General features: G+C 35.0%; 12 protein-coding genes and 3 long non-coding RNA genes across 18 annotated transcripts in view; 9 read left to right on the top strand and 6 right to left on the bottom strand.

Annotated features, from left to right (window-relative positions):
* LOC117132901 overlaps nt 1-4,974 on the top strand; it is a 9,613-nt gene extending 4,639 nt beyond the window's left edge. The window contains exon 2 of the long non-coding RNA XR_004456631.1: nt 1-4,974. This exon is cut by the window's left edge and continues 4,363 nt beyond it. This is a non-coding gene — a long non-coding RNA (uncharacterized LOC117132901).
* A 7,850-nt stretch (nt 4,975-12,824) lies between these two features.
* On the top strand, nt 12,825-15,296 carry LOC103862578 (growth-regulating factor 2). The gene is made up of 4 exons (XM_009140280.3): nt 12,825-13,170; nt 13,272-13,463; nt 14,199-14,517; nt 14,592-15,296. The coding sequence occupies exons 1-4, from the start codon at nt 12,825-12,827 to the stop codon at nt 15,076-15,078; spliced, it is 1,344 nt and encodes a 447-aa protein (XP_009138528.2). The 3' UTR covers nt 15,079-15,296.
* Nucleotides 15,297-15,508: 212 nt separating this feature from the next.
* On the bottom strand, nt 15,509-18,211 carry LOC103862577 (basic leucine zipper 63). Its single transcript, XM_009140279.3, has one exon. It carries the CDS (start codon nt 16,506-16,508, stop codon nt 15,759-15,761), a length of 750 nt encoding a protein of 249 aa, XP_009138527.2. The 5' UTR covers nt 16,509-18,211; the 3' UTR covers nt 15,509-15,758.
* Nucleotides 18,212-21,355: 3,144 nt separating this feature from the next.
* Nucleotides 21,356-24,734, bottom strand: LOC103862576 (VQ motif-containing protein 29). The gene is given in 2 exon segments (XM_033287480.1): nt 21,356-24,025; nt 24,714-24,734. Coding segments are annotated over 2 exon segments (417 nt in total). The 3' UTR covers nt 21,356-23,629.
* On the top strand, nt 23,975-26,341 carry LOC103862574. The gene has a single exon (XM_009140277.3). It carries the CDS (start codon nt 25,737-25,739, stop codon nt 26,184-26,186), a length of 450 nt encoding a protein of 149 aa, XP_009138525.1. The 5' UTR covers nt 23,975-25,736; the 3' UTR covers nt 26,187-26,341.
* A 404-nt stretch (nt 26,342-26,745) lies between these two features.
* Nucleotides 26,746-33,814, bottom strand: LOC103862573 (glycosyltransferase 6). The gene has a single exon (XM_009140276.3). The coding sequence runs from the start codon at nt 28,206-28,208 to the stop codon at nt 26,892-26,894; it is 1,317 nt and encodes a 438-aa protein (XP_009138524.1). The 5' UTR covers nt 28,209-33,814; the 3' UTR covers nt 26,746-26,891.
* Nucleotides 33,815-34,054: 240 nt separating this feature from the next.
* On the bottom strand, nt 34,055-41,973 carry LOC103862572 (heptahelical transmembrane protein 4). Of its 4 annotated transcripts, XM_009140272.3 has the most exons (5): nt 38,432-38,585; nt 38,280-38,336; nt 37,781-38,040; nt 37,447-37,699; nt 34,055-34,936 (listed from the first exon to the last, which is right to left on the bottom strand). In XM_009140272.3, the coding sequence occupies exons 3-5, from the start codon at nt 38,035-38,037 to the stop codon at nt 34,283-34,285; spliced, it is 1,164 nt and encodes a 387-aa protein (XP_009138520.1). In that variant the 5' UTR covers nt 38,038-38,040; nt 38,280-38,336; nt 38,432-38,585; the 3' UTR covers nt 34,055-34,282. The 4 variants fall into 4 exon arrangements, with proteins under 4 accessions (XP_009138520.1, XP_009138521.1, XP_009138522.1 ...); XM_009140273.3 differs by lacking the exon at nt 38,280-38,336; XM_033288116.1 differs by lacking the exons at nt 38,280-38,336; nt 38,432-38,585 and adding an exon at nt 41,764-41,973 and having other exon boundaries at nt 34,079-34,936.
* Nucleotides 34,943-35,820, top strand: LOC117132832. The gene is made up of 2 exons (XR_004456451.1): nt 34,943-35,368; nt 35,449-35,820. It is a non-coding gene; the product is annotated as an uncharacterized LOC117132832 (long non-coding RNA).
* Nucleotides 38,628-41,757, top strand: LOC117132831. The gene is made up of 2 exons (XM_033288118.1): nt 38,628-41,550; nt 41,645-41,757. The coding sequence occupies exon 1, from the start codon at nt 40,002-40,004 to the stop codon at nt 41,100-41,102; it is 1,101 nt and encodes a 366-aa protein (XP_033144009.1). The 5' UTR covers nt 38,628-40,001; the 3' UTR covers nt 41,103-41,550; nt 41,645-41,757.
* LOC103862571 lies at nt 41,829-42,678 on the top strand. Its single transcript, XM_033288119.1, has 2 exons — nt 41,829-42,162; nt 42,242-42,678. Exons 1-2 carry the CDS (start codon nt 41,845-41,847, stop codon nt 42,374-42,376), a joined length of 453 nt encoding a protein of 150 aa, XP_033144010.1. The 5' UTR covers nt 41,829-41,844; the 3' UTR covers nt 42,377-42,678.
* Nucleotides 42,679-44,895: 2,217 nt separating this feature from the next.
* On the top strand, nt 44,896-46,245 carry LOC117132948. Its single transcript, XR_004456718.1, has 3 exons — nt 44,896-45,354; nt 45,461-45,525; nt 45,964-46,245. It is a non-coding gene; the product is annotated as an uncharacterized LOC117132948 (long non-coding RNA).
* An 838-nt stretch (nt 46,246-47,083) lies between these two features.
* Nucleotides 47,084-50,501, top strand: LOC103862568 (probable amino-acid acetyltransferase NAGS2, chloroplastic). Its single transcript, XM_033286690.1, is given in 10 exon segments — nt 47,084-48,424; nt 48,489-48,576; nt 48,653-48,700; nt 48,703-48,857; nt 48,935-49,086; nt 49,150-49,555; nt 49,631-49,728; nt 49,803-49,914; nt 49,998-50,157; nt 50,232-50,501. Coding segments are annotated over 10 exon segments (1,800 nt in total). The 5' UTR covers nt 47,084-48,052; the 3' UTR covers nt 50,441-50,501.
* Nucleotides 50,359-53,873, bottom strand: LOC103862569 (50S ribosomal protein L7/L12). The gene is made up of 2 exons (XM_009140270.3): nt 52,550-53,873; nt 50,359-51,194 (listed from the first exon to the last, which is right to left on the bottom strand). Exon 2 carries the CDS (start codon nt 50,998-51,000, stop codon nt 50,506-50,508), a length of 495 nt encoding a protein of 164 aa, XP_009138518.1. The 5' UTR covers nt 51,001-51,194; nt 52,550-53,873; the 3' UTR covers nt 50,359-50,505.
* Nucleotides 53,874-54,204: 331 nt separating this feature from the next.
* On the bottom strand, nt 54,205-56,417 carry LOC103862567 (protein SHORT-ROOT). Its single transcript, XM_009140268.3, has one exon. It carries the CDS (start codon nt 56,056-56,058, stop codon nt 54,460-54,462), a length of 1,599 nt encoding a protein of 532 aa, XP_009138516.1. The 5' UTR covers nt 56,059-56,417; the 3' UTR covers nt 54,205-54,459.
* Nucleotides 56,418-62,914: 6,497 nt separating this feature from the next.
* Nucleotides 62,915-68,256, top strand: LOC103862566 (calcium-transporting ATPase 2, plasma membrane-type). Its single transcript, XM_009140266.3, has 8 exons — nt 62,915-63,431; nt 63,506-63,560; nt 64,083-65,222; nt 65,725-66,530; nt 66,910-67,068; nt 67,148-67,319; nt 67,388-67,686; nt 67,772-68,256. The coding sequence occupies exons 1-8, from the start codon at nt 63,258-63,260 to the stop codon at nt 68,009-68,011; spliced, it is 3,045 nt and encodes a 1,014-aa protein (XP_009138514.2). The 5' UTR covers nt 62,915-63,257; the 3' UTR covers nt 68,012-68,256.
* The last annotated feature ends 1,197 nt before the right edge of the window (nt 68,257-69,453 follow it).

The raw sequence follows: 69,453 nt of genomic DNA, 5'->3' as shown, positions 1-69,453 counted from the left end.
CAAATGATGATCAACCGGTTCTTCCTGAAAATTGCTATTACTACTAGCTTCATTCTCATAATTATAACATTCTCCATGTTGAAACTAGATATAGTAATTTGGCGTGAAACCTCTATTTATTAAATGCTTTCAAACATTTTCACGATTTGCCAATTTCGAATTGTTGCATTTACGACAAAGATAGAACATCTTATTGCTTTCTTGGGCGAGCGGTGTGGAATCTGCTTGATGCATAAATGTCTACAGTCCTTCGAGGTATTATTTCGTCATTCTCCCGTTAGCATCTTTGTGCATATACATCCACCTCTGCAACTCGAAAATATTCCCGGAGTCCGACTTTTTTTTTCTTTCACGTTTTTATTTTTTTTCTTGTTGTTGTGTTTAAAATGATGTTCAAACATCTATATTTATATGAAATTTTCGAATCTGATAGTTGAAAGTTTACTAGAAATTTACGACGAAATTTAGTTAGGTAGCCGTAACAAAAAACGTGTTACAACTACAAAGTTGGTGGACTCGAAATTTTGTCGTTAAGTAAACGTAAAATATTTCCTCGTAAACTAGACGCTATTGTTACGTCGAATTTATGAGGAACACGTCGTTTTTACGAAGAAATCGTTTTGTCGTTATTTTACAACGAACTAACGTTGATTTTAAATTTTCTCGTAAGATAATCGTAAAGTCAACGTACATTTACGAAGATTAAATTTCCTCATTAATTTTCGTTGTTATAGTTGTGTTTTCTTGTAGTGATTTTTAGTTGTTAATGTGCTAAATATATTTACGTTCGTAAATACGTATAGTTGTGGGGATGAAGTATTATTTCATATGTGTAATTTGTTTTCTGCGTTTAGCCAACATACACCAGGCAAGGTATTTGGAAGGATCAACTATATGAAACATACTGAACATACCAACATTCACACTTTTAAATTGGAAAAATGCTTAGAAAAAAATACTAAGAAATATATATTGATTTCATATGGTAATATTCAAACTTTATATATTTTTTCAACATTTTCGGATTATTAAACCATATATTTAGGCTAGTGAAATCAAGTGGGTTGGTTTACTGATAAAAAAAAATCGATTGGTGCCGTATAAATGAATAGATTATTGAGCTTTTTATATTTGCATTGTAATATTGTATAATCACAACGAAAGAATACTGCCTAATATAACGAAGCGTTGACAGAATCAATTATTTTTCTGTAATAAAAAACTGAATAGATTGATAAAATTTGAAGATCGGTACAAATATTCGAGTGAGGTAATCATATCCATAAGTGCATACTTGAACAATGTACAATTCGTACAATATATATATATATATTTTTTGGTCTGTTAATAGTATCTATTTTGTCGATAAAACATAGTATACAAAAGTAAATAAAGCAGTTCAAAAAAAAGTAAATATAGTATAAATTATAGCTTCTAGTCATTATTTGAAACATACTAATATGTTGTTTTCTAGACTATCAAAATTTATAAACTATTAGGATATTTTGTGATAAAAGGTCTGCATCCTTGCCTTTTGTCAAAAAAAAAAAAAATCTGCATCCATTTCCCAAAAATGCCACGGCTGCATAAATAATTGGCTTTTGTTAGAAGATAAATATCAAAAGAGGATGATTATCCAACTTGGATACCTGTCCTGTTATAACATCATCTTAGTCATCTCTATGTGTCTTGTTCTCTATTAAAGGGATGATGACTATGTAATTTTGTTGTACTATAAATAACTGAGTAAAGTTGTTGTTCGTAGAAGATGAAAAAGATACAACAATAATAAGAAGAACACTTTCTTCTTTACTCATCACAATTACAAGACCAACTCTCACTCTCTCCTTTATTATTATTCTATTTTCTCCATAAATACAAGTATATACATAATCATTTATATCCTGAGCTAATAGTTCACAACACGTTATCAGCACGAAGTTTTGACCAACTGAGGTTTATCAATCCGAAAGTTTTTAAACCAGTCGAGGTAATTTATGTGTTTTAATATACTTAATTTATTTAAATATTATTATTATTATTCCGGAGTGAGAGGCTAGTCCTTCTCCGTTTATTTTTCGGGATGATAGGCGTTGCTTTCTCCGACTGATCGTTATGGTAGGCTGTGCATTTACGATCAGATGATCACGTGGTAGGCTTTACCTCCGTGACTTGAAAAAAAAGGAGGGTCACGTGGAAGGCTTTGCCTCCGTAAATAAAAAAAAGTCAAAAATGGTAGACTAAGTCTCCTTGGACCTTGAATAAAAAGAAAAGATTAATATGGTAAACCATGTCTCCTCAAACCTTGATAAAAATGATCAATATGGTAGTCAATGACTCCTCGGATCATGTGGTAGGCTGAGCCTCCCGATTTTATTTATGCTCTTTAAATTTCGGCAATTTAATTTATGCATTTATTTTATGCTTTTAATTTATGCATTTAAATTTCCGTCTTTATATATTATTATTCCATGAATATGGTTATCATGTCAAATTTGACAAAGCTCAAACTAAATACCCTTAATATTACGAAAATAATTATAAGACTTGGGCAGTGGGTGCAAAGATGCAACTGAGAGAAAATAAGCTTTGAGAAATCATCGATAAGTTGAAACTATATCGGATGAGAAAAAGATAAAGCCATGATATTTACACAAATTCAATGATGGTTTATAAGATGAGGTGTATCATGAGAAAATACCTGAAAGATCTTTGATAAATAAATCTTTGAAAGAAAGGATTCACTAAATGGTTGGAGTTGATATAAATCCTCCGTGAAAACTGAAAAAAATAAAATCATGATACTAAACCATCAAGTCAGTCCTACTAGAAAAGGACGAGGATTTGGATGCGGTAGAAGCCGCTATCGTGGTCGTGGAAGAGGACGAAGAAGAAGATTTCGTCCATGTGAAATAATTAGAACTTTCACGAAAAATGAAAGTGGTCGGGTGATAAAAAGCAAACAAAAAAAGTTTGCTATAGATACGGCCAAAAAAAGAAAATTGGGTATGTAGTTGTCGTACGCCAAATATTTAGCCGATCTATACGGAAAATCAAAAAGAGAAATAGAAAGGAAGTATATTAAACTTCGTCTCTTATGAGCCCGAACCATCTTTCATAGCTTCAATACTCATCTTGATGATTCAGATTTTCTGGTTGGTCCAGAAAATAAAAATAAAATATCGATGTGATATGAGAATTATCTTTCTGAATGAGATTTTAAGATTCAAGATGGAGATAGATATACATAGCAGATATTGAGTCATCGTACATGACTACTAAAGGTAACAAATATCTTTCCTCTCTCAAACTAAATAAGTATAGTATCTAGTAATATAAACATATTATTGGCTTTAGCAGAACTTATGATGAAAAGACATGCATAAGAAAAAGATGGCAAAATTATTAATGAATGGTAAACCTGAAGTTTACTGATATATAGTCATCTCCAATAATGTTCAACATTATTGTGAAATGCTGAAAAACTAGAAGTTTTTCACATATAGGATGTCAAGAAAATAAAGGAAACCATCATGGGTGATGAATCATCAAACAAGTTCACAATATGTGATTTCTTTAAGCAGACCCCAAATTTAGATCTCACTCTAAAGGATTTGAAACATAATTCATCCCAAATGGGAAAACTGAATATGTTATTGGTTCTAGAGTGGGATTCAGTACGAGATTTTAGACATGGAGTGTCATCATCTCTAGAGAGAGAATTAAAGAATCCTAGTAAGTGGAACATTGAAAAAATTATGTTCGCACTCGAAAAAGAACTTGATAAATTAAACTCAAGTAAGATGATCCCCATGATCGGATGTAAACATGCAGTTGTGCATGTAATAAAGACATATACAATCCAGAGGGATAAAGTATATGAATAATTACAAATATGCTCGCAAGTTTGCTAGAAGCATATGATAAGCTGATGGAATGAGATATGTGAAATGGATTACAATGAAAAGTAGGATAATCCATTTCCAAAATACCTGCCAGACATTGTGATGAAATAATGAAATCTCATATTCCAGCTGAAAATGCTCCAATAAGAAAATAGTGTCCTAAACGGACGATATATGAGTCTATGGCATGCTAAAGACTTGATAGACCACTTTGGTTCAAAAGAATCCTCGAAAAGGAGCAAATATATGAATAGTGGATGAATCTCATGATGAGACCGTTGATATGGTTAATATAATAGTCAGGTACCTGAGTAAATCATCGATGATAAAGAGATCTCGATTAACCATATCAGTACGGGTAATAAAATAGAACCAAAGAAAAAATAGATCGTCGACAATAAATGAAAAAGCACTATAAAAGTAAAGATTATGAATCTACCTCTATGTATGAGGGTATAGTGAATTGATTGGCCATCAATTCGATATAAAGCTCGTTAGAATAACGAGAGATTTTTGGACCAAAAGTCCAAGGTATATATTTCTCCAAAGAATGAAATGAAAGATGACCTTGAGGTATGAAAAGCGTCTTGTTCCAAGGTCACTGGAGAAAATATAAAATAGATGCAATATATTGATATGTCTGGTAGGACAAGAACGACTTGAGTTGCATCTTGATATTTAGAAGTCCCTGGAGAGTTAAAAATGCTCTCGGGAATGTATAAAACTCTAGAAGAGTTAGAACAAGCTGTGTATAAGGTATCTTAAACCGGTAACTGGTGATATGTTTACGCCATGATTTACCGATTGCCATTTTAATGAGAATGAATTCCAGCGTTAGGGAGAGGAATTTGAGAAATTCCTAAATAAATTACATGGTGTACACATTCGTTGTTACACTTTGGTCCCCCTACAAATCAAAGAGAGCTGGAAGTTCAGAAAATTGTGCATTTGCATAATTTGGCAAACCAGTTACCAAATGTGTTCACAGATACGACATGATATACCCGCTGAAAATGTTCCATCAAGAGTTGATGTTCCTAAAGAACAAACTGATGGTAACAAAATGAATGAACCTTGGGTTCAGTTATAGAGGGGGAGACTAGCGGGTTCTAGAGATAAAAATCCCCGAAAGATATTGGTTGAGAAAAGTTGTAAGGTTCCGGAAGAACCTGATATTATAAGATGTCTGAAAGAAGGCATAAGTGGAAATGTTTCAAAAGAACCTGATATTGAAATATGTCTGGAAAAAAAAAGCATAAGTGGAAAGGTTCCAGAAGAACATGATACTGAAAAATGTCTGAAAGAAGACATAAATGAAAAGGTTCAAGAAAAACCAAATAAAGATAGGGATCCAGATGACGAGAAGGGAACAGAAAAGTAAGAGATTTTCATCAACTACGATTGAGATGAAAAGTTATGAATCAGAAATAACATGAAAGATGTTGATGGAATGTTCTCCTTTTCTGTGTCCAAAGATATTGATCATGAAAATGATGATCCCGATCCAAGATCCATTTTGGAATGTTTAAAAGACATGATTGGGAGGAGTGGCAGAAGGCCATTCAAACTGAATTATTCTCCCAAAATAAAAGGAATGTCTTTAGACTTATAGTCATAACACATGAGAATACAAATCTTGTCGGGTATAAGTGGGTATTCGTGAGAAAAGTAACATGATATAAAACCTGATTAGTTGCCCAAAGTTTTTCTCAGAGACCGGGAATTGATTTTGAGGAAACGTATTCCCCGGTAATGGATGCAATTACGTTTAGATTTTTGATGAGCCTAACGGCGTCTAAAAATTTTGAAATGCATCTCATGGACGTTGTGACTGCATATTTGTATGGATCGTAGGATAACGATATGTATATGAAACTCCCTTAGGGATTGAAAATGCCAGGGGCATTGAAAAAAAAATCCAGGGAGATTTGTTCGGTCAAGTTACAGCGATCACTTTACGGATTAAAGCAATCCGGACGCATGTGGTACAATCGCTTAAGTGAATATCTTTTGAGTAAAGGATATGTGAATAATGCGATATGTCTATGCGTTTTTATAAAGAAATTGTCATCTGGCTTTGTGATCATTGTTGTATATGTAGCTAACAAGACATAAATGGAACTCAAAAGTAGGTTGATGATGCTCGAACTCATATGAAAGAGGAGTTCGAAATGAAAGATTTTGGTAAGACAAAGTTTTGTCTTGGGCTCCAGATAGAGCATCTCCGAGAAGGGATTTTATGCATCAATCAAACTATACGAAAAGGTTATTGAAACGCTTTCGTATGGATAAAACGACTCCTTTGAGTACTCCAATAGTAAATAGATCTCTCAATGTTGAAAAAGATGTTTTAAAAGATCCTGGTAAAATCTTATATAAATAAGTATTTTGGAGATGCTAATGGTAATAAAGCATATATGAGCTTATATATCTTGCGAGTTGTGTTTGATTAAATATACTTTTAGACATTAATGTCTTTGCGAGATATAGCTCATTTTCTATTTATGAAAATTAGAACGGCGTCGATAACATATCCGTTCTCTCCAAGGTACGTATTGATTTAGGATTAATTTATCCTAGGAACCCCGATTTTGGTATGGTTTTGCAGATACATGATATTTACAAAGTCGAGCACAAACTGGCTATGTTTTTACAATTGGTGGAACCGCGATCTCTTGGCGGTCCCAGAAACAAACTCTGGTTGCGACATCTTCGAATCATGCTGAAACTATTACGCTTCATGAAGCATGTCGAGAATGTGTGTGGCTTCGGTCAGTGAGTCACCACATACAAGAATCAAGCGGAATAGTCAACGAGAAAGAGCCGACGAAAATATTTGAAGATAATTCGGCTTGTGTTGCTCAGCTCAAGGAAGGCTACATGAAGAGCGACAGAACAAAGACATCCCTCCAAGATTTTTCTCGTGCATAAGGGAGCTCGAGAAAAATAAAGAAGTGGACATTTAATATGTACGGTCATGCAAAAATCCGGCTGACTTGTTCACCAAAGCTCTTCCGACTACAACATTCCGAAAACACATCTACGGTATCGGAATGCGATATTTGCGTGACCTATGAAGAAAAGCTATGTCCATTATTCCAGGGAGAGATTACGGTAATGTACTCTTTTTCCCTTGTCATGGTTTTTGTCCCAATGAATTTTTCCATGATTAGGTTTTTAACAAGGCACTACGTAATATAAAATGAATAATCAAGGGAGAGTGTTAGAAGATAAATATCAAAAGAGAATGATTATTCAACTTGGACACATGTCCTGTTATAACATCATCTTAGTCTTCTCTACGTTTCTTGTTCTCTATTAAAGAGATGATGACTATGTAATTTTGTTGCACTATAAATAGCTGAGTTAAGTTCTTATTCGTAGAAAATGAAAAAGATACAACAATAATAAAAAGATTACTTTCTTCTTTACTCATCACAATCACACGACCAACTCTCACTCTCTCCTTTATTATTATTCTATTTTCTCCATAAATACAAGTATATACATAATCATTTATATCTTGAGCTAATAGTTCACAACAGCTTTATCATCTTTTATTTTGTTTATTCTCTTTGGTTTTGTAAGCAGGGAATATAGCTAGGTCGAAACCTATATCCCAAAGAGGAGACTAAGAGTATCTCAAAAAAACACTCTATAAATTCAAATATGAAGTGTTTTGCTCTCCAAAAAGGAATTTCAAAACTTCAAATTTGGAGTTTTGAATAGTAAAATTCTATATTTAAAGTTTTTCTATTCAAAACTTCAAATTTAAAGTTTCATATTTTTATTTGCATTTTGGTCCTTACAATTACACATCACATTTATGATTCATAAACATTTTCTTGTTTATTGTTTTAATATTTAAAAAAGTTATATCCTATAAATATTTTAGGTTTTGTTTAAAAAATTAAAGTTTACACATAAAATTATATAAAACTTTAAAATAAGATTTAAAATATTTAAAACTAGATTTAGATAAAAAAATATACAAAAAAACTTAACCAAAAAACTTTTAAAAAATTACATGAAGACATAACTATTACACAAATTAAAATATTACAACAAAACTAATAGTCATGTAAGTTTGATCCGGAACCTTCAAAATTTCCAAATATTGTCCAATTTTTTTGTGTAACTGAAGATGGTTTTTGTTGTTGATGATGTCTTTTCGTACAATTATTTCTTTTTCATATTGAATATATTCACGAATATTAATATCGTCGATAAAAGTTAGTTTTTTAGCAATATTTTATGTTTCTCTTTTACTTTTTTGTTTTGATCTAATGTATTTACAAGTATTAATATCACCCGATTTTAATAATTTGTATCAATAATCTACAAATTAAAAATGAGGAGAGCCATTTTTTACTTCGAAATGCACTAGTAGATCATATATGCATTACGAAAATCACTTTATGGAATAATATGATTTTTTTATTGAAGTTTAATATTAATTAAGTTATTTTGCTTAAAAATTTAAATTTTAATATAATATTTTATTAATTAATATTGTTGTAATATGTTTATATATGTGCTAGCTATTTACAAAAGTTTTATGAATTCAAATTAGCTATGACAAATATAAATACCATATTATAAAATGAAAATAGTTTTGAAGTTGAGTTTGAAGTTTTGTTTTTGAAGAAGAATACCTTTAAACTTCAAATATAGAGTTTTGAAAACTTCAAAATAGAATTCTTTTTCGGAGATGCTCTTATTTTTTTCCTAATATATAACCATTGATATTACAAAACAGTCAAACATTTAAGTTGATATAATTCAGAAATATCGCTGATAACCTTACATAATCCTAAAACTGAGAGAATTTAATTGTACAAATAGAGTGGAAAAGTTATTTATCAAACAAGAAATTTGATTTTATGTTTGTCGTTTATTTTGAAGAAATGCACGTAAATCATCAGACCTTGAACAGCCTTGCCCGAAAAAATAAAGCTACGGAAAACTAGAATCACAAACCTTTTTTCTTACAGAAAACGATTTTTTAGAACTTTAACTAACGTTTGTGAAAATTCAAGAAATCTTTTGACGCATCTACGTTTGTCATGTGATATTGGTTGACTGGTAGTGAGACTCTACTACCAATACTAAAACGATTTCTCAGAACTTTAATTAAGGTTTGTGAAAATTCGAGAAATCTATATCATTTTAACGCACTACATTAATTTGCAATTGTTTCAATAGATTTCTCAGAACTTTAACTAACATCTACGTTTCTTGTAGGATGGTATTGGTAGTAACATCCTATCTCTTTTCATTGTTGTTAAAATCACTTTTCACCATAAGCTACGTCAATTTCTAATAGTTGCAAGGTTTGGATGTGATGCATGAAAGTGATATATATACACACATATGTGCGTGTTTTCAAGTTTATGGCATGCACACATCATTAACACTAGTACTGTTAATATAAAGAAGTTATGAAAAAGAAAAAATGGTTTCAAAAGAAAAAATGGTTTCAAATGATTAGAATAGAGTTGAAGGCAGTTATATTGACGGTTTTTATCAAAAAAAAAATATACTCCCTCCGTTTTTTTATATAAGTCGTTTTACAGCTATACACGTAAATTAAGAAAACCATTAATTTCTTATATTTTCTAAACAAAAACATCATTAATTATTTACTTAACCACAATTGAACCAATAGAAAAATAAAAGATATATTACCATTGGTCATACAACATTAATTACTAATAAATTTTACATAGAAAACCGAAAACGACATATAGTTTGGAACAAAAAAATTTCTCTACAACGATTTATATTAAAAAACGGAGGGAGTATTATATTGACGGTCGACCCAAATAATTCTTATTACCACATCAATCCAACAAGGTTAAAAAATAAAACTACTTTTTTGCTTAATTACACATTTACACTTATTTAATGTGTCCGAAGAACATTTAGTAATCAGTCACCATTAGTGTAATATCACTCGATACATCATCATACACAGAATCAAGGATAAAATGGCCCATTCCATAAGAGTAATTCTTGGGTTCACCCCCTAGGGTGAACCTCTAGGTTCACCAACCAATAGTGTTTGAGTATTTGATATTTGATATCTTTTAAAAAAGGAAACAACATTGAATTTCCAAATAAGATTATCTTTTTAAAATAAAACAATAAAAATACATAAAAATAGTTACAAAAAATAAATAAATAAATATTTTTAAGTCTTCAGCAAAATACTAAACCATATACCCTAAATCTTAAACCCTAAAGCCTAAACCTTAAACTTTGGATAAACTCTAAACGTTTAAAAATCCTAAACCCTAAATCATACATTAAAAACTAAATTTTAATAATACTAAACCCTAAATCCTAATCACTAAACCCTAAATCCTAATCACTAAACCCTAAACCCTTGGGTAAACCCTGAACCCTTGGATAAATCATAATCTCTAGAGTTTAATTTTAAATATTTTTGATTTACAGTTTATGATTTATCCAAGGGTTCAGGGTTTACCCAAGGGTTTAGGGTTTAGTGATTAGGATTTAGGGTTTAGTGTTATTAAAATTTAGTTTTTAATGTATGATTTAGGGTTTGAGATTTTCAAACGTTTAGAGTTTATCCAAAGTTTAAGGTTTAGGGTTTACGGTTTAAGATTTAGGGTATAGGGTTTAGTATTTTGCTGAAGACTTAAAAATATTTATTTATTTATTTTTTGTAACTATTTTTATGTATTTTTATTGTTTTATTTTAAAAAGATAATCTTATTTGGAAATTCAATGTTGTTTCCTTTTTTAAAAGATATCAAATATCAAATACTCAAACACTATTGGTTGGTGAACCTAGAGGTTCACCCTAGGGGGTGAACCCAAGAATTACTCATTCCATAATAACAAAAATCCACGGGGAGAGGACCAAGATGGTCCAAAAATATCATTGGAACCACGTGAATCTTGATAAATATTTGGTACTCCACTCAATACAAGTATAAATATCTGAATAGGACAATTCTTTTATTTGCTTTCAATTAACAAAAACAAATCTCACTTAAAGTGTATGTTAGACATACGTTGTACATATACACTCACTTTTAAAGTATACTAGATTTTGACCCGCGCAGGCGCGCGGATGTATATTTTGAAAAATATGTTGATATTTGTTTTTCATGTAATTATTAGGGTTTTACAAAATGAATCCAAGGAACAGAACCGATACCGATCCGAAAATATAGTACCAAACCCGAACATAAATTGATTAAATATTCAAATTTTTCAAAATTTTGTTATTTAGAGAACCAAATCTGATCCGAACCGAAGTATTTGGGTACCCGAATTTATCTAAAAATAGACTTATATACTTATATATATATATTAATTATTTTTAGATTTAACGTATATAAAACATTAAGAATGATACTTTTAAATTGGTTTAAATAATTGAAAATATATATATAGATAGTTAAAAGTAAATATCTGCAATAGTTAAAGTATACTCAAATCACCAAAAATACTTAAAATAATTATTGGTTCCGTATCCAAAATTTTAAATCAAGCCAATTGATATGTTAAGCTTAGGTATTCTGACATATGTTATTCAAATTTATAGGTAATATATTATTTTATTTATAGATTTTGAGAAATTTAAAATAGATAATGATTTAAAACTTTTAAAATAATTTAAATGGATTATCCAAACGCGAACCAAACCCGCAAAGATCCGAATCAAACACAAACCAAAATTTAGAAACATCCTAACGGGGCTTAAATCTTTGACTCCGAAAACCCGAAACACAAACCGATCAGAACCAAACCGGTATGGGTGCCCGAAATCCCATCCCTATTCATTATTATATATCATATACTGTCATCATATAATTAATCGTATTTTATACGACCATCCTATAAGTAATCATATAATTAATAGTATTTTATACGTACCATCATATAAATAATTATATATATTATATTTTTAAAACTTAATATAAAATATAAAAACCATAATTTGAGTTGGTATTTCAAATTGGGCTTTGTATTATATTTTTATTATATATATTGACTATATTTTTTTATAATGGTTATTGAAAAATAGTTTAGTAAAAATTCATTTTTGAATATATGTATTATTTTTTAATCAATTTTTGATATAAATCAACTTTAAATTATTATTTTGATTTGAAATATGTGTATAAAGTTTAAATTTTGTTTTATGGTTAGTTTAGAAAATAAAAAATTTTAGGCATTTAGATTGACTCATTTTCGTATATTTTAAATCTGGCCCAGATAGATAGTTTATTATAATATGATGGACTTTTAATTTTTCTTAATAACATAAGCCCATTACTTTTTTTCTTAATACTACTATCTTTGTTTCCAAACAAAATTAATGTTTTTTTAAAAGACTACAATTCATGTTTCCAAACACTCCAAATTCTTTTAATAGTCCTATTCAAGTCTCCAAACACTCCAATTTTGTACTTGAGTTTTAATAAGATAGATACCCTTTGTTTCCTTTTGCAAACTCTTGTAAAAATGGCATTACAAATTACAATTATTTTTTACCCAAAAGAAAATTACAATTATTCAAATCAAAATATGTTCACCGCTTCGATAAATTAACGTTATTAATCATAACTAAATGTGTTGTACCATAAATATAAAGCATGGATAAATATGTTGTAACATGTCCGAGATCCGGAATGTGTTTTTTTTTAAGTACACCATTCTTGTCTCCTCCCAAAGCTTCATCTCTCCCAACCAATTATCATATTTTTAAAACAAAAATCTAATAATATTATAAAAACAAAAATAAACTTTAGCCTCGGTCTTCTCCCTCGTCTCTCTCTCTCATCTTTGCTCAAGCTTTCTTCCTCCCCATGGCAACTCTCTCTCAAGTCATTATCTAGCTTTTTTATATTATTTATTATTACTTCTTTTACACTTCTTTATATGGATATTGGGACTCATGTTCCCGGGTCGGTTACTAGTAATGTAAATGGGTCACCAGATCTGAAAGAAGACAGATCCGGTTTGCCACGAAGCTCAAAGCTAGCAAAGACAACAACAATGGCAGAAGACAAGAGCTTGTCTTCCCCTTACGCAGCTGCTTACAGCAAGTCGTTGGGGTTCCCACTTATGAGATCTGCTTCTGACTCTCTCCGACAAGAACAAATGCTTAGCTTCTCAGACAAACCAGAAGCTCAAGACTTCAGTAAATATGTCTGTTTGGATAACAAGAACTCTCTCTCGCCGTTTCTCCACCAGTTCCCACCTCAATATAGAAGCTACTCAGGAGGTCTGCTAAGTTAGATGTGGTGAAATGGGTTTTTATGTAAATATCTCAAAGTTTTTTTTATTTTTATTTTTAAACAATTTTTTTTGTGTGGAAAAATGCAGGAGGATATGGTTGTGGTGGGATGATGATGAGCATGCAGGGGAAAGGACCTTTTACATTGACTCAATGGGCTGAGCTAGAACAACAGGCGTTGATCTATAAGTATATCACAGCCAATGTCCCTGTTCCTTCTAGTTTGCTCATCTCTATCCAGAAGTCCTTTTTCCCTTATGGATCTTTGCCTCCTAGCTCTTGTAAGCTCCCTTTCTTTCTACTTGCTGATATAGTGTCATTGATAATCATCATGATTCCAAGATTTGTTGCCAATGCTTTGTTGTGTCTCTAGTTGTTTTTTTTTTAAAGACTTTTAGGTGCAAAGTCCTTTCATAGCATTTATTGCTCTTAAAAGTCCCAGCATCTTAAGCAACAAAGAGAACCTCACTTTCTCATGGTTTTGGTTTGGTTGGGAAGGGAAACTGATTCCTAAAGTATTTTTAAACATACTAGCGGAACCGGTTTAGTGTGTGGGCAAAACTAGTTTGCAAAACAATGGTTTGGAAAATTTTGTTCAAATCGGGCTTATAAAAACGGGTCGATTTTTAATATATTTCATTAAAAAAAAAACATTGATTGCTCCTGAAAGGTTTTTTTCAAGATTTGTGCTCAAAAGGGTTAAAACTATTTGTTTGGCATTTGGTGCAGTTGGATGAAATGCCAAACATTGTATTGATTGCTCTTAAAAGTCCCGGCATTTAAGCAACAAAGGAGAACCTCACTTTCTCATGATTTTGGTTAGGAAGGGAAACTGATTCCTAAAGTATTTTTTAAACAGACTAGCTTAACGGGTTTAGTGTGTGGGCAAAACTAGTTTGTAATACAAAAAATGGTTAGGGAAATTTAGTTCAAAAAAAACATTGATTGCTCCTGAAAGGTTTTTTCAAGATTGGGGCTCTTGGGGGTTAAAACTATTTGTTTGGCATTTGGTGCAGTTGGATGGGGAACTTTTCATCTAGGTTTTGCAGGAGGTAACATGGATCCTGAGCCAGGGAGATGCCGTAGAACAGATGGGAAGAAATGGAGGTGCTCAAGAGATGCTGTTCCTGATCAGAAATACTGTGAAAGACACATCAACAGAGGCCGTCACCGTTCAAGAAAGCTTGTGGAAGTCCAATCTAACCAGACCGCCGCTGCTGCTGCTGCTGCATCCAAAGCGGTTACAGCGCAGCAACAGTCCGTGGCTGCTGGCGGTATTAACCGTAACCGCAGTCTCACCACCGCAGCTCAATACATCAATCCGTCTAACAATAGGTAGAGTATCTTTCAATACTTTGCCTATTTGGTGGTTCATGTTCGTAGCTTACTTACGTATTGTTGCAAAGCAGAGTCCAGAGCCAGGTGTATCCATCCACCGTTAACTTGCAACCCAAGGAATCTCCCAAACCGAGAAACAACAACAGCTCTTTTGAGTTTGGACACATATCCTCTGATTCATTGGTGAACCCGCACAACCACAGCTCATGGCCCGAAGAGCTGAAGTCAGACTGGACGCAGCTTTCAATGTCAATTCCAGTAGCATCATCATCATCATCATCTCCTTCCTCCACTGGTGAAGACAAAACCACTCTGTCACCTCTCAGGCTATCGCAGGAGTCTGAGCAGGAAACAACACTCAAAAAGGTGAATACTTGGATACCAATCTCATGGGGAAACTCCTTGGGAGGTCCTCTAGGTGAAGTACTCAACAGCACAACGAACAGCCCCACGCTGGGATCTTCTCCTACAGGTGTTCTGCAAAAGTCAACGACGTTTTGTCCACTCTCTAACAGCCCCGTTGCAGAGAGCAACAACAACTTCCGTTACACTACCTGAGGAGGAAAAGTGTTAAAAGCTCTGTCCTTATTTATTTTATCTTGTTTCTTTGGTGCATTGCTTTGTTCTTTTGTGTTTCTTGAATCGTTTGGTCAGATCCTTTTTTAGGGTTTTTTTCGCTCTGTAATTGTGGCTTCCACTGAAGGTTAGGGTTTAGGTGCTCTTCAAACATATATGGACTTGAGGATTTAATTTCCTATTGGGCTTTCAGAACCAAATCTTGTTTTGGGCCGACATGATTAATGGATAAAGTAACATGGCTCCCACATTGTGATGATATATATATATATATTTAAATGAATATTGGGATAGCTTATTTTAATTACCCTTTAATTATTCGTGTAACCTGTTAATTACTTTAATGTTTCAACTTATTAAAAAAATAAATTAAATAAACTACTTTGCTGTCATTGCGCACAAAAGCTTCCCATAAAGTATGAATAATATTATATCATTGCATTAATGTGATAACTCTTTTAGTTATTTATCATAACACGACAACGATCACTTCCTACGAGAGTGGAAAAAAAAAAGATTACAAAAAATAAAACTTTTTCATCTTCTTCTCCTTCTCGAAAACTTTGTTTTCCTCTGCCCTAAACCTTCAATGTCATTTACATAGAGAGATAGAGAGACAAAGAAAGAGATTGATGGTATCGTTCTAGTTTTTTTTGTTTTTATTATTTACTTATATATATCATATGATCCATGATCGTAGATGGGTTTTGTTCAGTCATGATCATTCTCCGGTTATTGAGTCCCCATTGTTGTTGTCGTCTGATCATCAGGATCCGCCTCATCTCCGACAATCTTAACCGGAGAATGTCTTGTTCCGCCACGAGCTGGATGTTGTCTGTATTCACTCGTTGAAGCTGGTATGTAAATAACTGGAGCCGGTTCTTGAGCTCACGGTTTTCCAAGTCGAGCTGGTTTACTTGGTTCCTTAAGTTATTAATGTGACTTTGTTTACGCATTCTCGACCGTTTCGCTGATTCCCGGTTCGATTCCATCCTCTTCCTCTTCTTCTCCTCGGTCATCTCGGGTTGAATTAGTTTATTCCGGTTATGATTCTGCTCTCCCGAGTGTAAACTCACGATGGCTGTCCATTGTTTTGGGTCGTCCGAGTCCGGTTCATCTGGTACGCCGTGGGAACTTTGGGCTTCGTCAAAACCGGGTTTAGTTTTGATGAAACCGGTATAATTTTCATCAGAACCGGGTTTGATGCCATCAAAACCAGGTTTAATTTTGACGAGACCAGAGTCGGATTCAGCAAAACATGGACTGGGAACGGCCGGTTCAAGAGGCAGCTGGTTAACGGAAAAGAGATCAGAGCAGTCCCATTCCCAAGGAGTGAACCCGGTTTGGAATCCCTGAAATTGATTAACTAAACCCGGTTCAGACATGGAAAAGGCCGGTACAGTGGACAACATAATTGCTTATTTTTTCCTAGTAGAGAGATGAGAGAGATTAGAAGGGGAAAAGGGAAGAATTGCATTGTTGGAGCTTGATATTTATGGACAAATAAACAGGGGTATTTTAGTCACTTTAAAATACGGTATACAACCGTATATTATACTGTATAAGCAGCTTTTGAGTCATGTTGCACTATGGCGGGTTTAAAAACTTGTAGAGCCAACTTTGTAAAAGCAAGAAATATTTTGTGGGGCACCATTGCTCGTTTGGGGTCCGTATAGCAAAAATAAAAATAAATATTTTTCTTGAAATTAAATAACCAAACGTCTGTAATACCTTAGTGATGAAGAAACAATCGACATTTCACACGTTTGGTATATTATACAGACTAATTCAAGAATGACATATTTCTAGAAAGGTTTACTTTTCAGATTAAGATTGAATACTTTGTTTAATTTTCTTTGGAATTAGTTATTTATGAACACCAGATCATTTATCCGCGCTACGCGCAGATAATATATTTAAAGTTGTTATATTTATCATTTTTATTTATATTTAAATTTTTGTATATTAAATTATATATAACTAATTTTTAAATTTGATTTCTTTTTTAGTTTGAAGTAAGTATTTCTATTATATGTAACACAATTAACTAATAAAATATAAAGAATCAAGTCCGAGATTTTAGAGTTATGTAAAAAAATATAATTATGCATAGAACATAAATTATCTTAAGCATTGATTGGTATAACATTATGCTCTACATTATCCAATCAACAGTTGTCAGAAAAACAATTAGCGAAGCATTTACTAAATGCTAATGCTCTCCAAATGCTCTCTAGCCAATGTTCTCTAGCCAATACTCTCAGATGAAGCTTTTAGAAGAGCATTTGCATTTATAATTTATAAAATTAAAGAAAATATATAATTAATTCATTTATTTTATCTAATAATATCATAAAATTATTTTTATATCCAGAATATAAAATTTTGATTTCTAAAATTAATTTCCAATAAAAAATATTTTTTTAAAAAAAATAGTATTTCACATTTAAAATATAATTTAATTTATTTCAAAATTGAAAAATTATTTTTAGAAATAGATATTTTATAATATAAATTTTAAATTGTTAAATAAAATAAATTAATTATATATCTTTTTAATTTTATAAGTTAATATATTTATATATATTAGAAATATATTCATTAAAAATAAATATATTATATGTTATATACTAATTTTTATAATAATTTTAAATATCATACTCATACTGCTATACCAATCATCATATTAAACAGTTTAACAAAAGCATACAACGCCTGCAGCATACTGCTTCTATAGCATACTGCTACTGCTAATGCTAATGCTCTACCAATCAAGGCCTTAGTTTAAAAGATCGGAATCTCATTTCGAATAAATTCACGAAAAGAAAAAGTACTCCAATAACCTACTTAAAATATAAAACCCTCTTTTCTAAAAAAAGCGTACTGAACAATAATCTTTTACGTGTAATAGTTGAAAACTGACAATTGAATATCGATCTAGAATATTATTTTAATATATCTAATGGTAAAATAATAATTGTAATAAACAAATTTTGAATTTTGTAATATTACATGAATTAGAAGTCTTTAAAATCTAAAATATATTTTATTAACATAATATATTTTTATTCATTTATTATTTTGACGTTACAAAATATTTCTTTAGTTTTATTTGTATATTAATTTTTAATAATTTAGTTTCTTTTAAGTAATTTTTAATAATTTAGTTTCTTTTGAGTAATTTCAAAATTATTTATTTAAATATATCCAAATATGATGTCTCATTTTTATGTGTGTTTGCGTTGAGCATATTTAATTTGTAGTTTCTATATTACATAATACCTTATTGCGTGCCGTTCTATGGTTTTAATAAATGTGTTGTCATTTCATTTTTATTACTACTAACATAATTTTTTAGTGATCAGTAATAATGTATTTTCAACGTTATGTATTATATTAAGAAATGTTCGCCTCTCTCCCGTGAAGCCACATCATCAATTCGTGCGTTCTGAGAGTGACACGTGTCTCATTTTATATTTATGGCCAAAATAAATGAATGCAGTTAAGGGTAATTGAAACCCAGCACCTCTAGCGCTGGTAATTTCTCTTAGAACCAATAGGCTAAAGTCACTTTTTATAAATATGTGACCGCGAAAATACTTATTATCGTGTACCAGCTGGAAGCCCATGCTTCTTCTGCTTGTGACCAGGGCCGACACTGAACTGACATCAAGATGAAGATCGTGAAGTTAAAAACTTTGCTCCAAACAATTTTGCAATGTTTCCAACCTTTATAACTTGATGCATATAATATATATCAAAATACATTTGTTGTACACGTTTTTATTAGTTTTGCTTTTAAAAGAAAATATTTACAGTTATAAATGTTTTGTGCCAGTGAAGTAATGATTTAAAAATCTCTATACATATGTCATTTTAAAATAACACCCAACTTCTATAAATAGTCAATACATATGTCCATGTTATATTCTAGACTAAATATTTTCTCTTTTAAAAATATAGAGAATAATTTTTTTAGTCTACAAGCAAATGTTGTAAAGCAAGTATACATTATACAAAATAATATATATTTAAAATCCATACATAAAAACATAAAAATTGTTATAGGCCTCTTTCTGACACATGCACACATCACTATGAATAAGAATTAAAAAAAACAGTATTGTCATCAAACTTTATCACAAATCCACATTTGTACATCTATAATTATGAGTTGGACAATTAGTTAATTTGATACAATATCAAAGCAAGAATAATCGAAAAACAACTATACCACCGCATACTAATAAGTAAGACATAACAGATAACCAAATTTTTGAATCTTAAAACAAATTTCAACTCGAGCATTTAATGAATATCAAATTAACTAATATCCCGCCCTACGAGCATTAAAAAAATAAACCCTAGTACATTAAAAAAACATTCCACGAGCATTTTAACTTCATTGATCGTAATTCTTTTTTTTTCTCGCATCGCATCGCATCAACAGATGTATTGCGAACATATACTTGCTATGATATTTACAGCCACGATGGAGCTCTTTTTGTTGAAGAAAAATAAAATATTTTTGATTTCTTTCTACACGGGATGGACACTGGAGAGGGACTAGAATCATCATTTCAATCTAAAAAAGAAAAAGAAGGTAGACAAAGGGTGGAGTAAAATTAATCAAACCGAAAAGAAATAAAGAATCTAAGGAACACTTTCCAATTAACTGAAGCAAACTGGTGCTTTGCACGAGAGATGAGACCAATGCTTTTTGTAAAGAACCCTATATCCTACACTCCTACGAGCAAAAAAGTATATATACTTGCTTGCTTCACGGAAACATTGAAATATAAACTAGTAATATGCCGACTCAAAGTATAATTGAGAGATTTCTTATTTTAATTGATTAATATGGAGAAACGGAGAAATCTGAAGTTTTAGTGAAGTATACATTTCTGATAAAAATATATTTTTGTTGTTAATATGACAATTAATCAAAAACTATATCAGAAAATACATTAAGTTAGCTCATTTAGGAATATTAGAAAAATATATGTGGAGCAACAGCCACATGCATCTCATATATAATAAAGTAGAGGCCAACAATTACATATACATTGCTTAATTAATTTATTCGACATGAACCTTTTCATGGTCAGCCAGACTCATGTTTGGTTCGATCCCATGTGAAACCAAACTTTAATTTCAATACAAAAGCTTCATATATTAGCTTTTTAATAATTCCAACTTCATTTACTATAATACAGATCAACATTCCATTGTATATATAAATAGTTATGCTATTATGTGAATGTGCTCATCGTAAGTCTTTGGTTCGGTCTCATGTGAAATCAAACTTTAATGTCCAATTGAAAAGCTTCACATATTGGCTTTTTGAAAATATCCCAATTTTTATTTATTACAGTATAAAATTATATCAACATTCCATTGCACATTTGCATACTATTTATTATGTACGGGTTATATAATTACAAACTTCTAAGTTAAAAATCTCCCATCAAAACAGTTAGAGAAATATAAATTTACAATAATACTTCGTTTACATATTTGTAGACATATATATGTACAATCTCTATTTATACCCTCTTGGATTTAATCTTAATAAGATCCATGCGAATCATTAAGAATATATACATTTGATTCTTTGCCCTTCTGCTAATTAACGAATTTCCCTATGCTTGAGGAAAAGAAATTTCAGTTTTGAGATGTATATAATCTGGATCATGTTGAATTGGTGATTTATACATACAGATTAGTATATGCGACGGCTACGTACGGTTTAGGTCATATTTAGATAAAGAACTTTTATTAAATCTCTAATTAAAGTCGAGGGGAAAAAACTTTAGTCAAAAGTATGGGACTATCTTTTACATATTTTCTATCAATTGTAATTCAAATAACGCATGTAAAGTTATTAACCACTACAAAACCAAGCCATATAACGACAACATTTTGTAAATTGGTAAAACCTAAATGTGTCGCTAAATCATATTTGGCAATGGATGTTAACAGGCAACATTATCGCCTTTAAATCATCTTTAACAACGTCTGTCGTTTCTAAGAAACTGAGTTGCAAATTTGATGTTTAGTAACTGATTAAAACCAAAAAAGAGCCACGCACCGTAACTAATATGTTATAAGTTTTTTTTTGGCCTTCCAACGTCAGTTTCATCTCCAGGATACATGCTTTTTATGTGTGTGCGTGTATACATAAGCGTAAATGGATGCAAAGTACGTTGAGAATCCACTAATTAATCATGGCTTTTCACCTTTGCAGACATATCTTTTGTTTTCTATATGTTTGTGGTGGTGTATTCGTTGAGATTTATCGCGTGGCGTCATTTGGTGCGTCATTAGAGTTCTTTGCAAGTATAGGTCGACTATATATATATACGGACCGTGTGTCACGTAGATGTAATATGTCCATGCATGCAAATGGTCAAATGTTATTTATAATATTGCTACATGACGTGGTAACTTTCGTCGATTTGTTTTTCTTTACAACAGTAAAGATCGATCGTTTTCTCGGGAAATAACTTTATATAGTGGTACATATTGCGATTAATGTACTAATGACTACGACAAAAAATGTACTAATGGTCATTGCTGAATCATGGGCTGAAGTAACTAAAATGAAACACCAATCCACATGTGACTCTGTGATGTTCACGTTATTGATGGTGTTGAATTTCATAAGAACAGGTTGAACCCAAAAAGAAAATTATATTTAAGGCCTTATAATGGTAATTTTGGCCTAACGTTGATTTTACATTAGGTAACACGTCAACATTTTTGTTTTTGCTTTGTTTATTTTGATGTTCGTGGGGATCCCTGACGGTAAACTCAAACTAATCCCCACAAAACCTTATATTTGGACACGCATAGATATAAGCGGGAAGGTGATTAAGACAATCCGAACCCAGAACAGGCACTCCAGCTAGAGTTCCATTATCATTAGGGACGAAGCCAGAAAAATAAATTAATGGGTGCATAATGCTGATAAAATATATTATATATGTAATAAATGTGATTGTGGGTGCATGGAATCCCTACCATAAGATCCACTGGGTGCATTCACTACCAACTGAGCTAATTCAGTCATAACTATTTTATGTTCTTAAAACATTATGGGTGGACTTGCACCCAGAAGCGCCAATGTAACTTTGCTCCTGATTACCACTAGACCAAGAGCTCTCGATTAACATCAACATTTTTGATATTCATTATCATGTGTATTAATTTGGTTTCGGTCCAGCCACAATCTTCTTCGCTCCACTCAAGTGACCAAGCCAATACTCAGTGGCAAAAGAATTCATGCGTCCCACGATCGACTTCCATATGTTTCAATATAAAGAAGACAAGGTAATTAGTTACTTTCGAAGAAAAATAGATGTACATGTTGTTGTTGAAATAGTTTTTATATACACAGCTAAATTGTTTTGGTCTGATGGTTAATATTTAGAAAGTTATTAGCATACTCTAGATTTAATCAAATTCAACAAACTAAAAACTAAAAAAATATGTTGAAAACTATATATATTCTTCTTTTCCTATTCCCAGGACGAGTAAAGAGATATATGTGTGTTTATTTACTATTTTTGTGTGTGTGGAAAAGATAAGAACACTGACAAAATAAAAGATAAGAACAAAACAGTCTAAAATAAAGAATACATTAAGAATATAGTTAACCAAGAATGACTCTATATAAAGATTGTTTGGTGATTATTGGTGTCAATATCCAAAAATTAATCACAAAATGGATAATCTCTCTACTTTGCTCATGGTAGCTCTCGTCCTTTGTTGCACCACCACGCTAAGGTGCACCGCCCGCCCTGAACCGGCCGATTTCCCCTCCTTCACAATATCTTCGGCCGACATACTTAGTCTGGTTAGTCATATATACTACATACCCGGTTATAATGTAGATTTTATACGTAATTGGTATATTTTCATTTCTTGATTCATATATGTTTAATTACATTTTAGGAAATGATGGATTCAAAATTATATGAAGCGGCGGGAGAGAGATGCGAGAAAGACGACGACGAAGATTGCTTGACGAGAAGAACATTGACGGCTCATCTTGATTATATCTATAGACATGAATAACCCTTAGGTTAATTATTTGTCGTTAACTTCAAATTACTTCCACAAGTTATATATATGTGTATATAGAATCACTGATTAATTCTTTCAATGGAAGTGTCAAAATACCACATGTATATAATTATATATAGTATAGAATCGAGTTTAAAATATGTTTTAAATTAGAAATGTTCAAATTATTATTTGGTTACAAAAAAAAAAAGGTTTAACCAATCAAAGCTATAGACTCCAAAAAAAACCGATTTAATATGATCATGATTGAAAAAAAAATCCGTAAAGTTCTGCAGAATAGTTCATTCTACTATTCCACAAGTTACCATTAAAAAGTTAATAAACATTACTTTCTTATATTTCTTTCTCGTTTTATTAAATGGCTAATACATAATAGGCATGTGGAGAATTACAATCAATGGAAGTACCTGCAAGAGTAAATAAAATGTTATGTCCTATATAAAAGCTACCATCTGGAGAGATTTGCAGGAGTTTGAAGTGATAAATCTCCCCATGATGAGGATGATAAATCAAATGCTAATGATGAAGAACTCTCATTTGCCAAATCATCAAAACTCTTGAAGGGTTTAACCACATCATCGTGCTCAGGTGCACCAGTTAGCCTCTGAACCAACTCTTTGAAGTTTGCTGGCTCGACTCGGTAAACCTGGGGATGCATGGACTTCAAAGGCGATGATACAGGCCTCTTCATTGGCTTTGAAGGTTGCTTTCTGGTCGAATGGAGTGACATTAGGTAATTTCTTGTTGTCAGTGTATTAGTTTCTTGGGCACTAAGGTAACTCTGAGACATGAACGCCTGAGATTACAGATTTATGAAAGTTTTTAGGATAAGCAAATATTTCTGGAGGTGAAGTTTGAATGTGTAGGATCTCACATATATAGTATGAATTTATGATTCATGTGCAACATTTTCAAGGCCGGTCAAGCCTTTGGTTTTTGACTCTTCCAATGGTTTGACTTTTGAGAACTTTTTTTTTTGTGTGAGTTTCCTTTATTTACAAATTATGCTCATGAGTGAATATGATGGAAATTTTCAACGAGTGTGTTCTCAATATTGTACTGTTAGTTTTATAATGTGTTTGACAGGAATATTATGGAACACCTTGAACAATTAATTTGGTCCAACAGAATAAAGAACGCCGTCCACGAGAGATTTTGTTATTGTAATGATGAGAAGAAATATTACGTATCAAAAAAGAAAACGTATCAATAGCCTTCGGATTTGAATTTGAAAAGAAGTGTACTTATTATATAGATAAAAACCCTTTTTTTTTGGTTACTTGTCTGACATAAGTATCAATATAATGATTATCAAAGATTTCCTTCTATTTTCTCTATCTTAAAGCACAGGGAAAAACATTAGGCATATCATTAATCTATATAGAATATAGGATTCACTAATCATTAAAAATACAGGTTAACTTAAACGTTACACAGCAAGAGTTAAACTTGCATGTGGATGTTTATGAATGGATTACGACTACTTTGAAAGACAAGTTACCATACGAATTTGCTACCGCATAACTCACTTTAAACACCACTTGTTTCATCTTACTCTTGATCTCGACCAAATATAGGATGGTTCAAATGCAACTATGCTATCTCTGATTCAGCATCACGAGGAGTTGTCGCAGATGAATGTTAAGGGATCATCAAAGAGCTTCAAATTATTAGGGTTCAGGTACTTCAGGACTATATCAAGCGTTGAAGTAGAAGGTATAATAGTTGTATGGCTTTACGAAACATCAAGAGGGTTGCAATTAAGTTTGTTTGAAAGGAGATATGAAGATGTTTCAATACTAAACATGATTAAAAACAAGCTTGGATTGCTAAACTATTATCGATCTAGCTTTCATCATGTCAAAAGGAATTTCAACGTGACAGCTCATGTACTAGTTAGAAAGGGACCACCCAATAACTTTGTTTGGTCAATGCAGACTTTGCATTCAGACTACATTACTTCAAGCTTAATATAATCCTGATCTCGTTGGAAACGATGAAATTGTTATATATGATAAATTTGCTTTGTTCAAATACGTTAATTTGTCTCTAAGTATTAGTATAGCTGTGATATTCAATTATTTTCATGGTATAATGTCCACATCTTCTATTTTCATATTTTGAAGTCAACTGTTGAGTTTACATTTTTTTTTCTCTTGCACATAATATAAAAATACTAGAATGGGTCTAATAATTTGGGGGTTACAATTAAACAGGCGCCCCAATTGAGAGTAAGATAACATTTATTTTGTTGTCATAATCAAAATTTAGCTTTTTTAGTATGGATTCCATCAAACTCTCAACATCTCATGTTATATATATATAAATTTAATCAATGAAAACCTCGTGTTATACTTATTAAATAGTATGATGCATCTCCGTACGCAAGTGCCATCAACCATATTTTAAGTTTGATATAAATTGTTAAATTTTCCAAACAAAAAAAATCTTTGTAAATACTAAGCTAGCTTCTCTTTATCTATGTTTAAATACAGCTTTCTTTTTGTGTGTTTTGGAAAGGAGAAACTTTGGAATCTCTTAGTAAGAAAAATATGAGCACGAAAAAAGAGAGCAGACTACGCAAGTACATGAAGGTTCCCATAAAGATGGTGGTGAAAGCTAGAGACTTGTACATACAAAGCATGAACCAATTATCTTCCCATGACCTTGGCGGCGCCATGTCTTTGGGAATACCAGTCTGCTCCGTAAGCTCTCTCTCACGAAGTCTCAGCGCAAGCCACTCCCAAAATTCTGCGAGGTCCATAGAGGATCGTGTAGCTGAACTTGTAAGATCCGCATCAGCTAGGAGTACGACCGCTGATACGCGCCATGGGCCGTCCACGAAATTGAGGAAGGCTAAGAGTGTGAGAAGTTGTGATGATCATCATAGGTTTGAGAGAATTGATGAGACAAGTCCTTTGATTAATTTCGGGCGTAATCACAAGATGACTCAAAGGAGTAAGAGTTACAGTGTTGCCAATTATACTTATGCCCTCCAGTAACTATTGTATGTAATATTCCGTATCTTGTGTGATTCAATGATTTGAGTGGTTTACGTAATTAAGAGTGAAACACATGTGTGTTTGTGGTACTGCTTTGCCATATTGTTGTAAAAGTGAAAACAAAAACGTTAACGTAATGTCGTTTGTATAATATTTTCAATATTCCATTTTCTATTACCATATAATATTTTCATCTTCTTCCATATAATGAAATTAGTCTTCTCTTCTATATCATTATTATAATTAGTAGATGTGTACGCAATACATAAGGATATACATGTGATTGTGATTTGATAGGCAGCTAAATATGTACATCACCAACCCAATTATTATGAATGGACTGTCGATGTGAGCGCTCATAATGGTGTGGATGATTTGAGGAAATAGAATACAACAAATTTTGCGATAGAGTAGTCACATTTTTCGATAACGGTTGCTCATGCATGATGCATGTTGAAAACATATGATATGCTATTGAATAGCTTTGACTTATATGCATCATATATAATGTGTTTCAACTAAATTCAAAACGTTGGTTGTGTCATGCATGGGACATGGATAATACTCTACGTCCAATTCCTTTTTAGTTTTAGTTTTTTTTAATTTGAATTATCATTCAAATTACTCCTAATCAAGATTAATGCAACGAACTAGTAAATATTCCAGACCATTATAATCACTAAAAGTTAAACCACACAACAGAAATCACCATGTCTCATCAGGATAATCGAACGGCAGAGGTTGAAGAGGAGAAGTCTTACTCAGATCAGTATGCACGTACCCGTACGCGCGCATCACCTGATTATCAGCGAAATTAAGGGCTCTGATCATCTCATTCCAACACGTGTCACCATCGTAACTCGGATTGTGGTCCCCACTACAAGGCTGACATCCCGTGAAATGCGTCACGAACGCTCTCCGGCGACTCCCTCTCCCTCCAAACTCGCCTTTCAAAAACCTCTCCTCTCTAAACGCACCGTATCGCTCGCTCACCTTCTCCGCGTGCCGTCTCCGCAACGTGGCGTCCTCTCGCTCCATCTCGAGGTACCGCTCCGTCACGTTAGCGAAGAAACCCCCAACGACACCGATCCAGTACCCTTGGAAATAATACTCTGCTTCGAGGTATATCTTAGGGTAATACACCTCTTTGTGTTTATACAGCAAATAAATCAGAGCCGTCTGATCATCCGACTCGGGAAAGAGCTTATCTTTGAATATAGACCGTTGGATCGGACCCCACTTTGCGTAGTCAGGACTCACCGGGCCCATACTCTTCCACGTGTCAATCAAATCCATCGACCATTGGCAGTTCCTAATGAGGAAAACGCCGGCGTTAACGGCCGTCCAACTCTGTTGATCGTAGATAATACTCGGCCAACCGTGAACCACTAGATTGTGATAACGGTAACGGTGCAACGGCAACGTGAATTCCATATCGGTGAAAATGGCGTCGGAGTCAACCCACCAAATCCACTCCGCCTCGGGGTGAGCGAGCATCGCCGCCTTAACCGCCGGGAGCTTCGTCCAGTACGAATTCATCTTCGGGTGAAGCAGAGAGTTGCTGTAGAAGATGTCGTGGCCGTGGATTCGGCAGTAATCGACTTTGTTCTTGAAGCACCGGAGCAGTAGATGGTCTCCGATCGGGTTTTTACACGGCGCCGGTTGCGAACCGGTTACCATCACGATCCGGTTTTCTGAACCGGGTTTGAACGAGGGGTGCGATTCGAGCCATTGTTTCCGTTTCTCGTCCCATCCCGTGATTGGTCTCTCGATCGAGTAGCTTAGATCCGGGTCGTCGTAAAAAGAACCGGGATCTTCCGGGTCGAATTGCATGTCGAAACCGGAGCATTTAGCCGGTTCGGTGCCTCGTCGAAAGCCGATTAGGGTGAAATTGGAGGAAGGTGAAAAAATTGAGAAGTAGGACCAAACGAGAATTAGAGACATGAAGGCTCCGGCAAAGAAGATAACTCCATCTGAGAAACAGACAGCGGTTCTGGTCTTTGCACCGCCGTGCTTTCCCATCGATGATGATGGTGATGGTAAATGAGAAAACCTCAAAACTGTAAAAATATAAGAACTACAACGTAGCCGATTTGGGTGGTAACAAGTAAAACTCTAGAAAACAGCTTAGATGTATGAGTTTTACTGATTTTGGGGTGTTATTAGCTTAGATGTGAGATGAATCAGTCAACTAAATGTATGGTAAGAAAAATCGAATTAGGATTATTGACACAAAATCATTTGTTTATTTAGAATAAAATCCTGAAAGTAAAAAGAAATATAAAACTAGCTTACTCAGAGATTTGTTTCCCTAAAATGCAGTTTCCACTAATAAAAAGATACTCACTGTTATAGATAACATTGTCTTAATATTTATTTTCATTTAAATTTGTGACATCATCGTCAAAATTAGATGTCGGTACTTCGGTTATGTTTTCGGTTCAGTTCAGATTTGGTTCGGTTTGGTTAGTTCAGTTATAGTATTTTTCCAACTGAAATAAACCATAGTTAGTTTGGTTTATATTCGGTTCGGTTTGTCTTTGGTTCGGTTCAATTTAAATTTTGAATCAGTTTAATTAGATTCTTCTTAGTTAATTTTTTTAAGAGAAATTATATTTTAAGAAATGAATTATATGAATATAAACTATGTGAACTAAATTCAATATAAAACTAAAACAAAAACCTTTAAAAGAGTAACAAAAGTATATAAAAATTAAAAGAAATGAAAGTTAACAAAAAAAATCGTCAGTAATATCTCTTATATCATTATTAAAAAGTCTGCAATGAATCATCTTCCATGTGACACCAGAGAGGAAAAAAATTGATTTTAATAAAATTTGTTTTAGGTTTTATGTTTAGATTTAACAACCACATTTACATATATATAAGAATATAAAAATATAAAATTTTCTATTTTTTAAATCAAATATTTTGATGATTACCTATTAGGTCTGAAGAATATATGTTAATGAATAAAAATGAAAAATATGTGGTTTAGTATTAGAATTTTAGTATATTGGTACTACTAATATTTTTAATTTAAATAATTACAAAAACACATCGGTTTCTCGGTTTGGTTCAGTTTTAAACCGGACCGAACCGAACCGAATCATTCGGGTTGGAAAAATCTTCAACTGAATGGTTTGAAATAAACATTGGTTCGGTTTGAATTGGTTTTGGTTTGGTTGGTTTGGTTTGAGTCGGTTCCGTTCGTTTTTTTTCCTACCCCTAGTCAAAATAAGAATATGATCATTTAAGGTGATTATTAAGTAAATTAAATAGTAACGAATAGGCCCGAGCGTTCGGGTATCCATTCGGGTTCGGGCCGGGTGCTTCGGGTTTTCGGATGGAGAGGTACAGAACCCGTTCGGGTTATTTTATACTTCGGATTGGGTTCGGGTTTTTAAGGTTCGGGTTTGGGTTATGTCGGGTATAACCGAATTGTTTAACAAATAAAAAAATATTCTATGTATCCTTGATTTGACTTTGTGAAACCAGAAACAATATTGTTGAAGTTAGAAGATTGAACAACTTAATATAAGATTTATGATCTTTTTGATTTGTTATTACGTTGAGGAACACGAGTTTGTATTATTTTTCTTTGTGTAATTTCTATTTGTATCATCTTGAACAGAAAATGGTAAAGAATCCATCTATTCATAAATCAAAATCAAAGAGACATCAAAATCAAACAGTTATCGAACCCTGCTTGATGGAAGGTCCTTGACGCGGATGGAGTTCTATTCTCGAGGAAAGAATGGTTTGCTGGTGAGATTCGTGTTCTTGGCTCCCCATGCCTCTCCGTCGATCCGTTCTGGAATTGGATCGGAGTGCTTCGTGGGCGTTGGAGTCCAGTGTCGATATCGTCCAGTCCACTGTAGCTAAAGCTTCGGTGGGTCATGCCATGCGGCGGGGGTCGTTGCGAATTTTCTCTCGCGTAGCGTCTGGATCGGGCGCTTGGGATCTCTGGAGTGCCGAACAGTCCAGTGCTTTGGCGGTGGACGTCGTCCTTAATTGATCGAGGGGCGTTTGATTTCTTTCCCGAATATTTGCAGCTCGATGCTCTGCGAGCTCCCTTTCGGCTTGGTTCAGTCTATTAGCAATAGCTTGGTTGGTGACCCTTTGACTATGAATCTAGTCAATTAGAGTTGTCATCATTCCTCGGAGTTCGGTTTGTTCTCCTGGGGTTTGGGCTAGAGGAGTCGGTGAGATCGGTCTGGATTGGGATCGGGTTTAGGTCGTCAGGGATGATATATCTCTGGGACAGTTCCAAACTCGAGCTCCAGTTTGTTCCAGGATCGTCATCTGGTTGATCGGAAGAGATCGATCTTGACTCGAAGTCCCGATCGGAGGGGTTCATTGTGTTGGAGCTGTTTCGGTTACATCATTGGCTTCCGTTAAACCAGTTGGGGTCACTCCAGCTCCTGAGTCGGATCTGATAGGATCGACGTCGTTGACTCCCGACGACGTGGTTCTGGTTGTTTGGTTGGGATCCATAATCGCGCTTAGGAAACTTAGATCATTTTCTTAGAAAAGATGTTTTTCGTTTATCTTTCCCACAGTCGGTGCCAAAATGTAGAACCTAAAATCTACACAAAGTATTTGATAGTGATCGGGGTTTGATCTAGGGAAGACAAATGATGTAGGCAACAATATCTTTAGAACACAACGATGTTAAACAGTTTCCAGTAGGTGAAAATGGACTTTATTGATGACTAAGATCAAATACAATGAATTGAACTAGATCGAGTGATACAAATGAGATCGGTAAAGAAAGAATCTAAAAGGTGGGAAGAAAACAAGGTCGATATGAATGTGTAGCTCTCTCTAGGGTTTTCAACGCGTCCTCTTCCGTATTTCTTCTTCTTCTACCTTTATAGTGCGTCGAGCACGAGATCTCCGTGGTGGCTACGAGATCTTTGTTTCTTGTTACGCGATCCCCGCGACCTCGGCGACTCCCTCTCAAGCTCGTGTTCTTGCTATGGGCTCAGACCCTTTAAGGCCCATAGCAAAGTGTCCTAGACCTTGACACTTGAAGCACCTAATGTCCCTTGCTCGACCGGATGTCTCCACTGCCTTTCCTTTGTCATCACGAGCAGGAACATCAATTTTAAAGGCATTATGTGTTGTGGAAGAAGACTTACCTTTGTCTTGATAGCTTAGCTTAGTAGCAAAGGCCGATTTGGGAGAGAAGGCCGGTTTGGAAGTAATGGCCAGTTTTGAGCAACTCTTCCTCTTGATTTGTTACTCGAACAAAATGGCTTTGTGTAGCATCTGTTCCACACTACCATACTCTTGAAGCCCCATACGGTCTTGAATGTCACAGTTAAGCCTGAAAGAAATCGAGCCATGGTGGCGTCCAAAGGCTCATCCGTGTCCGTCTTGATCATCAAGATCTCCATCTCTTGGTAATAATCTTCCACAGACTTGATTCCTTGAAGCAAGCGTCTTAGCTTATGGTTGAGGTCGCGGTGATAGTGAGCAGGCACGAATCATTTCCTCATCAGCATGGTAAGCTCGTCCCATGTCTCAATCGGCCGTTCACATGTTCTCCTCCTGTGGGTCAAAACTTGATCATACCAATTAATAGCGTAGCCAGAGAATTCAGTACCAGCAAGTCTTACTTTCCTAAGTTCAAAAAAGTTTTGACAATCAAACACATGCTCAATTTTCCTTTCCCACTCAAAAAATGCATCAGGATCATTTTTGCCATCGAAAAATGGAATTTTCAGTTTCAATCTGTTCAAACTATCATCAGTACGACCAGTTCTAGCAAATGGATTGACATCACCTTGATCTCGGTTTCTAGGACCTCTTCTTGGATGGTATGCGGATCTGGCCTCATCCTCTTGGAAGTCCTCTTCTTGGATCTCATCGTCGGACCGGTTGTTCCTTCGCGGACGGTTTCTTTTTGCTCCGGTTCTAGGATGAGTTTGGTTGGCCTGAAGCTCATCAAGCCGCTGATGAATTTGATCTAAACATGCGCTCAACATGTTAGACATAGAATCATTCAAAGCACGCATTTGAAGGTTAGACAATCCAGCAACTGAGTTTCCGAGACGATTTTGTTCATCATCACTACTCATGGTTCCTGAAATTTTTTAAACACAAAACGATAGATAAAAATCCTCATTCTCTCAAGTGTTTGATCCTCACCCACTTACGTGTTTCTCTCAGAATTTGGATGGTCACACAAACAAGTTTCCACTCAAGGTTATAAGAAGAACAGATCTAAGAATCCCAATGGACAAATCGAAGCAAACACAAGGGATATTTCTCAATATAGAAAGATAAGAGATTTTGGTTTTAGAATCCGTTTTAACCACCTCAAAGGCTGGATTTCTCCTCAGCCAGCAGGCTTTCTTTTCCACCACCAATCCAGAAATCAAACTTGAAACTCTTTTTTTTTCGTAGATCTTTTTTTTTAAATGGATGGTAATGGGGGGCCCGGATTCAAGATAGATAGAAGAAGAAGTGTTTATGAAGAAATGGAAGATGAGAAGATGGAATGATTCAGAAGATACCAGACGAGTGGCTCTGATACCACTTGAAGGACCCTAAGATCGGTTCAATCGACTGGATCAGATTTGATATGGACTTCGGATGGAGAACTAGATGGATTGATGGGTCGCACGAAGGTTGCGGAAGAGCCTCCGATATTCCCGACTTCAGTTGGTGCTTGATATGACTCACAAGTCTACCAATAGAAGAATCTCGAACCGTTGCTTGATATGACTCACAAGACCAACAAATTGAGAGATATTTGCTTGGATTGACTAACCAAGAAACAAAGAAAAGTTCTAGACAAAGAACAAAGAGTTTAACTCAAAAGCTTAGACAAAATCGATTGCTTTATTACTTAGAAGAGATTACATACTTATAGAGTTTTGTAGTCAAAGACAATAAATAAAATTGTAGAAAAACAAGCAATAGAAAATATAAACTTGACTAGATCTGGTCAAGGCTCGAAAATAGGAGAAGACTAGTCAAGATGACTGTTCGGCACTTGTCCAGATTCGTCCGAGCTGGTTGCGTCCAAGATGGAAAAGATCAGTACATGAGCGGGACAATCAGCAAGGACCGCAGGAAGTTCGGATTGGACAAGTTGTGTTCCAGCATGGCCCAAGTCTTCTGGGAGCTTAAGGATCCCTGCCTTAGTGAAATATCCAAAGGAGAAGTCCATAATCGGATCAAACAAGGAAGCAAGATCATCAGCACAGTCGCCGGTGCATATGGTACGAGCCAAACGGGCCAAAAGAGAGAAGCCACGGTCTGAATCGGAATTGGCTCGTCCTAAGTTGATTATGGCTTGAACATCAGCCTTAGCTTGTCGAGTTGTTCGGGAAAGACGAGCTTCGGTTCGGTCAGTTCGATCATCTGGTCTTGGATCTGGCCGAAGCTCCAATCCGGACATTCACGGGTCGAGTCGGTACACGGCCCGATCGCTCTGTCTGGTCTGATTGGAAGAGTGAACCTCAACTGGGACGTCTGGAACGTTATGATCTTCATGCTGGTCTGATTCGTCGGACTGGTCCATGGACTGGGCACATTACGTATCCAGACTAGTTGAATCCTAAACCCGTTCGGGTTTTTTTAACTTAGGTTCGGTTTATGTTTCATGTTTTCGGATCGGTTCGGATTCGGATTTTGGTTAATATACTCACGCCTAGTTGTTATCTAAAAATATCTTTTAACAAAAGAAATTTAAGAACAGAAAACACATATCTAAATAGTAATCAAGTAACTATTAGTTTTTAATAATTAAAAAGATAATCTTGAGTGATTTCTATAACTATTTTTTTAATGATGATTATAGTATACAAATACATTTTCAAAAAATTTATAATACATAAAAAAATTCAAACGAAAACATAAACAATAATTTATCATTATAGTCTCTTAATAAGTAATGCATATATTAATAAACAATTATAAAATGTTTATGTCCGCATGTGCGGACGAAACATCTAGTTCAAATTACCTGTTCAAATTACTCGTAATATAAACAAACATTTGCTTACACATAGACTTTACAGAATCCAATTTTTTGGGGAAGCTACAAAAAAAATTCAAATCATCAATATCCATCTTACTATTCAACAGCCTTTAATGTCTCTCCACTTGAGATACACAAGCCCAGCTCTATAGTGTGTGAAGGCACCGGCCACCACCAGAACATGAAACAACTGATGACTATGTCCAGCTATATCAAACTTACCAGGCATCCATCTCTCAGGTATCCTAGTCACATAAACCAAAGCTCCTAACCCGTAAAGCAAACCCATCAAAACCTCATAACATGTAGTGTGAAGCGCTTCAGGCTGGTCCCAAAAGATGATCAGCTTGTGTAGGATCGGAGCCGCACCAGAGAATCCCATTCCAAAGAACAGAGAGGCCCTCACAACACGAAATTCCGGTGTTTGGAAAACCGGTATTAAAGAGACGAGCACGGTGGCGGTTCCTAAGGTTGTTATAAATCCTAAGTAGAGGTTGCAGAAGAAAGGATCACACATGAAGGAGTAGTAGACCGGAGGGTAGAAGGAAGTAGCGATGAGAGCTGCTATTCCTGCGTAGTCAAGCCTAAGCATTATGTAAGAGACTCGCTCTGAATGACAAGAGAGGAGGTGGCACGTGCTGCTTGCTAGTAGACAGAACATTGCACCGCCTAGAAATGCATAGAATGGCCATCTGGTGATTGGTCTGAAGATCAGAGGAGCTATCATGTTTGCAAGATCTTCCTTCACTGAGTGCTGCAACATAAAGAGAAATATATTATTAGAGACAAAGTCTCCCATATCGGAAATCGGAAAAGAATCTACGTAATATATAAGATTAGGAATGTTATATAGGGTTGTGAGATTTAGGTTTGGCCCAGCCCATCTAATAATTTAAGAACCCTAACCCTAATGCATTACTCTTAAAGTGTTTAGGACTGATTTAGGGTTGGGCTAAAGAAATAAAGGGTATTGACAGGGTTGACTCTATTAGATAACTTTTGTTTTTTTTTTGTTAAAGAACAATGTTTTGGTGTAGGGATAAAACTTCAAAAAACCAACATCCTTCCAAATTCGCCAAGTTTTCCCACCAAAACCAAGAAATCGAAGTTTCCGCAAAAACTGTAAAACAAGATTTTCCGCCAAAACCGAGAAATCGAGGTTTCCCGGCAAAACCGAGAAATCGAGGTTACCCTCCAAAACTGTGAAATCAAGGTTTCCCTCCAAAACCGATAAATCGAAGTTTTCCGCCAAAACCGTAAAACAAGATTTCCTGCCAAAATCGAGAAATCGAGGTTTCCCACCAAAACCAAAAAATCGAGGTTTCTCGCCAAAACCAAAAAATCGAGGTTTTCCGCCAAGACCGAAAAATCGAGGTTTCCCGCCAAGACCAAAAAATCTAGTTTTTCCGCCAAAACTGTAAAACAAGATTTCCCGCCAATACCGAAAAATCGAGGTTTCCCGCCAAAATCGAGAAATTAAATTTTCTTGCCAAAGCCGTAAAATAAGATTTCCCACCAAAACCGAAAAATCGAGGTTTCCCGCCAAAACCGTAGACCAAGATTTTCCTCCAAAACCGAAAAATCAAGTTTTCCCGTCAAAACTGAAAAAATCAAAATTTTGCCAAAACTATAAAACAAGATTTCCTGCCAAAATCGAGGTTTCCGACCAAAACCACAAAAATAATATTTCTCAAAAAATTGAATTAATCTGCCAAAACCGAGAAACGAGGTTTCCTGCCAAAATCTTAAAATTTAGTTTTTTTTTTGCCATAATCACAAAAATGAATTTTTTTTTGTTTTTCACCATAATAAAAAAATAAGTTTTTTTTGTCATTATCACAAGTCTTTAGATTAAAAACAAGAAATATTTTAATCAAAAACCATTTTTTGTTTATTTTAATATATTAGATTTTTTTGAAACACATGTTAATATATTAGAAATATGTATTTTGTAAGAGATTGTAGAAAATGTGTTCACATAAAAAGAGATAAAAGTAGGAAATCTATTTTATAACAATACATGAAAATATATTTGATTAAAATATGTGAACACAAGTTAAATTTGTTATAAAATAGATGAAAATGTGTTCACATAAAAATCTATTTGTTACATATGTGAACACAAGTTAAATTCGGTTTATTCGAATAGATACATATGTGAACATGTATTGTTATAAAATAGATGAAAATGTGTTCACATAAAAAGAGATAAAAGTAGGATATAATGTTTCTTGTTATAAAATATGTATCTATTCGAATAAACCGAACAAAACCGATTAAAAGTAGAAACATGTAAATATGTATCTATTTTATAACAATACATGAAAATCTATTTGTTACATAAGTTAAATTTGTGTTAATAACTATTACCATGATTTTATAGTAATAAAAAACCTTAATTTGTAAAACACTTGAACTATAACTAAATAACAATACATCGCAATTCAGACATCTTATTTTCTAAGTATTTTTTTTATCTTTTTGATTTATTTTAGTCTTCACTAAATTAATATGAAGATTATAAATTTGATGGACAATAATTAATGGAAAATTTTCAATTGAAAAAGCATGACTTTAATGAACACTAAATATGGAAGAGTGAAAAAAATTTTCTTTCATGTTTCTGTTTTGTTTCATATTTTTATATTCAAAATTTCAAGCTTTGATTTTGGTTATAGATTTGATTATTTTATTTGATGGTAGAAGCATTTTTACTTTTTTGTTTATTTATTTGAACATGTAATATATTTTTAATAAATGACTGTGTTGACAATATGACTCTAAAATTCATATAATATGATCTCAAACAAAATAATTATGTTTTTTGGTATAAAACCAAATAAACCGAAAACCGACGGTATATAAACCGTACCGAACCAAAGTAAATATGGATTTAGAATGGTAGTTATATTTTACTAACCGAAATACCGAAAACCAAAAAAAACCAAACCGAAACCGAACCGATATCCGGATTGAACACCCCTAGATAAAAGGTTTAAAAAAGGTTGAAAAGGGTTCAACCCTCTTTTACATATTTTGATGGGTTCTAAAAGGGTTAGGGTTCATTTAGTACTGAGCTTAGATTATATAGGGCTGGGCCGGGTAACCCTATATAAGATAAATAAGTTAAATAAAATAAAATAATAATGAACAAGTCAATACGTTTATCAATTTTAGGTTGGAAGTCTGTTTAGGTTAACAAATATGAACTACTCAAACTGTTTGAAACCGTTATAAGCAAAGAAAGATTGTGTGTTTTCTTACAAGAACACACATGTCGGTGTAGTTGCCATGAGAGAATCTTTCAGGCAGACAGTTATAGAGAAGCTCCATGACATGCCACTTAGATGGACTAGAAGGAAGGTGAGACATGAGGTCAGAGTGAAGTTTGTGAAGATCTGTCTTCCTCAAGATATCAGGTAAACGGTCTTGAAGTGAGTGAAGATCCACAACGCTTGGTACTTTGGTGGCTGTGTATATAGTAAGCGCAAGAAACAGGAAAAAACCAATCAAGTGCCTGCAAATCCCAAACCCACACACACATACACATTCAATGTTTCTTGGATCTCAAGAAAGGGATAAAAATCAAGAAACTTACGTCCAAACATTCAAGGTCTCGTTGTGGATAGTGAAGATGCTGAGAAGGATTTGTTTGATAGGCCATTCGGATCGGTAATGACCAATGATGTACTCGTTGTCTCTCAGATAAGCAGGCAATGCGTGATACTCCACCAACTGGTACTTCACTTTCTGCCATAATCTCCTCCTTTTCACGTTGTGTTGCTTCTTCTCAATTGTTTCAGCTGGAAGAGATTTAGGTTGTAATTGTTGCTTGATCTCTGCCTCACCACCCATCCTCTTTATTTTAAGACCAAATGAATTAATTTTAAGATCATTTCAATCAAACATATCTAAATCACGATCCGGAAATCAATGTTTAGACATTTATGCTAAATCTTGATATATTTTTTTGTGAACAATGAAAATTCTCCGAAGAAATGGAGTTTAGTTTGCAGATTCAGCTAATTTAATTACTGAAAGCATCGTACTTTTGTTCGAATTAAGCTTAAATCTATAAAGGGTTTTGAGGAAATTACCTGAATTTACAAGGAAAATAAGAAAAAATTATACAAATCCTTTCTTGGGATCTCAAACTAACATGGAGAGAAACAACAACGAAAGCAGAGTATTAGGAAACGTTCTTCTTAGATTTCTTGAAGAGAGAAGAGATTTGGCGAGAAAACTTTACCTCGATTTTCAATTCTGACGAGAAAGATTTTTAAACCATGCAAGCAAGAGAGAGAAGATTAAAAGTCAAACAAAACAGATCTTGAAAGGCTCTGTTTCTCAAAAACAGAGGAGAGAGAGAGAGAGAGAGAGAGAGAGAGAGAGAGAGAGAGAGAGAGAGAGAGAGAGAGAGAGAGAGAGAGAGAGAGAGAGAGAGAGAGAGAGAGAGAGAGAGAGAGAGAGAGAGAGAGAGAGAGATATCTTGTTTTGGTATGAGTATGAACTATACTATAGGGGAGGCTCTCAAGCCATTTATAGAATAGCTATGTTGGCCTATAACTGGAAAACTAATACTCCCTCCGTTTTTTAAAATAAGTCGTTTTACAGCTAAGCACGTAGATTAAGAAAACCATTAATTTCTTATATTTTCTAAACAAAAATATTATTAATTATTTACCTAACCACAATTCAACCAATAAAAAATAGAAGATATATTATCATTGGTCATACAACATTAATTATTAATAAATTTTACATAAAAAACCAAAAACGACATATAATTTGGAACAAAAAAATTTCTCTAAAACGACTTATATTAAAAAATAGAGGGAGTATGGAATTAAAAAAATCTGTGGAATGCACAATTATAATTAAAAAAAATAATCTTTTGTTGAATATACAGAAGAGAAAAACAGTTTTTATAAAAATATTCATACGTGTAAGAAATGAATTTAAATATTTATTTTGTTTAAGACTAAATTAATAAATATATATTTTTGGTTTAAGAAATATATTTATTTATTTTCATTATGTTTATTGATATTTATTTTATTATGTTGATTCCTCCTATAGGTGGTTTTAGTTACATCAATGGTTTAATATTTTATTAATAAAATTCTAACAAAAATATTTTATAAATTTTCAAAATTAAGACCACAAGTTTTTGTTTGTTGTGGGGCCCTTTATTTATTCATTTATTTCATGTGTGTGAAGGATTAAATTTAGAAGCCATTTATAGCGTTTTGTCGTCCGAGGTATAAGGAAATATCATATTCGATTAACAAACAACGTTACAACCATTTTTTTATTTTTATTTTCTCGCGCTGTTATAATTACTTGATACATTTCGGGGATTTTTTAGCTGAGTTTAGTTTTCGGGTATTTAGCATGTAAACTATACGAAAACAGAGTAAATGCTTGATAGAAAAAAACGAATAAACGTAAAAATCATCAGGGTCGACCACCTATTTCCCCACGAGAACTATTGTATATTGCTATATGTCTCTGAAACTATTACTTCTATCTATTTGTCCCCGAGAATAAAGTTCCAGTCCTATTTCCCTCCGAATATATAGTTCGAAACCTATTTCTCTCCAATCATCAAATTAGACGGTTAACTATCGGTTTACTGTTTTAACCTAAACCGTAAACCACTTAAAGTTGATAGTTAACCAACTAAGATCCAATTAAGAAGGATTTAAACCCGATTAAAGATCCAGCCTTACTACTCAAAAAAAAAAACAAAGCCAACGTAATTAACGTAAACCCAGAACCCGACCTTTCAGAAAATCCCCAAATTTTTTACGAAGAAGATGAGTTCAATGGCGTTAGGCTCTGAAGCTGTAGAATACGCAGAAGATAAATTCGACGAAGAAGCTGTGGAGAGAGACGAATTTCAAATCGAGCAATTGGTTGAGGACTTCGTCAACGAGCCTTCAATTCGACACGATGAGGTTCCAGAAAGTGAAAGTGACAGCGATAACGAGGGTAAAGAGGATGAGAGAGTTTCGAAACAGAGGTCGACGAACTATGCGAAGCGTGGTAACAGAACACTGTACAAAGACCAGAGATTCTTCAATGGAGTAGCTTTTAAGGAATGTGTCCTTGATTATGCACTAAAATCAGGCAGAAACATTAAACAGTACAAGTACGATAAAGACAAGATTGGATTTAAATGTGTTGGTGGAGTTAGCGAAGGTGAAGCTTGTGAATGGAAAGTGTATGCATCCATCCTACCAAGTGACAATATATGGAAAGTTAGGCTGTTTGTAGATAAACATAGGTGTGTTCACAATGGATCTTGTGAGATGTTGAAGGTTCCACATATTGCTAGGTTGTTCGTCGATAGCATTAGAGAGGAAACAGAGTATTATATGCCCATGAAAATAGAAGAAAAAATTAAGGAGAAGTGGGGACTCACAGTGTCGAGACCGCAGTGTCAGGTAGCTAGGAGTAAGGCGTTGAAGTGGATTGAATTTGAATATGATCACCAGTTTGCAAGGCTCCGTGACTATGCGGCAGAGCTTATTCAGTCAAATAGTAACTCGACAGTGGAGATTGATACATTGAAAAATGACAAAGGTGAAGAAGAGTTTAACAGGTTTTATGTTTGTTTTAATAAAATCAAACAAACCTGGAAAGAGACATGTAGACCACTGATAGGGATGGATGGTTGCTTCTTGAAACACAAAGTCAAGGGTCAGTTTTTGGTTGCATTAGGAAGAGATGCAGATAATGCTATATATCCGATAGCTTGGGGTGTTGTCCAAGTCGAAAATAATGACAACTGGTTATGGTTTGTGAGTAAAGTGAGAGACGACTTGGGACTGAAGGATGCAGTGATTTTATCTTGGTTTCAGATCAGCAAAAGGTTTGGATTATACCTTAGATTTTCTGTTTTCTGCTTATGTTAGACGATTTGGGACTGAGATGGTGTTTCTTTTTAAGGATTGATATACGGTGTCTCATTAGCGCTACCAAAGATTGAGCATAGAATGTGTGTCAGACATATCTATGGTAATCTGAAGAAGAAACATGGGAGTAAATCAGACATGAAGCCATATATATGGAGTTTAGCATGGAGCTATAATGAAGCAGAGTTCCAACAAAATTTGGACAGAATATTTAATTATGATTCTGAAGTGTATGATGATGTTCAGAAGATGAAGCCAAGGACTTGGTGTAGAGCTTTTTACAAGATAGGGAGTTGCTGTGAAGATGTTGAAAACAACTCAACTGAATCTTTCAATAGCACTATAACAAAAGCTAGAGAGAAGCCATTTGTCCCAATGCTTGAGACTGTTAGGCGACTTGCAATGGCACGCATTGCTAAACGTTCTGATGTCTCTCGTGGTCACAAAGGTAAAATCATGTTCTGTTTTTTATTTTTTATTTTTTATGTTTTCATGTTCTGGTTTTATTTTTTCATGTGTTTCTGTGTTCTTTTTTTTTCCAGGTATTTGTACACCATATGTTGTAGATTTTCTCGCAGCCGAGCATAAAGATGCTTCAAAATGCATCGTGACAAGAAGCACAAATGGGATGTATGAAGTAAAGCTTGGCTGGTGTACTTACCATGTGAGTTTGGAGAGGAGAACTTGCACTTGCAAGAAATTCGAGATTTGTGGAATCCTCTGCGAGCATGCATATGGCGTGATGTTACAGAAGAAACTCGCACCAGAAAACTTCGTCTGCCATTGGTTTCGTACTGATATGTGGAGGAGGAACTATGCTGAAGGTCTTGTTCCAGTGAGAGGTGCTCCTTTTTGGCCTTGTACGAGTGCTCCTGATGTTCACATTCCTCCTGATCCAAAACAACCTGGGAAGGAGAAAATTACCAAAGCAGAGAAGAAAAGAAAGAAAGGAGTTAATGAATCCCCAACAAAGAAGCAACCTAAGCACAAGAAACGTATAATGCATTGCGGAATATGTGGAATGGCTGACCACAACTCAAGGTTTCACACAAAGAACAAGGTTTGTTATATTCTTCTTCGACTAATGTGTGTATCAAGGATAGGGTTCACTTATCTTTCTCCATTTTGTGTTTTGTCAGGCTGCTCAAGGTGGTTCTCAAGCTCCTCCTCCAGCAGTTTCTCATATTTCTTCTCCAGCTGCTTCTCAAACTGCCTCACCAACTACTTCTCAAGGTGGATGTCATGTAATTCTTGGATATGGAGATATGTGTTGATTAGTGCTTCGGTCTTTATCTATCTAGAATGTTGTCTAAACATTATCTCGGGGTTTGTGGATTTTATTGGGGTTGCACTTTTTATGTAGAAAGCATCCAACTCTTTTGTGAAAACCAATATCTTTTGTCTTTTTTTTTTTATGTGGAAAGCACATGGATTATTTGTTTATGTTTGTTTGCTTGTGCAAGCCGTTGTTCCAGACTGAAAATAACCATGTAATTCAATAATACTAAACAAGAAAAACACATTCATAACTTGCAATAGTCCTAAACACGTACAATACAAAACAAACACAATCATTGTCTACAAGAATACAAACAGAACACATGAAGAAAACAAACACAGCCAGTTGCATAACACTTCAGTTTCTCATCAGACACATAACTCCCATAATACCAACCAAGGTCAAGCTTCCAATCACAACCACGATCATTGTATTCTTCATCTTTGCACTTGCTTCAGCCAATGCATCTTCAACCCTCGCCATTATCTCTGTTTCAGTCCTCTCAAAGACACTCGTTGATGCCATCTCATTAATCACTTCTTCAAGTCTTGCATTTTTAAGTAAAAGTGTATCAACCTCGTTCAATAAAGCCTCCACCCACTTAAAGATATGATTATCGTTTTGAAGCTACAAATTAAAAACAATCACAACACTGATAATCAAAAAGAAAAATCCCAAGCACTATCTGAAACAATCACATTACCTTATTCTCTGCTGCAAATGAACATCGCAAGTATTTCCGGTATGGATTCTGGTCGGACTTGGACGTCAATGTCACCATTAGCTCACCACACCAACATTTCTTAGGAACACCGAAAAATCTTCCAGCACCTCTTGAGGGTCGACGACTAGATGATGATCCCTCGAATCTCCAGACGTGTTGCTCTGACCTCCAGCCATCACCTTCGCAAAGATTAAAATCGATTTCAAAAGTTAGGGTTCTTAGTGATTTTTGCGATTTGGAGGTTTTTACAGAGAGGGTTTTCACGTTTTAATGGGTCGGGTTTTGATCTGGTTAATTGACTGTATTTTGGTTTATTTCGGCTCTGGTTTACATCATAGATCGAGAACCGATAGTAAACCGTCTAATTCGATGATTGGGGAGAAATAGGTTTCGAACTATATATTCGGGGGGAAATAGGAATGAAACTTTATTTTCGGGGACAAATAGATAGAGGTAATAGTTTCAGAGACATATAGCACTATACAATAGTTCTCGCGGGAAAATAGATGGTCGACCCAAGTCATCACGAAATAAGGTGAAACTTTTTACCAAAAAAAAAGAAATAAGGTGAAACTTAATGAAACATTCATGAACTCGGCGAATTTAGCCTTTGTGGACTGCTACGTGAAGATGGTATTTCTTATACAAACCAACAATCAATCGTGCATGCGTTCTCGAGTCTTTGAGAAAATAAAAATAAAATAATGATTTCGTCGCAACATGAATAGTGAGTTGTCTTCTATGCATGATGGCATATATGAAAGAGACGTAGCAGGTAATGAAATATCTACCGTGAGGAGTATCTTTGGGTGTCTCGTGGGAATATTATCTTTCCTCTTACATTGATTCGGATAACCTAGAGATATTCTACTCGTTTCCTCTGTTTGCTTGTTATTGTCCCACCTTTTTAATTTTTTATCTGTAAGTGAGCCAAACTAAATGTAGTGTTACACTTTTTATCAACGTTAATCACACTTAATATGCTAATTTTATTGCCAACAACACTAAATGCACTATTTTACATCAACAATTATATGAAATTTTATATAAAGGATAAATAAATAACAATTTAAAAGAAATCGAGATTGTTAGCCGGGATATAGATAACAGCATAACCTAAATGAGAAAACAACTATTTAATAAACTTTCAAATTAAAAATAAAATTAGAAAATTTTAACTCGTGTTTGAGTCAAAATATTCCTTAACTTTTAAATATTGGCATTTTTAACATCATATTTTATTGATTCGGCCATTTAAAAAATTCGAATAATTAAGTGTTTTAAATTCGATTAAAAAAAGTAAACGTCTGTTAACTCATTAAACGACGTCGTTTTGAAAACTGATTTAAACTTAATCATACGAGAGTTAAAACGGTCAATTTAGTTTTATCAAACTGATGAGAATCACTACCTGTCTCCGGAGAAACCACCACTGTAATAACCCTCACGAGCAGATAGAATTTTGCTGGAGAAAATTCTTTAAGATGAGTTTGACGATTGGTAGATCAGAATTTAAATAAAAATCGACACGGTGAATTAATCTCTCGACGGGGCTGTCTTTTGGTCGAAAAACCATCTCTTGATGGTTCTGGTCGAGTGTTAATTATTATTGTCGATTCAGGCTGGACGAGTTTATTCAGAGCAGGACGAGATTTGAATGATGAAAAATATTTAGTCGAAACAGTCCGAAAAATATCGACAAAACTCTTAAAATTATTTCTGAACAGTCACATGCCTTGCACCTTCTAGCCTACTTGCTTCCTCAGTAATTAGGTCACATGACATGCACCTCTTTGCTTACCTGCTTGCTCATTAGAAGTCACATGCTGGTCACAAGATGTTTGCTTCAGCTGCTTGTATCTTTCTTCATGGAAGGGAAATGTTCAGCTGCTTGTGCTGCTTGGTGTGCTGAAGCATGTCACCAGCTGTCTAACCTCAGCTTTGTCTTTTGTGGGAGAAAACCCTCACCTGAAACAACTTCTTATGTTATCAAACATCATCTTCTCTCTTCTGGTCGTCCATAACCACAAGAAAATCAGAGAGAAAGAGAGAAAGAAAGAGAGAAAAATCTGCGAGGAAAATACATGAAAAATTCAGAAAAAAAAATAAGAGAAGAGAAGTGAGCTTGGACGACCCTTTCTCACCCTCTTCTGACTTTAATCAGTGAGTATTGGTGTGGTTAAGAGCTGAATATTTTGTGTCCTAAAGTTCAGAATCATCCATGTTCTTCAGCCTTTGGGTTTTGATCGGTAAGATGTATTTTGATAAGTTTTCAGTGAGAAGTTTTGTTGGTTTGGAAACACTTGAGGCTTTGTCTGAATGAATCCGACCTTGTCTTGATATGGCTCTGATCAGGTTAGGAGTGGCTTCAACGATAAGTTGTGTACCATCTGAATTCAGAAGATTGTTGATTTGAATCGGTAAGAGCTTATGGGTTTGATGAGATCAGTTTTTGTTAAGCTTCAGTCTCCTGTTTTACTTCTGTTTGATGATAACCAAGTGCTGTGTCTTGATAAACCTATCAGGAACAGTTGTTTAAATTCATATAAGGTTCACTCTTGGTTGGTGTATGATTGAATTTGTATCATAGAACCAGTAGCTGAACTTATGTGAATTGTATGAATTAAACCAAACTGATTTGATCTTGTCTTCAACTGATCTGAGCCGAGCTGTCTATGGTCTGAACTTGTCATGAACAGATATAGTCTGAGTTTAACTGATTTTTTAGGACCAGACCTGAACTTGTCTTGTACCAAACTAATATTAGCGGAACTAAACTGAAACGTTATAAGCTGAGATGAGTTTCTTTTTGAACCGGAATGATGAACCTTAAGTTCCAACAACTTTGTTTTGTTCAGTTACCCGAGGAGATTGGAATGGTCAGCCCGTCATGCCTTGTCTTTATTCTGAATATGGAAGTGAAGAAGAAGTGGAGTGTGATTAGCTTGAGCTCGAGTCTAGTCTTCCTTAGCCAATCTCTTAGACTCAAAGGTGAGTCTAGATAGATGAGTAATGAGTAGTGAAAAAATATTTCTTGATTGAACATACTGAATGTAGATGATTGATAGGCTTTGTCTCTTGATCAATATTGAATTGGCGAGGTGTTTACTTAGTGTAAACACTTAATAAATATTTATGAATGATCATAGAGGTTTACTCCAAACCTTACTACTTGTTCTCAAGTACTAATACATATGTATAGTATTAAATATAATTAAGTATATAAGTATTAATCATGTGAAGTCTTATTATAAACATGTCTTCCAAAATATTCCCGTATGAATGATGATTGCCGTGAATTGGTCCTGTGATATGGAACAAGGTCACGAAGACACGATGATGGGGTCACACCCTGGAGGCCGTGTAACTGCATGCAGCGTTAGATGTTCAATTTTTGAATATCTGATGGCGATGATGGTGATGCTAACTCGCTAGACTCGTTTAGCCTTTGTGGTTTTTCGGGTCTGGTATATATATATATATATGATTATATGAATAATATGAGAGACGGGAATAGGAAGTGAGGTATATAATTAGATTCACGATGATGAAAGATTATTCCTTATATATAAATATCCAGATACGAAATATATTTCCAATGCATACAAATGAAGTTGATTGCTTGAAATATTATTAATATATATTGGGGTGCGGGACTAGGCTCACTGAGTAAACTAGTTACTCATGACTCATTTGTGATGCAAGTAACCAATAGGTGGGAGACCTTACTCTAGGACGGGAAGGAACAACATTAGCCAGCGGTAGTTTTATTATCATTGCAAAGTCATTTTGGTATATCTTATGTATAAGATTTGTTGACTGAAAACCTCGAGGTTAATTTATAACAAATTTTGTAAGATGCTTTTGATTGATATATAAAGAATGTTTTTTTAAAGTACGGGTTTCATATGATATTAGTCCTTGTCCGGACGAACTAACTATCGGGTATTGCTTTGTCGGGTTGAAAAGCCTAGAGCTATATCCGATAGGAGCGTTGGTGTTCTTTGGTTGTTGATCTAAGGCGATCAGAAGTATTCTGAGAACCTCAGATCGACAATCATCGACCGTGTCATTTCCGGTCGTCTACGATCGGGGGTGTCACAACCACTGTTTGTCTTCATCGGAGATTGCCTATAAATTGATTTGGGGAAGATGAAATTGAACTGAAAATTAGGTTTTTGAATAAGGAAGATGAAATCAATTTGAAATTTTGCTTAAACAAAATGATTTTGTAAAATAACATCATATTGGATATAACACTCGTCGTTCGAATTTAGCAGTTGACTATTTTTTAAATGGTTGAGTCAACAAAAAAAAACACCAATATTTAAAAGTTGAAAAATATTTTTGCTCTAAATATAATTGGATTTTTTTTTATCCTTCGTTTGAAAGTTCAGAGTTTTAATAACTGTTTTCTCTAACTTAGGTTGTTTATAGTTTCTTTATAGGTGTGGAGGGGGTTTATGCAAAAAAGAGGGTTTATGCCAAAAAGATAACAATTGCACAACATTCCTTAAAAGCCCACTTAATTAACACTTTAAATGAGTTTGGGCCGGAAAGATACCCCAGGACATTCCTTAAAGGCCCATTTTGTGATACAGTGACTTATGTGAACGGAAGGAAAAAACCCACTTTCTAAACAATTGTTTGTGTAGGAAGTCACTTTGACTAAGAAGCTGACCCCAGGACCAGGAGTGAAGGACCGAACCGGTTGACCGGAATCGAACAATTTAATCCACGAGGGGGACACTTTAATGTACTCTCACGACGACCAGACATTTTAAAAGAGTTCCGGCAAAGAAGTAAAAAGCAAAGAATAAAATTAACAAAATAGTAAAAATCCGAGACGGTGGGTCCCACTTTTTGTAGGTACCGCGGCCGTCTCCTGCCGGTTTAATTCATTTTCTATGGAATCTAATCGAATTCTCCTAAAGAAGTAGTGTAAAAATGATGGAGCAGGGAGCTTTGTTGCGTTCTGCGTCTTCTTCTTCAAACACCTACTACCTCTCTTACCAATCACGCCAAACGAGGAAGGATCTTTCGTCTTTCAGGCCGGAAAATAAGTTAAACCCTGGTCAAATCCGGTTTAGCTCTCCGTGGTTTAAGCCGGTTGGTTCCGTGGCGGCGAAATGCAATACGTACACCTACGCGGCGAGTGGAGGCGGCGACGCGGAGGCTGAGCATCCAGTGGACGACAAAGAGTTTGTGCGCTGGTTCCGTGAAGCTTGGCCTTATCTGTGGGCCCACGGTGGCTGCACTTTCGTCGTTGTCATCTCCGGCGATATACTCGCCGGCCCTTACTGTGATCCCATTTTAAAGGTATCCTTTTGCAAATGTGATTACACTTCTCAAAGTTTATTTAATTAATATGATTTTGGTTCAGGACATAGCGTTTCTTCATCATCTTGGGATAAGATTCGTTCTAGTTCCAGGAACACAAGTGCAAATCGACCAGCTCCTGTCTGAAAGAGGTCAGAAATGAATAAAACATTGCCTCTAGTAGTGGCTTAGGGATGTTCGATTCTTGATGTGTATTGAGTGTTGCAGGACGCGAGGCTACATATGTGGGACGTTATAGAGTAACCGACGCAGCATCGTTGCTGCCACGGAAGCTGCGGGAGCTATCTCAGTGATGCTTGAGGCTAAACTATCTCCTGGACCTTCCATTTGCAATATCCGTAGGCATGGTGATAGTAGTCGTTTGCATGATATTGGTGTCAGGGTTGATACCGGCAACTTCTTCGCAGCAAAAGTGAGTTTAACTTTCTTGATATGCTCATATGATACGACTCCTTGAGTCTCATCACTGGTTTGTTGATGATGGTGCAGAGGAGAGGCGTTGTTGATGGTGTTGATTTTGGAGCGACTGGTGAAGTGAAGAAGATAGATGTAGACCGGATTTGTGAGAGGCTTGACGGTGGTTCTGTAGTCTTGTTGAGGAACTTGGGTCACTCTAGCTCCGGAGAAGTCTTAAACTGCAAGTATGCTCTCTCTCTACTTTCTAGAAATGTTTTCATAAATGACACACATCTTTACTTGTGCAGTACCTATGAAGTAGCTACAGCTTGTGCATTAGCTATAGGAGCAGATAAGCTTATTTGCATAATGGACGGTCCAATTCTTGACGAGAGCGGACATCTGATTCGTTTCTTGACACTCCAAGAAGCAGATATGTTGGTGAGGAAACGGGCGCAACAAAGCGACATTGCTGCTAACTATGTAAAGGCTGTTGGTGATGGAAGCATGGCTTATCAAGAACCTCCTGGTAACGGGAGAGCAGCGTTTTGGGGAAACGGGAACCACACTCCCATCTTTCAGAACGGTGTTGGGTTTGACATTGGGAGTGGGTTAGGGTCTGGTGAGCAAGGTTTTGCTATCGGTGGTGAGGAGAGACTAAGCCGCCAAAACGGTTATCTTTCCGAACTGGCTGCTGCTGCTTTTGTCTGCAGGGTGAGTTTTTATGAGGGCCTTGGTCTTCATCTTACCCATTTGAACTGAAACATTTTGTTTTGCTTTTTCTTGAAGGGTGGAGTCAAAAGAGTTCACTTGTTAGATGGTACTATAACTGGAGTTCTATTGTTGGAACTTTTCAAAAGAGATGGAATGGGGACTATGGTTGCTAGGTAATACTCATCTGTTCGGATTGGTGTTATCGTTCTTACAATGCTATACTGACTGTTCCGCACATTGCATACAGTGATGTATACGAAGGAACACGAGATGCCAAAGTGGATGATCTTGCAGGAATCAGACGTATCATCAAACCTTTGGAGGAAGGTGGGATCTTGGTCCGCAGAACCGATGAGGAGGTCTTAAAAGCCTTCCCTATCTTCTTCCCACACCTCATTTGTATAAACAATCCCCCGTTAAAGACTTAAATCTCTGAGTGCAGCTACTCCAAGCTTTGGACTCATTCGTGGTTGTCGAAAGGGAAGGTCAAATCATCGCTTGTGCGGCTCTGTTCCCATTCTTCCAAGACAAATGCGGAGAAGTTGCAGCCATCGCGGTTGCATCAGACTGCCGCGGTCAAGGCCAAGGCGATAAACTACTAGGTAAAGTAAACCAAACCAAACCAAACTCAAAGTAAAATATCAATGACACACACGCAACAATCTGTTTACTGTAGATTACATAGAGAAGAAAGCATCCTCTCTCGGGTTAGACACGCTGTTTCTCCTCACAACGCGAACAGCAGACTGGTTCGTGAGACGCGGGTTCCAAGAATGCGCAATCGAGGTCATACCAGAGACCAGAAGGCAAAGAATCAACCTCTCTAGAAAATCAAAGTACTACATGAAGAGGCTACTACCTGATAAGAGTGGCATCTCAATATAACAAGAGAGGAGCATCATTCATTATTGTAAATTATTTTTTAAAAAATAAACAAACTTTTATTTCTATTATTCCAAAGCAACAGTGGCACCAACGGCTTTAAGCTTCTCCATGATCTTCTCAGCTTCTTCCTTGGTGACACCTGTCTTCACTACAACCGGAGCTTTCTCAACGAGATCCTTAGCTTCTTTCAACCCCAGCTCCGTGAACGCTCTTATCTCCTTGATGACTTTAATCTTGGAAGCGGAATCGAACTTGTCAAGCTTCACATCGAAAGCCGTTTTCTCGGCGGTTTTGGTCTCGGCGGAGGCGGATGCGTCGGGGAGGTCTCCGGCGGGGGAGGAAACGGCGGAACCGTAGCGGTTGAGGCCGAGTTTGTGGCTGAAGAGGACTGAGTAGTCGTAGAGCTCGATTCTGTTGAGGTTTAGCAAGTCGTCGGCGATTCGCTCGAGGTTCTTCGTTCTAGCTTCAGGGGAAGAGACGGCGCATAGGTGGCGAGTGGCGGAGGTGCGGTGGAGGAAGCTGATGGATCTCGAGAAGAGCCCGGAGATCGGAGATCGCATTGTGGCCGGTGCTAGGGTTTTCTCTCCGTCCGTTTTGATTTCATTTCATTTCATTTGTTCGTTAAAATCGTGTGGGCTGCGTGTGGCCCATTTAACGAGGCCCATTGAGAAATCAACGTCAGCGAATATAAAAGGGGATGCCCCAGAGCAAACCGAACCCATTTGAAAGAACTGGAAAAACCTATTTCATTAATCTATCTTATTAAAACTCAAGTACAAAATTGGAGTGTTTGGAGACTTGAATAGGACTTTTAAAAATTTGGAGTGTTTGGAAACATGGATTGCAGTCTTTTAAAAAAAAATATTTTTGTTTGAAAACAAGGATAGTAGTATTAAGAAAAAAAGTAATGGGCTTATGTTTTTTTTAAAAATTGAAAGTTATCTAGGCTACTTTTAAAATATACCAATATGGGTCAATCTAATTCCCTAAAATTTTTTTTTCTAAACTAACCATAAAACAAAATTTAAACTTTATATACATATTTCAAATCAAAATAATAATTCAAATTTGATTTATATCAAAAATTGATTCAAAAATATACATATATTCAAAAATGGATTTTTACTAAACTATTTTTCAATAACCATTATAAAAAAATATTGTCAATATATATAAGAAAAATATAATACAAAGCCCAATTTGAAATACCAACTCAAATTATGGTTTTCATATTTCATATTAAGTTTTAAAAATATAATATATGTAATTATTTATATGATGGTATGTATAAAATACTATTAATTATATGATTACTTATATGATGGTACATATAAAATATGATTAATTATATGATGATAAAATACGATATATAATAATGACTAGGGATGGGCTTTTGGATACCCATACGAGTTTAGTTCTGATCGGTTTGTATTTTGGGTTTTCGGGATCAAAGATTTCAGCCTTATTAGAATGTTTCTAAATTTTGGTTTGAGTTCGATTTGTATCTTTGCGGGTTTGGTTTGGGTTTGGATAACTAATTTAAATTATTTTTAAAGTCTTAAATCATTATATATTTTAAATTTCTCAAAATGTATAAATAAAATAATATATTACGTATAAATTTGAATAACATATGTCATAATACTTAAGCTTAACATATCAATTGGCTTGATTTAAAATTTTGGATACGAAATCAATAATTATTTTAAGTATTTTGGTGATTTGAGTATACTTTAACTATTTCAGATATTTACTTTTGACTATCTATATATATTTTCAAGTATTTAAACCAATTTAAAAGTATCATTTTTGATGTTTTATATACGTTAAATCTAAAAATAATTAATATATATAAGTATATAAATTTATTTTTAGATAAATTCGGATACCCAAATACTTCGGTTCGGATCAGATTCGGTTCTCTAAATAACAAAATTTTGAATAATTAGAATATTTAATCAATTTATGTTTGGGTTTGGTACTATATCTTTGGATCGGTATCGGTTATGTTCCTCGGATTCATCCAAATCCTAATAATTACATGAAAAACAAATATTAACATATTTTTCAAAATATACACCCGCGCGCCTGCGCGGATCAAAATCTAGTTATGATTATGAAGTGAGAAGAAAACTCTTGCAGATCTACAAAGAAGAGAAGAAATATTGTACAAACTTTAAAGATAAGTATGATGGTTTCAAGAAGCCTGAGACTGTATATTTTAGTAAAATCATTTTTTCACAAAAGATTATAAACCTACTTCTTTATATGATTTTACCAAAGCTCATTCCTCTTAGTTATATAATACAAATGTGTTATTTCCTTTCATTTCTCTATACCTAAATAAAGCTTTTAATTTTTACAATAGGCTGATTTATTATGAATTGTGTTTAAAAGAACCCTATAAATTTTTATAACCTTTTACATCATGGAATTAATTGAGATATTCCCTATGAATTTAGGCATTTTCTAGTTAGATGTGTGTTATGGTCAAGTCGTGGTATATATATAAAGGGACCCAACAAGGTTTTGATTCTAGTTAAAGCAAAATTGGGCCAACTGGTAGATTTTTATTGTATTGATTTGCTTTCTGCATGACTTTATAAACACGAAAACAGACCAAAAGAAGCTAGGTTTTTGAAAAAAGATTAGCTTAAAAAGCGAAGCTAAAAGATCTACCAATATTAACATGGGGGAGGCAAAAGCCACATCAAAAGATGCAGGGAGAAAGAGAGCTGTAGTGAAACTAGCCACATATCTCAAAAGCAGTTCCCACTACTTTTTCATAATTTATTTTCTTTCTCAAATTCAAAGAACTATATATGTAAATGATGGTATATCAATGGATTATAACTATTTCAACTATTTACTTTTTATGGGCTGTTTCTAAATAAAAACATGATGGGTAAGGGGGGCCATGAAACATTTAGGTATATGCATGTGTAATCCACTGAAGACATAATATATGTATAGATGTATTATGTGTATCAAATAAAAGACTGGTCCCTTTATCTTTTTATAAAGCAAAAGTTGAAAGATGCATTATTAAAAAGCCAATAGAAATAAATGGTATACACTCCACAAGAGCGACAAGTGAATAAACTATCATTTGGTGAGTGATTAATCGTCGTGTAAGAAACGTTGATTTTCTTTTGTTTATTTGGTATACATACCATGCCTCAGAATGTGAACCGTAAGAACTGTAAAAAACACTTAAAACATTGAAATACTATGGTGCAGTATTCACTGCATTGCATGTATATATTTTAGCCGGTACAGTTGCCACTAATATTATAAAGTGACTAATGTTTCAAATTAGATGCCATCGAAACCACAATGTTCTAACTTTGTTTATGTTACGTTTATAAATGATCAAAAATATGTTAATCCATTTTTAGAAGCGTGCAGGCCACCATAGAGCTGCATTCTCGATATTCCAAAGAAGAGATTCCTCCTCAGCGAAACTAGCTGTCCTGAGATTCTATATATGTATACAAGAAAGCAACAAAGCTTTTATGTATTAGAAACATGGAATAACTATATACCTCAATTCGTATAACTTCTAATTGAATCTGAAAAGCTGCCAATTTTAGTCTTTTATATTTTTATCAATTATGAATTCCAGTTAATTGATTCCAATGTAACAGTAACGAACTCATATCAAACGCTCACTTAGTTTAAAAAAAAAATTAATCACGATAACTTCTTGTGTATGGAAAATAAAAACTCCATTATAAAGGAAAATAGAACCCTATTCTTTCGCATGAATCAAACTAATCACAACATTTAAAAGAAAAAATATTAAAAACAAAATAAAATATCACGAATTTATGAACCTTGACAATCGCCTCCTCAATATTATGATTTAATTAGTCCTATTCAAAAGCAAATTTCAAATTATGAACTCATTATCATCATATAGTAACTCTTCATCCCAAAACCCCATTATCAAACCATACGTGTGAAACCATCTCGACCAGCAAACGCGCGCGTGAAAATACTAGAAAAGACCAACCCTTTTACGTTGGCCGCCACGCACTGGCCCAAACCACCGGCTGATCTCTCCAGCAAAGGAATATTCCGGTGGCATCAGAGCACGGCACCATCGACCAAACACCTTCTTTATACCTCCTCAACAATGCTCTGACGTCATCGGCCACCTCATCACTATACCCCACCGCCCCAAACCCTCCGTTCCTCATCCTCCTCGACCACTTCCTAGCCGTCTCCCTCCTCTCCGTCGAATCCGAATGCTCACAAGCCACCAAGTCGACGATAGCACGTCCCGCCACACGCTCGAGCATCAACCTCTCGTTGCTCGTCCTCGGGAAACTCTCTTCCAACGACTCGAAACAAACCCTAAACCAACGTAAACATTCTCCAAAAGATCTCAAGAACTCATCATCAAACCCTTGTTCTTCGTCTCCGACAAGATCAGCTTCTTCTTCCACTATGGTCACGATCCTAGGCCTCAACCTTCGAAAGTTCGATATCACAGCGTCTCTAGGGTTTCCACGTGGCGTGATCCCATGCATGGCGCATACGCAGTTGACGGCCAAGACCTCGTCCGCTTTAACATCGAGCTCGTTGAGATCGAACTCGGATAAATCTCCCACGTGATGAATAATGTTGAATTTAAAAGGAACTCCCATGAGCCTAGCGAACTTCTCCATGCGGCTTCCTATCTCTTTCATCATCCGATGCGTTGCTGTTTGATCATTGACGTGTTTATTAGCGACCACGACCGTGGTTAGTCTCAGGTGTGGCGTGTCGTCTGATCTCGTGGCTAAAGCTTCTAGAAGCGTCGGCCATTGAGTGCAAAACGTGGAGCTTATGTCAACGATGTGGATCTTTGCTTCTCCGTCAACTGCTTCCAAGATAGCTCCGTTTGCCGCCACGTGTCCAAACGTAGCCCACGGGCTAACTTCTTGGAACTTGAGGACCGTCTTCCGCGTTGACTCGAAGGAGCAAGTCTTCTCTGTGGCTGCTGCGGTTACCATGGTTCGGTAGCAACGCTCGCCTGAACCGGTCATGCGGTTGAAGAGAGCTTGGAGGAAGTAATAAGCGAGTTTCTGCTCGGTGTCTCCGTAGGGAGAAGAGAGCTCGTTGAGCGTCCAGAGGATTTGTTGCGCACGTGTGGTGTCTTTGTCGGAGAAGGCACGTGCGGCTTCGAGGAGGATGGAGTCAGCCCACTTGGCATTGGATGAGAAGTCGAAGGAAGGAGGAGTCTGAGGGATGGAGAAAGCGGAAGGGTCATTGTGGTGGCCTGAGGAGGAGTACGGCGACGCCAAGGCTGCGGCGGCGGTGGAGGGAGGGGTTGATGAAGTGGCGGGATGGTATTGGGTGGGAGTAGTGAAAGGTGAGTAGTAGCTAGTAGGATTGGTGTGGTGATGGTTGTGATGAGAGGAAGAAGAGGAAAGGTCTTCTTCATCCATGAAAAAGTTGAAGCATTCTTCGACGACGTCGTTTGTTGGGAAGTTGTTGTGGTTGTAGTGATAAGCAGTTTGTGGAGAGCCAGTAGTGGTGGTAGAGGTTCTGCTTAACGAAGACTGATTTGTAATGATACTATCGGATTGTTGTTGTTGTTGGAGACTGACTAGTCTAAAGAGAGTATCCATCTTTTTTCTTTAATATGGAATAAGAAAATGAATAGAGGACAGAGAAGAGAGATGGGAGACCCACAATATCTAAGATTTAATACTTTGTTGTGTATATTGCATCAGCATCATGTGTTGTTTGGTGCACGTATATATATATTTTTTCTTCTTTTTTCCTCGGTGGGAGTGGGTGAATCTTTGAAGAAGATGAGTTGTAGAGAGTGGGTTTGTTGGTTTTGTGAGTTTTATAATTAGTAAATTTAAAGAGAAAAAGGAGCATGAAAAGATGATATTTCTGCATCGAATTGTTGTCCCATGTTTATTCTTTGGACTTAATAGAATGTTTGAACTTAATTGGGTTTAGTGAAAACATAATTTTGTTTTTCACTGTAACATACTTAGAGAGAGAAGAGACTGGTTATTTTAAAACAATTGCCCACTGGAGTTATCCAATTCTTATTGGCCTTAGTCAAACAGTTCCATTATCCCTCAATTTTTCATTCGTTTTCTCCTTTTGGCTAATCAAGAATGTTATTGTTTTTGTTTTTGTTCTTATTAACATTCTCGATTCTGGACATAATGATCCTACTAGTTTTGTATTTTTACAAAAAATCTGTAGTTATTTTTAGTGGGGATTTGCCACTTCCCTACAATCTGCTCACAATTTATGTAAGTATAGCTTATATAAATCCTTTATTTTCAGGGAAATGGATTATTTAGATAGTTTGGAGATTTAATTAATTAGAAAAGGTACCGACGAAAGAAAATGTGATTTAAAAAAAGTTACGAAGTAAAGAAGAAAAAGATAAGAAGGTCGATATCATGTAATGGCTTAGTGGGTTTTGCTTTTTCCTTTTCACATCGATCCACCCAAGTAACCTTCCCTTTTATTTCTTCTTCTACATTTTTAGCACATCTATCTGTTTGTCTCTCATGCAATACTGTAATTGCGTGGATCGTTCATAACTCACATATATGTACATGAATATGTGATTCTGGACACCTAGATAATTGAAAACGACATGAATGATACACAGTTATATTAATTACATGGTGAAGTTTTCCTCCAAAAAGCCGTATATAATACGCTGTTTGTTTATAAATAGGCCAAATACATGAAACCAAAGTTGTTCAAGTACCATCCTAAGTGTTGTTAAAAAAAAAGAATACTCTTGATACATTTTAAATCAGCAGGCCAAAAAAAGTTGAAAATAAAAGTCTCATTGACTCCTAGTTATAATATCAAATCCAACCAATCACCCAATTTAAAAAAAAAAAAAAATTTAGACAATCGGCGACTAATGATAACAGCCTGTCAACAATATGTAATGCGATATCAATATTTCAATACTCTTCTGTTATGTTATATCTACATACTCGCTAGTACTATTGTAGTCTTAGAATATATATATATATATTTCTAAGAACGTTCTGAGTTCTTGACATCAATCCACAGAACGAATTTACATCAAGTATAACAGTTTTCAAAAGATATAACAAGTAAATAACGACCATTTGAAATATTGTTTGAGGGGCTCATAACATTTTGTATAATAACTATAAGATATCTTGGTACATAAACACATGTTATAGCATTAACATAGAGACATGTGTGAATATCATTTATAAAACAGAGAGGAGAGGAAAGAGAGAGAGAGAATGTTTATAGGTGTGAGTGAGTGGGAGCAGGCGTGAAGAAAAGCTGACGGCGTGCATCAACATCATCAAAGCTCCCCATTTGCTTTGCCTCCTAACATCTCTCCATTCTCTGCAACCATTTCCCCTTTTCTCTTCTTCTTCATTTACTATATTTGATTTTCTCATATTTTTATCTTGTTTTTTACATTAAACCGTAAAAATAAACAAATCTATGTGTCATATTCCATTCCCTTATATAAACAACAATGTATAATTATTCTCAGGAATCTAGGGCATGCTTCTTTGTTTTTGTTCTACTTCAATCCTATTGCTCTAACTAAAAACACTATCCACTAAGTCATACTACCATTTTTGTATAGAGTCTATATATACCTTTCGATGTCCTCTGTTTGAATTTCCCACCTGAGGATTTTGTATTCTCTACACCATTTATTAGATATATGTCTTAGTTCAGTTTATACATATGTCTATTGGTTTATGCATATGCGAACCTCTAATTAACCAACAGCACTTAATGCAATAGGCTCATCATGGTTTTCTAGTTCGTCTCGACCAAAGCATCTTATTGACCCCAAACTCATGCCACTTGTTAAATTTTACTCCCTCCGTTTCACAAAAATTGATTTTTTTAGAAAAAAAATTGTTTCACAAAGATATATTTTTTTTATGTTTTCTATGAAAAAATTGTAAACTTAAAAAAAAAATTGATTGAAAATTGAAAATTATATATTACATTTATTATGGTAATTATTGGACTCAATTCATGTCAATACGTTAATAGGCCCCGATCAAAGTGATGGGCCGTAAGGAACCAAAGCCCGTAGCAAGCAATCGAGCTCAGAAGCTAAGAAGTCGAGGCCCCAGAGATCGCGGAGCAGTTACGAAGACCGCTGAGCAGTTACAGAGGTCGCGGAGCAGCTACGGAGATCACGAATTCGACTCACTATAAAGAAAGGAGAAGGTACATGAAGAAGGACACGTTGAAAACCCTAGAGAGAGCTACACACTAATATCGACCTTGTTTTCCTCCCGATCTTAGACTCTTTCTTTACGGGTCTCATTTGTATCACTCGATCTAGTTCAACTCATTGGATTCGATCTTATTCATCAATAATGTCAATTTTTGCCTACTGAAAACTGTTTAACATCGTTGTATTCTAAAGATCGTTGCCTACATCATTTGTCTTCCCTAGATCAAACCCCAATCACTATCAAATACTTAGTGTAGATTTTAGGTTCTACAGTAATTTAATGTGTTTTTTTTATTATGTGTAAAAATATTAAAAAGCCTATATTTGTGGAACAATGGAGTAGTTTGGAATCCCAAAGGTTTCACAGTAAATTTGTATCATCTGATTGACACACACCACTATGAACTGAAGGAATCATATAAAAAATAAATCATGATATCACAAGTTTTTAGGGAAATTTGCCAAAACGGATCAAAAAAACAACATAGTTGTCCATATGGTATAAAACTATCACTAAATTGTCTCTATAGTATAATATTTTTCATAATCCCAAAACTAACCTTTCCTTAATCAAATTAAACATAAATTAAAACCATTTTTAAAAAGTTTAATGGAAAAAGATAAAAAAAAATAAGGTAATCCCATAGTGTTTTAGAAAGGAAAAAAATGTAAAAACAATTTAAAAAAAAAAGAACATACGACACAGATCAAAAATATCCTGTAACCTAATTGCATTTGGTTTCTAAAATCCTCCAAAACTATTCTGTTAAAATCCTCTAAGGTAAAACTTGATTCCAATAAAGTAGCCTATCCCCTTTATCGTCAGCCAAAAAAACTCATCATGTGCTTACACTAAATTCCCAAACACCACATATTGTATAGATATGCATCATAGAACAATAGTTTTTTGTAAATCATAAGAAAAACTATGGAGAAATCATAGATTGATGAAGAAAAAAAAGCCAAAATCGTTTTTTTTATATTTTGACAAAGAAAATCGCCTAGGACACGTTTTAGGATATTAGAATATTTTTTAACTGAAATTTCCTTAATTTTTTGAAAAATTGGTTTTTTATACGTAGAAGGCACCTTCTACACTGTGTAGAACTATGACAAAAATTCTGAATACAATTTCTACTTTTTGTAGACCTTCGTGTTAAGTTTAGATTTCGCATACCCAAAATTTTAGAATACTTCGTAAAAGTATAAACTGCATTCAAAAGTAAAGTAGTGATCTTTACAATTACTAGAATTCGCATTCTCCATATTTAGAATTTTAATCATTTTTAGATTTTTTCTTCTAAAAAAGATAGATAGACTTGTTTATTCTGAAATTTGTTTTCTACTAACCCATTTTCCGTAGAAGACGAATTCTACTTTTAGTGGAACGTAATTTTAAAATTTTATTTATCAAGTGTTTAACTAAAAAACATATGTGTTTGTGTATATAGGTGTTTTATTAATTGTTTATATTTTAAATAGTTTTTTGGATTCATAAAACTATTTATTTCATTAAATTTCAGAAATGGAAAGGGTAAAATGAAGAATAAATGGCCAAATATGGTTTTATACCATAGGGACAACTATGTTGTTTTTTTTATTCCGTTTTGGCAATTTTCTTTGGTTAATGAAACCACGTAGCTAAGTGATATGCATACTCGCGAAATGCTGATATTTGTCCGTATATTATCAAATAAATCTAGTATTATTATATACTCCCTCTGTTCTACAATATAAAATGTTTTGGAAAAGTTTTGATGTTTCAAAATATAAGATGTTTTGATACTTTTAAAGTATTTTAATTTTATTGAAAATTAGTTAACCAATAACTTTTTACTACCTTATTTATGATTAGTTAATTTATATTTAATTTATATTATTTAATAATTTTATCTTTTAAAATTTTCTTAATTCTTGTGCACCTGATCGCCTAGCGCGAGTCTGAGAGCACCCGCAATGGTGTAACTCAAAGAGGAGTCCTTAGAAAAAATGTATTTTGATTTTTTAAGTAATATTTTTTTTTCTTTTTCAGTTAAAAAATATCAACCAATCGCGGATCGGCACATATCGTGGAGACCCGCAAATAGTGCAAGGATTCACTAAGAAAGAGTCCTTATTTAGAGATTTTAAATATTAAATCCTTAACTTTTGGAAGAGTCCACTGGATTCTTCCTTAAAGACTTCCATTGCAGATGCTCTAAGTAACTCTCTCGTAAATTTTATCAAAACAAAAAATATTCACCCATCTACTTTGTTTTTCTTGGGGTCAAAACTCTCACATATTTTCTATGTCAAATCTTCTGACTAATTCAGAAACAAACGCCATGTCGTCTTGTTAAAATTCTAGACCAATTTATGAATAAAGCGATCAAATATACTATAAATGTACAAAAATAGATGATTGCCTAGGCTACACACAATGTCGTAGATATACCTATCACGAGTCATCACTCTCTATCGTAGATCATGTGATCTTGAATTTCTTCTACAATTATTAGAAGGAACCCCACGCTCTGCATCTTTGTCCCTTTCTTCGCAACCTATCGAGTTTTGCAATTCGGTTTCCTATATCATTTCTCGAAATCTCTTCTTGCATTCTAGGAAAAGTCCCATCTTCATTTTCTCCAAAGATTCAATTTATTCATATAAATAGTCTATATATAATCGTTATGCGCCAGTGTATCTACATTTGCTGTGAGTTTATGCATGACACAACCAACAACATGGCAACAATGCATAATTATACAAACCATAATTCTGTTTACCAACGCAGTAACCAGATCTATGCACTTTCTTATGCATATTTGCTTAGCTAAGAGCATCTCCAACCCATTGTTATTTTCACCTCTAAATGCTATTATAGAGATGAAAATAACTATGGGTTGGAGATGCTCTAAGATAAAGTATATATTACTTTTGGACAAAAACATATTATGGTTAAATGACTTAATTAATGCACATATATATGCTTTTTAGGATGGCTTAGCTCCATATTCTCGAATCCGTGAAATTTTCTTCTTTTGGTTGGGGGATATGATGGGTTTGAATCCATGCTTTTGGGGTGCAATGAGACGAATAATTTGTTTAACTATTTGATTATCTTCCAATCAGCCATAGACAAAGAAACCTTTAGGTATCCTATCAATCACATAAAAGTGAAAAATGACTTTTAGGTAAACAAATTTCGTACCGTAAATAAAATCCATACTGCCGTTTGCGATATCTTTTCAGATTAGGTATTGAGCTTGGTTAGTGTAAAAGAAATATTTATCTTAAAATTTACAAAATTAATAGATCGCTAACTGGTAAAAATATGACGTACAGAAGCAAATATGTACTGTATAGCCCATAAAATGTAAGGTCTTAAAGCCCAATAAGTAACTAAGCCGTGTGAGGACAATCTCGATGTCCATAAAAAGAAAGACACCGTCAAGTTCAAAAGCCTCTGGCATATAATAACAAAATTCGTCAATTATTCAGTAAGAAAGTCCATTTACATATCGCAAAGGTCTTAATTTGGAAGGCTCCTTTGAAGGCCCATAAATAGCCTATATCCGCTGACCGTAAGAAAAAAAAAATTCGAGTCTTTGAGGGAAATCCATAATTGAATTTGAAAAGGAATCTCAAATATTTTTGCATTTCAACTGGGACCACTTGAATGTTTTTTGGTCCAAAAAGAACCAATGAAATTGGTCGGAACGTGGCGTCTCAGTCGCTCCGAAGTGGCGAGTTTTCCCAATAGTCTCGGTCAACGATCCTCCAATTTCTCATTCTTTACCTAACCCACCTCTCCTTTTTTTAATTGTCAAATTCACCCAACACTTTTGTCCTACATTGTCATGTAATCTGGTCAAAATCAAAGTTAGATGCCAAACAAGAAGTATGATACAATTAATGCTTACATGTAATATGATCTTCTTTTTTCTAACATGACATGTAATATTAATTTGTTAATCATTTAATTTGGTGATTAAACTATTGAAATCCACTAATATTAATCCACAAACTGTTATTGGACTTTTCATACTGTATAATATTAAAAAGAAAATAAAACCAATTATAATAATTTTAAGCTCCATTGACAAAATTTGGGAATTAAAAAAAGACAATCATAATCTTCAGCATGTCCGAAAATAATTTAACATGCGTCGTGTACTCTTCATGCCCTGCATGAATGTTTCAAGCATTATCTAACGATTCGTCATTAAATGCGTTCTAGTGCATGTTATTAATATTTTAAAATAATGGAATGTTTTTTTTTAATTAAATGAGACACCACACCTAACTTTGGTTGGGGACACGAATTAAAACGAGTCAACTCAGCTTCGGCCCCCCCCAAAATGAATAAAATTGCACTCAATGACTCGGTCAAAATCAATAACACACAAAAAGCTCACAACTTTCCCTTTCCTCCATTTAAAAAAGCTTCCGACTTTTCTTCCTCACCCACAAAATTAAACTTTGTGTGTTCTCTCCCCACGAAATAAGCAGAAACATTGATTCCCTTTGAAAACAGAGCCTTCAAAACAGAGAAGCTGGAGGAGGAACAAAGAAGAAGAAGAAGATTGTAGAGAGAGAGAGAGGAGGAAGATGGAGAGTTACCTAAACCAAAACTTCGATGTGAAGGCGAAGCATTCCTCTGAGGAAGCTCTCGAGAAATGGCGCAATCTCTGCGGCGTCGTCAAGAATCCCAAACGCCGTTTTCGCTTCACCGCTAATCTCTCCAAACGTTATGAAGCGGCTGCCATGCGCCGCACCAACCAGGTTCCCCTCTCCTCTTCTTCTTATTTCCTTTTTGAGATTAAGGATCTTTAAAAAAAAAAACTTTCTATTTATAGGAGAAATTACGGATCGCAGTTCTCGTCTCAAAAGCTGCCTTCCAATTCATCTCTGGTGAGCTTCTAAATAATGTCAAAGTTTACAACTTTTGTAGTTTTTTTTAATTATACTAGTTTGTATAAAAGTTTACAGCTTTTGTTATATATATATATATGTTATTTTTTTAATTATGGTTTGTGTCAAAGTTTACAACTTTTGTAGTTTTTTTAAATTCTAGTTTGTATAAAAATTTACCTCTTTTATTATAGTTTTTTTTGTTAATTATAGTTTGTGTCAAAGTTTACAACTTTTGTAGTTTTTTTACATTATAGTTTGTATAAAAAATTTACAGCTTTTATTATAGTTTTTTATTTTTAAATTATAGTTTGTGGCAAAGGTTACAGCTTTTGTTATAAATTTACAGCTTTTATTATAGTTGTTTTTTTAAATTATAGTTTGTGTCAAAGTTCACAGCTTTTGTTATAGTTTTTCTTTCTTCAAATTATTGTTTGTATATCAAAGTTTACCGCTTTTATTATGTTTAATTATTGTTTGTCTTTGAAAGTTGAAATGAATCCACTTGTAATGGCATTGTAGGTGTGGCTCCAAGCGACTACACCGTCCCCGAAGAAGTCAAAGCCGCAGGATTTGACATCTGCGCCGACGAGCTAGGCTCAATAGTCGAAAGCCACGACGTGAAGAAGCTGAAGTTCCACGGTGGAGTGGACGGTCTCGCAGGCAAGCTCAAGGCATCTCCCACGGAAGGACTCTCCACAGACGCTGCTCACTTGTCCCAAAGGCAAGACCTTTTCGGCATCAACAAGTTCGCGGAGAGCGAGCTCAAAAGCTTCTGGGTGTTCGTATGGGAAGCCCTTCAAGACATGACGCTCATGATCCTCGGCGTCTGCGCGTTCGTGTCTTTGATCGTTGGGATAGCTACCGAAGGGTGGCCTAAAGGGTCCCACGATGGTCTCGGCATCGTGGCGAGTATTCTCTTGGTTGTGTTTGTGACCGCCACTAGTGATTATCGCCAGTCCTTGCAGTTTAGGGATTTGGACAAGGAGAAGAAGAAGATCACTGTTCAGGTGACTAGGAGTGGGTTCAGACAGAAGCTGTCCATCTACGACTTGCTTCCTGGCGACATTGTTCATTTAGCCATTGGTGATCAAGTCCCAGCTGATGGACTCTTCCTCTCTGGCTTCTCCGTGGTGATAGACGAGTCTAGTTTGACCGGTGAGAGCGAGCCTGTGATGGTGAACGCGCAGAACCCTTTCCTTTTATCCGGGACCAAAGTGCAAGACGGGTCTTGTAAGATGCTTATCACAACAGTCGGGATGAGGACTCAGTGGGGGAAGCTGATGGCCACTCTCACCGAAGGAGGGGACGACGAAACCCCGCTGCAGGTGAAGCTCAACGGAGTTGCTACCATCATTGGCAAAATAGGTCTCTTCTTCGCTGTGGTGACTTTCGCGGTTTTGGTGCAAGGGATGTTCATGAGGAAGCTCTCCACGGGGACTCACTGGATATGGTCTGGTGATGAAGCCTTGGAGCTTCTTGAGTACTTTGCTATCGCTGTGACCATCGTTGTGGTTGCTGTTCCTGAAGGCTTGCCTTTGGCTGTCACGCTTAGTCTCGCCTTTGCCATGAAGAAAATGATGAATGATAAGGCTCTTGTCAGGCACTTAGCAGCTTGTGAGACTATGGGATCCGCAACTACCATCTGCAGCGACAAGACAGGTACCCTATCGCCGGATTTGGGCCAAGCCCAATGAAACATTAGTTTTGATTTCCAAATTTTTTTATCGGTTTTTTATGAAGAAAAAAAATTATAAAAGTTCTTAAAAGAGAAAAAGACCAAAATAGCACTAAATCAAGTTTTTGTTCCCAAACTAGCACTCAAGGCCAAAAGTCACAAAAATAACACTCAAGGGGTGGGGTTTAGGGTTTAGAATTTAGGGTTTAGAGTTTAGGTTTTAGGGTTTAGAGTTGAAAAGTGAGGTTTTGGGGATAAGATTTCAAATTTTGAAAAATAAAAAAATTTAAATTTTTCAAAAGATAAAATGTTATTTTTGTCATTTTAGTTTTGAGTGCTATTTTTGTGATATAAACTTAGAAATCTGCTATTTTGGAGATTTGCCCTTCTTAAAATTGTTTAACAAATAAATTATGGAAAAAAAAATTATTATAAAAGTTGTTAAAAATGTTTGTAGTCTCTAAATTCTCAGATTCGGCCCTGCAGGTACGCTCACAACCAATCACATGACTGTTGTGAAGTCATGCATTTGCATGAACGTGCAAGATGTTGCAAACAAAGGGTCTAGCTTGCAGTCAGAGATCCCTGAATCTGCTCTGAAGCTATTGATTCAGTCCATTTTCAACAACACCGGAGGCGAAGTTGTCGTGAACAAGCATGGCAAGACCGAGATCTTGGGGACGCCGACAGAGACAGCTATCTTGGAGCTTGGACTGTCTCTTGGTGGTAAGTTCCAAGAAGAGAGGAAGTCTTATAAAGTAATCAAAGTGGAGCCATTCAACTCCACAAAGAAGAGAATGGGAGTTGTGATCGAACTCCCCGAGGGAGGAAGTCTCCGTGCTCACACCAAAGGAGCTTCAGAGATAGTTCTTGCTGCTTGTGATAAAGTTGTGAACTCGAGCGGTGAGGTTGTTCCGCTTGATGAAGAATCCATCAAGTATCTGAACGTTACCATCAACGAGTTTGCTAATGAAGCTCTCCGCACGCTTTGCCTTGCTTATATGGATCTTGAGAACGGGTTTTCGCCGGATGAAGCAATCCCTGCTTCGGGGTTTACTTGTGTAGGGATCGTTGGGATCAAAGATCCTGTTCGTGCTGGTGTAAAAGAGTCTGTTGAGCTTTGTCGCCGTGCTGGAATCACTGTGAGAATGGTAACTGGAGATAACATTAACACGGCTAAGGCAATTGCAAGAGAATGTGGGATCTTAACTGATGATGGTATAGCAATTGAAGGGCCAGTGTTCAGAGAGAAGAGTCAAGAAGAGTTGCTAGAACTGATTCCAAAGATTCAGGTACCTTCTGTTTCTTTAGGCATGCGGTTTCGGTTTATTCGGTTATTTTGGTTCTGTGTATTTCGGTTTTGGTTTATTCGTTCAGCCATAATCCCCACCGAAAAAGAAATCGGTTTGATTTTCGGTTAGTTTTGGTTTTTAACTTTATTTCCGAAAATAACCAATTTTTATTAGAATTCAGTATTATTTGGTTAAATTTGGTTATTTCGGTTAAATTTTGTTAATTTCGATTAAATTTAGTTATTTTGGTTAGTTCGGTTAATTCAGTTAATTTCGATTGTTTTTGGTAATTATTTTTTATCTTTAAAAATAGAAAAACGAACCGGAAACCAAATTATTTTTCAAAAAACCCTACTGAACTAAATGTGTCCTTATACAGGTGATGGCTCGTTCTTCACCAATGGATAAACATACACTAGTGAAGCAGTTAAGGACAACGTTTGATGAAGTTGTTGCTGTGACTGGAGATGGAACCAACGATGCGCCTGCACTTCATGAAGCTGATATTGGATTAGCTATGGGAATCGCCGGAACTGAAGTGAGTATATAAGAATTGTTTCAAGTGTCACTTTTGAGCTAAAGGAATCTAAACGTTTATAATCTTTATAACCTTTCAGGTGGCGAAAGAGAGTGCTGATGTCATCATTCTAGACGATAACTTCAGCACAATCGTCACTGTTGCTAAATGGGGACGTTCTGTTTACATAAACATCCAAAAGTTTGTTCAGTTTCAGCTCACGGTTAATGTTGTTGCACTGATTGTTAACTTCTCTTCAGCTTGCTTGACCGGTGAGTAAAGAACATGATTATGATTTTGAATCTGTACTTACTAATTAACTCTTGATAACAATCTCCAGGGAGTGCTCCTTTAACTGCTGTTCAGTTGCTATGGGTGAACATGATCATGGACACACTTGGAGCTCTTGCTTTAGCTACAGAGCCACCGAACAACGAGCTGATGAAACGCTTACCCGTTGGAAGGAGAGGAAACTTCATCACCAACGCCATGTGGAGGAACATTCTAGGACAGTCTGTGTATCAGTTCATAGTCATTTGGTTTCTCCAAGCCAAAGGGAAGTCTATGTTTGGTCTTGATGGTCCTGACTCGACTCTCATGTTAAACACTCTTATCTTCAACTGTTTCGTCTTCTGTCAGGTAAAAGAAACAGAACAGTAATCTTCAAGCTAGAAAGATACATTGTTGATTGAGTCTTGACATGACTTTGGTCTGAAATGTTCAGGTGTTTAATGAGATAAGCTCGCGAGAGATGGAAGAGATCGATGTTTTCAAGGGAATACTTGACAATTATGTCTTTGTGGTTGTGATCGGTGCAACGGTTTTCTTTCAGATCATAATCATTGAGTTCTTGGGCACATTTGCAAGCACCACACCACTCACAATAGTCCAATGGATCTTCAGCATCATCATAGGTTTCTTGGGTATGCCAATAGCTGCAGGACTGAAGATGATTCCCGTCTGATCCATCCATCAAATTTAGCGCGAAAACCGCTTTTTAAAGAGGTGCTCTTTAAAGAGGAGCTCTCTTCTCATCTCTTAGAACAATTTCTTCAAATTTTAGAACAGAAAGTCTTTTGACAAAGTTTTTGCCTTTTGCAATAACTCTTGTTTTTTTCATTATTAAGGACAAGCAACTGATTTATGTTTTCTCTATTTTTGTAAAACACACTGTTTCTTTGAAATGACTATCTTTGTTTCTTTTTGAAATCTAACTTGAATGAGAAATGCAAAGAAAAGGACACTGAAGGAAAGAAATGTTTAAAATAAGAAACTGAATTTTTAGGTACAAGATTTGTTAGCTAGCCAGACTGTAATGTGTTACTTAGAAAATCTGTCAATGAAGTCATTGTGTGGCCTTTTGTGGAGCCTCTATTCCTGACATTATCTCATCGTTCAAAACTGATTCCCATATAGCAATTTAAAAGGCTGTCAATATCAGAATTTGTTAAAAATAAGAGATACTGTTCTTTTCTAAAATATCATTTTCATTCAATGTTTATCAATCGTTTATATAAATGAAGTAAAATTAGTATTCTATAGTCATTTCCCCTGAATTCTATAAATAGTTCTGTAGGTGAACATACCATACCGGTAAAACACTATACAATCAATAATTTTAAAAGTGTACACCAAATAAACGACTAAAATCTAGACTGAAAATCAAATTTACTATATTAGCTAGTTTGTGATCATTAAATCTTACTAGTCTTTTCATCCATCTCCTAACCAATGTGAGAGTTGTAACTAAATTGTGTACCCGGGAATATCACACGTCCTACCAAAACCAACAGAAAAAATGGTTTAACCCAATGATAATAAGAAAAGTGAAGAAGAAATAGCAATAGGGACCTACATATATTCAATGAAGGAGAGCAACAAAAAACTTAGAAGCATTTACTAGGTCTTGGTGAAAAGAAGCTATATACTCTTTAAGCTTCTTGATTTCTTGTTGCGGATCTCTTAGAGCATGGCCTTAAACCAAACACACATTTTCTACATACTGTCAGCACTTTCTGCTTCATACTTTGATTTTATATATATTAACAAGTACTGAAATGTTTTTAATTAGTTTACAATCATGTTGGAATCAAAGCTTTAATTAGTTGAAACCATGCTTTGGATCTCTACTTGTATGAGACAGTTGTTTCTCACTTCGACAAAGTCGTTGGATTCTTCTGTCTTTGGTCTTTTACACATATCTTTATTTTTTTTTTCAAACTGCAATCAATTTAAGAAATTTTAACATTAATTGTTTTCTTTTTACACGATCTTGTATGTACCATATCCTTTTGACTTGCGCGTAGAGTAGAGACTATAGAGTACAAAAACTTGAAAACATCACATGCAATTTTCAGTATAAAAGATTCCGTGTAAATTGATCCCAACCATTATTGATCCAAAGTG

Source organism: Brassica rapa, chromosome A03 (assembly GCF_000309985.2).
Source record: "Brassica rapa cultivar Chiifu-401-42 chromosome A03, CAAS_Brap_v3.01, whole genome shotgun sequence".
NCBI lineage: Eukaryota > Viridiplantae > Streptophyta > Magnoliopsida > Brassicales > Brassicaceae > Brassica > Brassica rapa.
Note: the sequence above shows the minus strand (reverse complement) of the source record. Positions and strands in the feature narration are given on the sequence as shown.

Excerpts from the sequence above, each read along its gene's own strand:
- LOC103862578 (XM_009140280.3), top strand. The coding sequence starts at position 12,825 with ATGGATATTGGGACTCATGTTCCCGGGTCGGTTACTAGTAATGTAAAT. Across the intron at positions 13,171-13,271 it reads ATATAGAAGCTACTCAGGAG|GAGGATATGGTTGTGGTGGG; the intron begins GTCTGCTAAGTT and ends GGAAAAATGCAG. Across the intron at positions 14,518-14,591 it reads ATCAATCCGTCTAACAATAG|AGTCCAGAGCCAGGTGTATC; the intron begins GTAGAGTATCTT and ends GTTGCAAAGCAG.
- LOC103862577 (XM_009140279.3), bottom strand. The coding sequence starts at position 16,508 with ATGTTGTCCACTGTACCGGCCTTTTCCATGTCTGAACCGGGTTTAGTT.
- LOC103862574 (XM_009140277.3), top strand. The coding sequence starts at position 25,737 with ATGAGCACGAAAAAAGAGAGCAGACTACGCAAGTACATGAAGGTTCCC.
- LOC103862573 (XM_009140276.3), bottom strand. The coding sequence starts at position 28,208 with ATGGGAAAGCACGGCGGTGCAAAGACCAGAACCGCTGTCTGTTTCTCA.
- LOC117132831 (XM_033288118.1), top strand. The coding sequence starts at position 40,002 with ATGAGTTCAATGGCGTTAGGCTCTGAAGCTGTAGAATACGCAGAAGAT.
- LOC103862572 (XM_033288116.1), bottom strand. The coding sequence starts at position 41,832 with ATGCTCGCAGAGGATTCCACAAATCTCGAATTTCTTGCAAGTGCAAGT. Across the intron at positions 37,700-37,780 it reads GAGACCTTGAATGTTTGGAC|GCACTTGATTGGTTTTTTCC; the intron begins GTAAGTTTCTTG and ends TGGGATTTGCAG. Across the intron at positions 34,937-37,446 it reads ACACCGACATGTGTGTTCTT|CACTCAGTGAAGGAAGATCT; the intron begins GTAAGAAAACAC and ends TTTATGTTGCAG.
- LOC103862571 (XM_033288119.1), top strand. The coding sequence starts at position 41,845 with ATGTTACAGAAGAAACTCGCACCAGAAAACTTCGTCTGCCATTGGTTT. Across the intron at positions 42,163-42,241 it reads GGTTTCACACAAAGAACAAG|GCTGCTCAAGGTGGTTCTCA; the intron begins GTTTGTTATATT and ends GTGTTTTGTCAG.
- LOC103862569 (XM_009140270.3), bottom strand. The coding sequence starts at position 51,000 with ATGCGATCTCCGATCTCCGGGCTCTTCTCGAGATCCATCAGCTTCCTC.
- LOC103862567 (XM_009140268.3), bottom strand. The coding sequence starts at position 56,058 with ATGGATACTCTCTTTAGACTAGTCAGTCTCCAACAACAACAACAATCC.
- LOC103862566 (XM_009140266.3), top strand. The coding sequence starts at position 63,258 with ATGGAGAGTTACCTAAACCAAAACTTCGATGTGAAGGCGAAGCATTCC. Across the intron at positions 65,223-65,724 it reads CATCTGCAGCGACAAGACAG|GTACGCTCACAACCAATCAC; the intron begins GTACCCTATCGC and ends TCGGCCCTGCAG. Across the intron at positions 66,531-66,909 it reads AACTGATTCCAAAGATTCAG|GTGATGGCTCGTTCTTCACC; the intron begins GTACCTTCTGTT and ends GTCCTTATACAG.